We start from the raw sequence: 72,089 nt of genomic DNA on the forward strand, positions 1-72,089 counted from the left end.
TAATTACTTTTTTAAATGGTAGAAATTTATATTTTTCTAAATAAACAGTAACATCCTGTAAGTTTCCTATTGCTGGGCTAAGGCTTTTTCTTCCTTTGAGAAGGTTAGAAGCATATTCAAGCACACTGCTCCAATATGGGTTAGTGGATTCACTCAACGGCAGAACTTCGTTGAAATTAGACACATGCAGGTTTCCTCACGATATTTTCCTTTACCGCCGAGCTCGAGATGAATAAACACAATAAATATATAAATTCAGCTAATAAAAATTCAGTAGCAGTCAGCGGTGCTTGCCTGAGTTTGAATCCCCAATCCTCGGATAAGTTCACATGTTCTGACCACTGGGCTGCCTCGGTTTGTAGGCACAATTAAAATAATCATGAATTAAATAAAATTCATTCCTCATTATGTAGCCTACACTGACATATGATACTATTACTTGCTAAGAGGGTAATTTCGGTAGTAAATAAAATTTGTTTTTTTTTTTAAATAACATATTGTGGCGTCCGATAGGCAAAATCTATCATTTCAATATCATCCGACACTTTGACAAGCAACTTTTCTGGAGTTTTGATGCTATTTCTACGTGTAGTTTCCTATTATTTTCCTAAAAAACACCAATAATTTATAAGCATTAAGATTGAACGAGTGCCAGTCCATACAAAACTATTGTTTTTAACAATGTGACGTCACCAAAATGACTGATAGCATTTTAGCGGGAATAAAAAAGGTTTAAAATTTAAATTAATTTAATGGCAAGAAAACGTGTTTATTTTGAAGAAATATATTTTTTGTGGCTTTTTATTAATGAAATCAAAATTTTAAAGGACGCTTTTAAACGTTATAGTATTTAACCAAAGTCTACTATTGACCCGGTTTAGATCAAACCTTTTAGAACTGAAAAAAACTAGGAACACAAAACCTATAAACGTTTTATTGTAACCACAAAAAAACATCTTCTATAGGGTAGGCTAAGGTTACTTATCTTAAATGTTAATGACACAAACGTTCTTGTACAATTGGTAACAGTGACAACAAACATACATGTTGCTCCGTTTACAAAAATATAATAATCTATATCTGTACTTATATTACGAATGCTTAAGCCGCTAAACCGATTATAATTAAATTTGGTATAGGAGAAACTTTTTGATCCTCTTTCTTTAATAAATAGTGTTTGGTAGTTTATGTCTACAAATATGTTTTTGATTTTTGGCGCGGACATAGCTGTTCTTTTAAAATAGGTGTTATTAGTCAAATGATTGAGCAACAAGTATTCTTTACTTATTTTGAAGAATTTACATCCTCATGGTGGTATATTGCTTGGCTATTTTATTTGGCTTATATAAATACAATATATACATACAAAGATAATCTTTACTTCATTTATATACACGGGTCGGTATGTTATAATCCTATGAATGCAAGCATTAAGCTCCTTTTTCAAAAGGGAAGCTTCGTCAATGTAGGTATCTTTATCGATATATATTACAAATACGAGCATTCGAGCGAGACCACATGATGAAAAAGGGCGTGAAAGCACTAGAAGGCGTGGTATGCTGCTGGAAAATTATTCTAAAATCAGTGCATCAAAGGGTGGTTATGGAGGTAAAGGTGGATATGGAGGTAAAGGGGAAAGGGTAATGTTGCACTAGTGATGCACTGGAAGGAAAGTATTGAGATGAAAAGATAAATATTGTCTATGGTATATGCCTGGTTCAATGGACATAACATATTTTGTAAAAATAATTTCGAAATAAAAAAAATTGGTTTAAGAGTAAAATTTGAAAAGTTAAATTTGTTGGCAAAAGTTTTTATCGAAATAAATCTAATTGTACATGTGCTCAAGAGTACTTATTTGCTGTATTTATGCGTTTTATGCTTTCAGTCAAATAATCAAACGTTTGATTTTAAAGAATTTTAAAATTATTACATGTGTAATTTATATCTATACATAATATATTATGTTATTACTTGTACAAATACAATATATAATAATTTAAAATATTAATACAATATATTAAAAGTACTAACTTAAAATTTTTTTACAAACCACATACAAATTTTTCGTTTTGAATATAATATAATAGTTAAAAAAATACTACACTTTGATATGACGGACCATAGCATCAAAGATAAAAATATTTTATTTTATTCATGTAGACATATACATGAATTGAAATAAATACTTTATACGCTTGATGATTCTTTAAAATTTAAATATATAAAAAAGTTGTCAAATATAATAAATAAAATAAATATTATTTTTGGCCAAAATGTAAGAATCCAGTTTGACATTTAAAAGTGAAAAATGTCTGCCGTTGTCGTTGCGTTGTGCGAAATATTATTTCTCCCGTGTCTGGAGCAGAATTTATCATTTTAATATCAGTCCTGGTAGCGGAAGGACATCATAATAAACAGTTTACAATGGAGTCTACTTCAGTGATAACAACTTAAGATAATTACATCCAATAACGATTAATTGTGTCATTGCGAATGTTACGTTTTATATTATGTCTTAAAAAATAAAATCAGTGCTGTGTTCAGAATGTCGTCGGAAGTATTTTCGTTGTACGACAGTACCCCGGATTCACTTTTAAATATTTGTATGGACTACATCGTAGCCAATTTGAATATTATCACGAAGTTGGATCCTACAAGCCGCTGGCGCAAGCTTAAAGATGATATCATATTACCAGCTGAACTCTGTGAGAAATTCCTTCAAACCTATCAAAAAAAGAATCGTGTCAATGATAACATAGCAAACTTGTTTCGTGATCGTTCCCGAACTCGACTGGATCGCGTAAAGCTACGCAACTCACGAATTACTGACGAAGGTCTTCGCTGCTTTGTGGAACACAAGCCGTATCAGGTGGAACTCGTTCAATGTGAGTATCTCTCGCAAGCCTCGCTGGACCTGATTAATAGCAACAGTGATAATCTAGTCTGTCTTAAATTTGGGCCACTTACTTATGTGGTTTCCCAGGATGAGGCTATGTTTCGTCAAAGACGTTATATCATTGATGCGCCAAAGTTACGGCGGCTCACTATTCAATGCAGAGGAATGTCTATATTCCCTCTACTACTCCTGAAACCGCTACACCATCTTACACATTTAGATCTCTCTGAATATACATCAGCGGGTTCCAGCTGGGCTCTACATGAGTTGAAGAATCTGAGATCACTTGTACTCCACAGTGTTTTGTGGTCCAAAGAAATAATAGAGTGGATTGCTAGTATGCGCACACTACGGCACTTGGATATTTCTCAGTCTAATGAGAGACATGGCAAATATTTTAGCCCAAATGATGTTTTGTCGAAACTGGTTACTAGTTTACCCAATTTGGAATCACTCGATATATCTGGAACCAATCTGGCTGGTACTGGATGCGCAGTACCAGCACTTGCGGAAGGTACTTCGGAGGGATCTGAGAATCATGTCCGTTGTGATATACCTGGGCTTGTAAGCCGTGTCAACCGGCCATTAGAGTTTCTAGGCTTGTATGGAACACATCATGGAGCCTGCAAGCGGCATGACATCCCCGCTAAAGTGGTAAGATACTTCAATACAGATTATAATTATTACAATTTAAGTTTTATTTTGTTTCTATTTATTTTTACACTTCATCAAATATGTGTTTCAATCCTTTTATGTTAAGCTGTAAACATTTGAAGACAAAAAGTTTGTTGCATTAGATAGGTTTACATTGAAAAAGTTATAGAGTATATATCATCGCACAATGAGCCACAAGAGTGAAGGAAATTAACTTTTAATGTAGGTCAAACCTTAGTGAAGTTGCCTGTTTTAAAACACTAACAAGATTGAAATTTTAAAGCATCGAAAATACATAGGCATAATAAACTAATAAGATTTATGATATTAAAAATATATTGTCAATTAATTTTTATAGAAAGTCAAATATAGCCATTGTCCACCTTAAAACTATAAAATAAACTAAAATGAAAGTTGTACGTCAATCGGATTAGTAGTTTTAAGTGAGTTAAGTAAAAACAGACAAATATTATCTCATTATAACATTAGTATGATTTCATACGAAGTGTTAAATAAAATAGTGTTTTCAATAAATAGTTAGTCAACATTTTACAAATATATTATTTATTTTAGTGAACAGAAATAGAAAATATATGAACAAGCATTTTATTGATCAAAGATCTTGCCTGTCGCTCATGCAAGCTAGCGTTAATTACAACCATGCATAAATATATATTACTATGTTAAATTAAAAACCAGCTATCAAAATTTGACTATAAATAAGAACAAAAATGTAATATTCAGAAATGTTGTCATTTTTTCTTTTTAGTGTTAGTATACCTAAATCTTACAACATATACCAATTTGGGTATAACTTAAATTTTATTTTTCTACCTGTACTGAAATATACTAAATACAGATGATAATTTACTTATATTTAAAAAATTACTCAGATTACAGGTGATGCAAATGAGGAACAAATTCTCACAGCAGGCGTTGCTTACATGGAACGGCCAGCAATGCTGACCCGTGTTTTGAATGATTTGTACTATATGTTCCGTAGTACTGAGAGATACAATGCATACGTTGGACGAGCACTATGTGTTGTGCTTGAGGCTATGGAACAACATGTCTCAGAAAAGCACATACAGATTTCTGGCAGGTTGGGATGCACTGTTGATATGTTCCCACCAAATTTTAATTAGAAAGTATTCTGTCAGTGATTGTGTTTTGTTTTTTTTAGTGCCACCTTGTTCTATATTGTCAAGGGGAAGGAGAAACCTCGCATTGGTATAAAGCTAAAACGTCGTATTATCACCGCGCTGCTGGACGGCATGGACGCGCATCTAGGCGATGACACAATGATGCGCAATGGCTGCCTCACACTCTGCCAGTTTAAGATTCCGACTGACGTGGTAAGTGATGATTGTAGTAAGATTGTATAAAAAAAATCTAATTTTAATAAATAATTTTTAGGTGCTTAGCAAGGAAATAGTAATGTATAGTAGGTATATTTATTATGTAAACTGTTTTTATTTCTTGAATATGATTATTCTTAAAATTGGTTTAATTTGTAAATTTATTGTTAAACAGAGACTTTTCTATAGTCCTTTTAATTTATTTTGATGGATCTCCCAATGTTTATCCAGCATAATCCAGTTGAGCATATTTTGGACAAAATACCGTCACGGTACATCCATTTACAAGATATTTGTATTAGTCCTTTTAACTAATACAAGGACTAGCTAATAACTAAAGCCGCATTAAACTCATTTGAATGGTATAAAAGTAGTTTATTTTGTACAAATTTTGTAGTTAAAGTAGGTAAAATGGTTTTATTTTCTGTATGGGAAAGGTTAAACTGCAGAATCGAAGAATGCGATAAACGTAGTTTCAAATTTCTGTAAAAGCTGATTTGTAAAATATTTTTTTCCTTAAAGAAATCGTGTTATAACGGCATTGTGTGTGGATATAATATATTTTAATTCAGATCGTTGTAAAATATCAAATATGCTTCAAAATTGTGTTCACTACATTTTCAATTTAATATAGATCAATCAATACGGCCGATCATAGCATGTAATTTAAATTGTCATTTTCGAAAATATCACAGATTTAAAATTTAGGGACACAAGGTTTTTTAGTGTCTAACAAAGAAAAAGTCAACGTCGGGTATAAAAAGACATTCTGTAGTATACTTAATATGAAGGTTGCTATCAACTATGCGCCTGGGCAGATCGCTTTGATTTATATTGTATTTTCCGTATGTATTTTACCTTTTTATTAAAAAATTTGTTGCAGTTGTTTGAATACGAAAGGGTCGTGCAGATTCTGCTGACGGGCGTAGCCGATGTCAACCAAGAAGGTTTCGTGCAGCGCATAGCAATATATCTACTGAACTCTCTCGCGTGCCAAGTGGACGGCAAGCAGAAGCGCTTCCTGGGAAACCATGGCGCTATAGGGGTAAGTAATCGAATAAGGACTTTGAACATTCAATTGTTTTTTAGAGTATCACTCGTTTTTCAGGTTATGTATTTATCTCAAAGTCAAAGTCAAAAACCTTTATTCAAAATAGAAGTGTTTACACTTTCTTATTGATTGTCGATAATCTACCACCGGTTCGGAATATAATACCTCAGACCTGAGAAGAACCGGCAAAAGAAACTCAGCGGATTTTTTATATTATTATCTGTGTATGTATATCAATAAATGGGGAGTTTTCGGTAATACAAAAAAGGCACTAAACCTATGTACTATCTTATCTTAAAACAAGTGTTGATTCATATTATTATTATATGTCTAGGTGCTCTTCAATTTCACACGCTTTTAATTTAGACTGTTTACTTGCAAAGCTCGATTTTGATGTTCTTGTATAATGTATTATGCACTGCGAATATTCGCTATAGTAATACTAGCAACTAATAAGTTTTTGATTAAAATATTGGACGCTCGCGACGGAACGCTGCTGATATGGACCAATAATGTTCTTTAATTTAATAATGTCGCTTTGTTTAGATGCAAAGGATCCTTTTGAAAGTAATTGCAAATGTAACCTATCATTTTTTACCCTTGCTTTAGTAATATGATAGTGATAACAATCAACTGGACAAATACGGATTTATTAAAGTGATACAGCGAAATATATTTTTATCAGGGATTTTTAAGGCGAGATGACAGGGTAAAAAGAGAAGGTAATCGAAATAAGTTCGCCGTTTCAATTCCGGATAAACTCCCGTTTTTCATCGTTTCATTTGTTTTGTTATTGCAAAACATTTTGAGCAAATTTCTCTCGAGGTTACACGTGGGAATATCTTGTGGATAGTCTTACGATTAGCCTGCCTTCGGTTAGAATCGATTTTCTATCAATAGTGTTATCTTACATTAGCACCGTCTTACCCTAATGTTAATTAATTATCGTTAATTACAAACATTTATGAGATACTGTTTCATTCTGTACTATCCGCTCGTCCTGGCTTCACAGGGATACAATAAGGGTATTAAAAAATATTATAAATTGATGAGCAAAAAATAAAAATAAAAAGGTACTTTCTTTTTCAAATCCGGGAATCAAGGCTCTGCTTTTCTTTGTCATAATGTTCATGTATTTTACGTATAAATCTTCTCCCTGAGTCACTCTGATTTTATTAATGAATAATATAAGTCCGGTGCACAGGTTAAAATCTTAAAGCAAATTGACGGCAAGAAGCGACTTTGTTTTTGTTTATCTTAAGATTTCACTTGGCCTGCTGTTTGCCTGCCTGCTTGCCTGCTAAAGGGAATAGAGAATTATTGCATTGCAACTTTCAGCTAAGATAATAAATCTAGCGAAATCGTATTTTGTATTTGTTTATAAGATATTTATATTCAGCTAATATATCATACGCAAAGCGAATTTATAATCAATCTGAATATTGTTTTTGACACTGTTCCTGAATTCGAAATAAATAGTATTTTATTTCGTTTTTCATGATGGGACAATGAGTTCACTGTCGGTGAGTGAACACCATAGGCCATAGACAATAAAACTGTGAGGTACATAAACCATTTCCCAATCGTGTCAATGCGCCGCTAACCATGGGAACTAAGACGTTTATGTGAATGCATTGCAAACTGCAATATATGGTATAGAATGAATGGCGACCGGTGAATGAGTGATACCTGCGACTCAGCTTATATAACAAAAGGCGGATGGAGCGCTCGGAACATCAAAGCGAAGCAATAAAAGCAAATACGAAATCAAAAGCAATACGCGATAGTGCGAAATGAGCCGCCCCCTTGTTGATACGTAAAAATCCTGTAAACAGAAGTGAAAGTAACACTCTCAGTCTATCTGTCTCTCTGTAATGCTCCACAATTAAACTGTTGAACCGATTATACCAAAATTTGCTATACATATGCACACACACACACACACACACACACACCACGCACACCACACACACACAAACACGACCGAAACTGCGGGCAACAATTGCCTAATAACAGAAGTACTTTTGACGTATTTATTTATTTCAGGGGAACACACTAACTGCCTTTTGGTTTTTTTTCGAGCTTGTCGATTTTTTTGTGACCAAGTTAAAGTAATAATGAAAAGGATCCTGTGGTAAATTCTTCAGTCAGTTGCAAAAATCGCATCTGTCTGAATCTATACAACTCGTGTAGAGGAGAACATACATGATTATGGAAATTTAATGAATATTTATGTTGCGACCCGCTTTAGTTTCGCACATTTATTATCTGTATTATTTTCCATAAATGGTGGTTGTTTATGTTAGAATAAGCCGCCCGCCGCTAATTATTTGTTGAACACACTCACCACGATCGTTTACAAATGAAAAGCAATCCCAGATGTGATAACATTACGTATTAATATATAATATATTGGGCTTCGACTTCAATTGCTTTTTCGTTTGACTATCCACTCTCATTTGTTTGTATTAGTTCGTGTAGATCGTATATTGATTTTATTGGGTTGACTTTTTAACTGAAGCGTCCATCTTGTTTGCATATAATGCGTTTGTACATATTGCGAATGTTCCTGTTACTAATGAAATTGTTTTATTTTTATAGCTATTCATTTAGTCTATGATATAGCTATTCATTTTGCTCTATGCTTGCAAATTGCCATTATATTAGCTTGCTGTAACAATTATTTCATTAATTTAGATATATGTCTCACTGTTTTTAATATTAAAATGTTAAACGATTTCATTTTATTTCTTTATTTCGTAGTGCGTGGTTTTTTAAAATCAACTAAATGGTATAATTTTTTATTTTCCTTGCAAAGCAGAGCTGTGCTGAAACCTACACTATACTTGGTGTAAAATTGCAAACCACAACTGTTATACAAGTAAAGATAAATACCGCTGTGTTGCAAAAAAAAATTATATTTGAAAATTGTACAAATTCAAATTAATTATAATTGTTTTTTTTTTTTTTATATTCTGTTTGCGTTGCAAGTTTTGAAAGTACTGAAAATATTTTTGTAATTCTAATATATTTTGTAGCAATGCGATTATAATACATTGCGCGCCAAAAGATAGTTAAAAAATTTACCATGTATTTTGTCTCGGAAAGAAGTATATGTCACAGCGTATTGGGGCGAAGTTTATGAGATAATGTGTGAACAATTGTGTGCGTAAGTTTTTTTAGCAAGCAAATGCAGAAAACACAAAGTCAAAGAAACTTGATACGAATTGAAAAAACTGCTAATGTTTATGTAATATTAATACGGATGTGTATAAGTAGGGCCAGTTTAGATATATGGAGTAAATATTTCTATCAATTATTTCCTATCGTGTGAATACCTCAAGCCGTTCCTCTGGGGTTCTCTTAAGTCTCCCAATTAATATAAGCGTCAAATTTATTCATTTAGCGCCCCTGAAAAGGAGACAGTTCCAAAGCTTTAACGCTTAGAAAAGTTCGACAGCAAACTAAAGTTGATAATGCTTGATTATTATACTTTGATTACGTTCATAATTATATATCTTTCTTTCTAACATTTCGCTTTAGGATACCGCTTCAGATATAACAACGGTTATCTTGATATATTTCACAAAGTAGACATATTTACAGTTGTTCCACTATATGTTTGCAACAACATTATGTGTATTCACAACAATATAGATATTTTTAAAAGAAAAAGTTAAAACAATATGCTATTTGACTGGTTTTTAAAAACCATTTTATATTATTAAGTAGAAGTTAAGGAACCCAGTAAAAGTTGTGTTTTTTATTTCTAGTACATATTTGCCGAAAAATATCATATTAAAAATTCCATATTTTTATATTCATTCCATATATTATTATGCCAAAACGCTACTTGGGCAATATGGCGCTGCTGTGGTACATATAGTAGAAAAGCAAAGTTTACAAGAAAGTGACTTCATCATAAGCCCGGCCAATCAGAAGCGTTTTGTGTTTGAAACGTTTGAAAATTTGAATTTTGTTTTTGAATTTTTGAATAAATTAAGTATTATTTTCAACTTTCATTAGTAAATAACTCATAATATACACTGATTACAATAATTCACAATATAATTTTCGCATTGTCAATTAGCCTATTGATTTGTTATCTAGAGCAGGAAAGGTAAACTAATAACACTCTGTCTCCGACTTCGCAAAGTTAACACATCCTTTCCGGGGTATGGACTCGTTCTATAACAAGATTCACAGTCATTGTTAACTTAACCTGTTAGACAATTTTAAGTTCATGTTAGAAGCATTGATTAGAATATTACCCAAAACAAGATTATATTAATGATGAAATATCGTGGATTTAGTACTTGTTGATAACTAAGTATGATATAAATTTAATTGTACTTGTCATACCGTCTTTGAACAGTAGCATGACGATTCAAAATCGCATTATAAGCCTTAACTTGACTTAATCTCTAATGAAACTCGTTGATTCGAACACTGAAAAGAATAACTAAATAAATGAATAACTGAAAGAAATATAAGTCAAAATGCATGACTTTGGGGACTGGAATAGTTTTTCGATAGCTCATACAAATACACGATTTTGTTACGACATATGTTTGTCCTAGCGCCAAGCTTATATGCCATACAAAGAAATGCGCTCTGCAACACAATACAATACAAAACAAGGTCATATGAACTTGAAAGCACTTTTAGGTATGTTGTTAAATAAGAAATGTAAAATCGATGGATTATTTAGCTATTATGTTTGCGCTGACTTCGAATCTATTACAACGTCAAATTCCTTTACAAATGTTCCATCATGAATTTTAACTCTTTCGAAATATTTATTATGCACAATAAATTTAATCTACCATATCAATACATATAATGAAATAGGAGCGTCAGTTTGCAATATTAAAATAGCCCTTTTTATTCAATGCATGTGTATTTATATACGGTACATATACCAAAATAACACTCTTTTACAATTTTTGTCGGTCCGTCTGTTTGTTCCGGCTAATCTCTGGAATGGCTGGACCGATTTTGGCGGGACTTTTACTGGCAGATATCTGATATAATAAGGAGTAACTGAGGATACAATGATATTATTTTTTTGTTAAATTCAAAGGCGTACTAGGTCGCTGGCATAGCTAGATATAAATACGACGCAAATAATCATAATAGGCTATTTGACTGGTTTTTAAAATCAATTTTATATTATTAAGTAGAGGTTAAGGAACCCAGTAAAAGACGATTTTTTTTTATTTCTAGCACATATTTGCCGAAAAAATCATATTAAAAATTCCATATTTAAATAACGCGCGAAAACGCTACTTGGACAATATGGCGCTGTAATGGGGTCGGTGACGTCACTTTGCTGTATTTTAATCTGTGGTACATATAGTAGAAAAGCAAGGTTTACAACAAAGTGACCTCATCATAAGCCCGGCCAATCAGGAGCGTTTTGTGTCACGTGACAAACGATTGAAAAAATGCATTTTTATTTATTGATTTTTGTATAAACTAAGTATAATATTCAAGTTTCGTTAGTAAATAACCATTTTTAAACTCGTAATATACACTGATTACAATAATTTACAATTTATTTTTCGCATTGTCAAATAACCTATTGTATCATAACAAATCAATATGTTACTTTTTATCTCTAAATGTAATCCTACCTTATATCAATAATCACCAATATTAAACAAATAACTTGCAAGTCACATCTGTAAAACAATACTGAACAACATAGGGCTTACCCAATATTTTATTGTCATTGTCGTTGAAAATAGTATTTTTGTTATCATGGAAATATATAATGCGTTAAAGCTGTGCTTATGTATTAAATTGCGCTGATTGATACTATCATGTATTACTTTCTCTATACTTGTTATATCGATAAGGTACTACAATGAGTGCCTATCATTATTGTTGCAGAAAATGCTAAACCTGATCGCTGACCGCCTAGAGAGACATGTCTGCGATGACGTGCTCGAGGTAGCTTGGTCGACCATGTGGAACGTTACCGACGAAACACCGCAGAACTGCCAGCGATTCCTTGAAAATCGGGGCATGGAGTTCTTCCTAGCTTGTCTAAAGGTATGTTCGGTTAAACCATTCCCTTAATAATTTGTATAACCTGATGGTCCTTATCAGATAAAGGTAATAGTCAGTAAATTTCTCACTGCTGGGCTAAGGCCTCTTTTTTCAATGAGGTTTACAGCTTATTCCCTCGACGCTGCTCTAATGCGGTTTTGTGGATTCCCATGTGGCTGCAATAGATGAATTATAAAAGCAAATTAAAAACATGAAAATTAAGTGGTTTTTCTGGGTTTAATCTGCAAGCAGTTTTAATGAATCGAGCTTAAAATGTATGCGTTTCAAACACTAGGCTATTTTGGCTCGTCCGCCTCCTACTGAGTTAAAGTCAATGTAACAAGTACTCGTTGCATACCAATACGTGGTGGAAGGACAGTATAATGTTATTGAAAAAGGCTGGGGGTCGAAATGCAAGTGCGTCCTATTTTATAACAAGCGATTACCAACAGCTTATTGACTATGAAAAAGGTCATGGTCTTTTCTGTAACATATAAGGAAGTCTCAGCCTTCGTGTGGTCATGGCAAGAGTGCCGTCCATCTACATGATACTTGATGTCTTGCCCCGAGATAGCAAATTTCCAACGCCGCACACTCCGCAACGCTTTGAAGACTTAGACATAGTCTGCAACTTCATCACAGCCAGTGGTCGCCTATCACCTAAAAGAGCGTTAAAGATGACTCTCAGTTCTAACAAATGCAGAAGTGACCGTTATAAAGGGCTTCGTAGCGAAGAATTAAATCATGCCCAACCTTGAATTTAATTTTCTTGGGATCGATCGAATCGGGCTAAAAGGTGATGATGTAAGATATTTGGACAACGTAATGGTATCGTTGATATTTACCGATATCGCGAGTTCAAATTCTGGCAAACATTAAATTGACATTTACTTCACCTGAAATTATTTTCAGTCTAAAAGGAATCTAAGGGTTGTGATGCAAACAATATCCTTGAACAAAGTCTGTTCCCAGCAGTGGGGCATTTACGGACTCTAACTATACTTTACTGTTTGTGAAAATTCCTTTTGAATTTTCGCGAACTCCGAAGCCAAATGATATCAACTGAAGTCTAATCAAGCTGTACTATTTTCAGAGTTTTCCCGACAAAGAAGAGCTTCTTCGAAACATGATGGGCTTGTTGGGCAATGTCGCCGAAGTCGCAGAGCTCCGTCCAAAGCTCATGGACAAGCTATTCCTATCAGTATTCTACGATCTACTTGACTCATCAAGTGATGGGATTGAGGTAAATATTTGCAGAACTACTTATGTATATTATACTGAGAAATTAAGTGACCTTGACATTTGAGATGAAACTATAGTACGACACAATTTAAATGTCGCATCGGCAAAATTCGTAAAACCGTTCACATCCGAAGTGAGTACACTATCCTAAATTATCAATATTTATTACTCATGCGAATACGATCTTTGCACCAACGTAATAACTTGTAATATCATATGACCTAATATGTTCGTCAATTTGACGCTTCGAATGTCGAATGGCGCGATAGGGAGCTATTTCTATTGGTTGTGTAAATCGGCAGTAATCGGTATTATTTTCATTCCATTGCGTTTTCCGATGCTACATCTAATTTGTGTCGTACTATATATTATTACATCTTACACAATGGATGACAACGTTTCTACTTCTTTTTCTATTTTGCTGCTAACACTTCATTTACCCCTCTTTTAATATGTGATATATTATGTTCTTATAGGTGAGCTACAATGCAGCGGGCGTGCTTGCTCACATGGCCTCTGATGGTCCAGACGTTTGGACTGTAGACGAACCAGCACGAGATGCTGTGCTCCAGCGTATCGCGGCTGCGGTCGAGAGATGGGACCGGCGTGCTGAGCGGAATATAAACTATCGATCGTTTGAGCCGATACTGAGCTTATTGCACGCTCACCACACGCCACAGTGCCAACACTGGGCTGTTTGGGCTCTGGCCAACCTTACCACGGTATACCGTGAGTACAGTACTTTAAATTCACGACACCACCCTATCATCATCATTCGGCCATAAGGCTATGTTTCCACCAAATATGTGCGAAGAAAAAGTAAATCAATACTAAGGCCCAGCACACACGGCGCAACGCAACTGCAACTGGTTTGAAACGCGTTTCACACAGGTTGCGTCGTGTGCGGTCTCTCAAAGGAGTCTATGGCTGAAACTCAAAAGTAACTAGAAGTCGCAGTTTCGTTGCAAATGCGTTGCGCCGTGTGTGCTGGGCCTAATACTTTAATATTTCTAGTTTCGCTCTTGACCGCTATTATTGACTTAGTAGAGCGAGGTTTTTGATTATACAAAACAAATAAGAAATGTATGCCAGACCTTGTGCTGCATTCATTTGATAGAGGGTGTTTGTTTAAGAGATATGGTATATTGAAAACACGCTGTAAATCGTTTTACAGATGTGTTGCTCTACATACAGCTAGTGGAAACGTAGCCTTAGGTCATTCATTTGTAATCAGCATGGTGTGAATTGCATGTGAACAATATTTAGCAAATTGTTATGTTTGCCCGCCTGTCTACCTCTTTAGAAATGCTTTTTTCTAATAGATTGGTTACAGATAGCCATATTACTATCGGTATTATGGTCATGTGTTATAATTTCTTTAGTCGCCTCGAACAACAACAGGCATAGGTTGAAAATGCATGCATTTTGTTGTACTTAAAATTCAATTGCTTAACTTTTTCTTGAATAATTTAATATAATACGACACAACTTAGATGTAGCATCGGCAAATTCTATAAAACCGATTACTGAAGATTTATACAACTAATAGAAATAGCTCCCTATCGCGCCATTCGACGCTATTCGTCGCTAGATTCTCGCGTCAGTTCAACTCGAGAAAGCAAGTGCATGTAAATCGACGTGTCAAATTGACGAATATATTAGGTCATATGACGTTACAAGTTATTACGTTTGTGTAAAGATCATATTCACATGAGAAATAAATATTAATAATTTGGGATGGTGTACTTAATTCGGACGTGATCGGTTTTACGAATGCCGATGCTACATCTAAGTCGTGTCTTGCTATACTTACCAATAAACGAGGAGACGCTTTGTAATACGTAACTGATTAAACTACTTAATATATTTATGAACGGCACAAAACCCGAGTGCGCCTTCAAAATGACTAATCTTTATTTTGTTCTTGAAAATGATCTTTACTCGAACACAATAACTTGTAACGTCATATTACCAAATGCATTCGTCAAATTGTCGCGTAGATTTACATGAACTTGCTAGCAAAATATATTGACACGTGATTACAGTCTGTATTATTATCTATTCGTTTGTTATCAAACAGACTAAAACAGAATTAACATGTTCTATTAGTATTTGATCAATTGACAACTTAAGATGTTCTGGTTTGCGGCGAATGATATCATATAATTAGATTTCTAGTAGATTGGAAACAAAGGAGTATGTTTTTAGATGTGATTGCATGGTTGCTTTTAGATATTCGATGTATTGTCTATCCGTGTGTAAATATAAGAAGCTGTATTAACGACGATTAATTTGTAAATTCAGAATGATATGTAGTTTTAAATATTTTCGTAATTTTCTTTATTAAAGTTGTGATGATAATAGCGAATATTTTGAAAATATTTTTGAACTAAGAGAGGACTGGATACAAATGCAAGCGTGGACAATAATTAGTATCACTCTTTGATATCGTTTTTTAAAACCTTTCTTAGACCTATCCGTCCAACTATTTTTCTTTGTATGTTTGGCGTGTTTGTGAGTCTTATCAGTATTAACTATATCCCGACCTTCACTCGAAGATAGCAATTCGCTAAAGAATTACTAACAGGAAAGTTCTGTTATTTTCCATTTTCGTAAATATAAAACATGTCATGGATATAATATTCTTCACAAAGCTTCTCGGCTGCCCCCGAAATATATGTATTTCTATAATTTGTTTGACAATTACTTTGTCGTTTGTAAACTTTTTTCAGTGATATAAATATCACTAGTGATTATGTCATTAGAAGGATTTTTTTGCGTTTCGATAAATATATTAGTAAATAATATATATATTTCGTATAAATCAACTCACTTATAAAGCCACGCCCGTCAACAATAACGTTCAGACTTTTTTGTAAATAAAATATGAACATTTCTTTACAAGTATAATTTAATTTGTATTTTTTGCCGTCTTTATTCTAAGTCGTCTCACGCTGATGATAAATCAATCTGGAGGAAAAAGTCTTTGTGAGTGAATAGATCTTATAGCTGCAAAGCTGTCAACAAGACATGCGTAAATTTCATTTGTATTTTGTAATTTTTATACGCGAACTGCTATATGATTCTTTTAATCGTAAGTAATAACCAGCACTTGGGAACTAAAATGCTTCATCCGTTGTCACCCAAAACACGACAAAACACTTCAAATATTTCTGTACGGTGGTACCATATGTGATAGGTGTATGCACTAAGTGCTCTTGTAATATATGAAACGTATAATAATCTTGTATTAAATTTACCTGCTCTTAAATATTTCAGCTGACAAATACTGCGGCTTGGTAGAATCTGAAGGTGGATTAAAACTACTCCGTTGCCTGCTTCGTCACCCTGGACCGTACGCGATGATTAAGGATCTGGCCTGGGTTGTTATCAACAATTGCGCTAAATACGCTTCCCGCGACTTGAGCACTCCGCCGCCGGGCTCTCCGGACAATTAACTAACGGAGTACTTTGAGGACATCGATCCTCATATACGAGACTAGCAGATACTATTATTCAAGCTTTTCATATTCTGGATATCGATAATGACAACGTTCATGTTCGGTACAGTGCTGCTAATAATATTCTCGTAAACAGACTGCTATGGACAGCTTTTTACCCATTCGGGCGTAGTGTTAAGATTGGCGGTCGGTTGCAAGTGTCAGGAACAATTGGAAACGTAAATCCTAATGACCGGTATCAATAATCAGTGTTTTTTGTGCAAATTAAAGGAAAAATACAAAAAAAATAATAATGTTTAGATATGTTTTACCATATATATGTAATGTTACTACTTCACATATGCTAGTGAAATTAATATTTTCCTATCTGTGGACTAGCGTAGCATCTTATATTGTATTTATAGTTTTAACAAAGAGTTAATATATTTTTATGTCTCATTGAAATTTACTTTATAAACTTTATCTACAAAGTAATTTATTAGTAATATACAACATATTTGGTCCATAAAGAACGATGTGATTTTAAAGAAATATGACATAACGCTCTCTTATACAATTTAATGTTCAGATTAATCTGACTTCTGAAAGTCTAAAGTGTAAAATTTTGTATAGATTTGTTTGTTCTTTTTTTTTTAGTAATCTGTTTTCTACTTTAACCGGCCTATATTATTTCATAAAGTGGAAGTTTGTTTGTAGATATTTTTATATAGTCCATAAATCAGTTTTCAAACTTTTAAAAAAGTAGTAATTAACTGAATATTTAAAGAAAATGTTTCAATATTTATATTTAAGATAATATGTATATTCTTACATTATTTACTCTAAATGTTATAAATGGTATAGGATTACAATAAAAAAAGCTGTAGTATATAAATAACTTCAATACAACAATTTCATATACCTCTTCCTAAGGTAATTTATCTCTTTCCAATATGAATTTATTAAAACATACATGTTTGATCTGAGATATACATATTTAATAATTTTGTTTGATTAAATACATTTATAATAAAATTAAATAAAAGATAACTTCTAAAATTATGAGAGGTATGCAATACTTCAAATGTAAATAGGTAGCTATATGTATATTCTAATGATATATGAACACATTGTTTTTTTTTAATATCATTGATACTTTGTATCTTTAATAATCAATAATTATTTTTTTCAAATGGATTTTCTTTATAATGCACTTTTTATCCATCATTGAACTGTTTCTAGGCCATTAGCCACATAACCATATGTATAAAACTTTAAAGCCACATTCTAGTAGTTCTAATTTATTTATATTATGTATTCATTCAAGATCTCTTTATATAATTGAGGTTGCCTCCAACGTGTGGTATCTCTTACAAAAACAATAGTATTAAGATCACTACTAATTGTTTAAAAACTTCTTAATTCATAAGTAAATAAAACCCTTAAAGTTGACCATTAAAATGTTTTTCGATAAGTGTTTCTAATTACAAAATAAAATATAACGTAGACAAATACTAACAAATATAATATAAGAATATTTAATATATAGTAAATATATCCCTAATATAAGCACATGTGTTTACATAAAAACTAAATTAAAACTTGGCCAAATATGTAATCACATTGTGTGTGGCTAAATGTCTTATTTAATCTGTGCATTAGATTCAATGTTATTTATGTATTATCTATGTGTGTAATTAAGAATACATTAAACTATTTATTAAATATCAATAACATGGATCATGTTCACATGTGAACAATATGTTTCATCCTTTATTTAGTTATGCACAAAATTTTACAACTATTTTTCAAGTATCTCTAGTTGTAACAGGTTATTTGAATTTGATTATTAAGTAATTATAGGATAAATAAATGTCTACATCTAAAATATATATTATTTAGTGTAGTGAAAAAAAAATATGAGGAGGGTTATTTAACAATAATTTATTTTAATTGCTTATTACATTGGAACATGACAATTTGGTTAATACCATGATGAAAACGAAATGTTTCACATAATAAGTTCCGTTGATGAAACCTCTAATGATGTTAGATTTGCAAGACTTCAGATAATTAATAATGTAGTGATGATATATCACATCTCTTTATGACTCTATCCTACTAGTTGAGCTGTAACTCTAACTTAAACATTAACAACTGTTTAGCTTTATCTAGTTCAATATTCAAACAGTCTAATTTTCTGTATATTTTTTAAAATATGTTTTATTTTTCTACTAACAATGCAGGTTATCATAGTTATCGCTATAGATAGATTATAACGGGTTAATCATTCCATTTGCTACTGATGCACTGTCACTCATGGGAGCTTAGTTTTATACGCCTTATGCTTTAATTATTATTCATCTGATTCAACATTAAAAACATTCCTGTTCTGAATTATAATGGGCGAGACAATTCTGATTTTTATCCAGGAGGCCTGCAGTAATTTTAATGATCATACGGTTAGGTATATGCAAAAGTTTTATGGCTTATATTTTGTCTATATTCAAATATACAAGTTTTAATTTAAACTGTATGGTATACTATAAAACAGGAATCTACAATTACTAGTAGACATAACAACAAACAAACAACAACAACTCCATTGATCATGCCTTGTTCCTCGTTACAGTTACAGCTTGCTATAGGTTTTTAAATATATTTACTTACCTGAGTACAGTAAGGGAGTATAATTTGAAATGTTATAAATAGTTGTAACTCATAGGTGTTTTTGTTATATATATTATATATTTTTTATTTACAAAGTATGTTAATATTTTAATTTTAGGAAGTTTACCTCTTTTAAAGAAATGTTTTAGATTAGCGTTAATTGAATAAATTATACTTATCCTTGAAATTGTTTTATTTTGTCACTATAAGAGGTAATTAAGTAAAACAGAGGTAATTTGGATATTTTGTCGTCAATATATAAGCTATAAAGAAACAATAATATCTATTTATGTGGACGAACTGGGCTTTTCGTTTAAGGACTTTTATATATCAAAATCTCTCCTCAAAAACTTATTTAATGATGGATCAATTAATAACGAGTATGACAATTTATAATTTAAAATGTTCCAATTCATCTTTCATCAGAGTGACAGTTGACAGACGTCCATTGACATTTGACAACTCATCACCTGTTACTGCAATATAATCTCATTTTGCATATACATAAATCAAAGAGAATGTAGACTTTATACGAAAATAAATGGGTACATAAAGTGAGCTCCAATTCCTTCCACTTTAAAGTAAGTAAGCGGCAATGCGAAACAATAAACGTACATACAGAGATATAATATTTTAGAACATAATGTAATCATTTTTTTAAATCTAACCATTAAAAAAAAAAACCAAAAATCTGTAAAGACCATAAATGTATGAATTAGTCAACAATTAACTCATAAAGAAAAACGACTTAAAAATTAACAAGTCTGTTGGGCTGCCATAGTCGCCCTAACGTTCAACCGGAAAAATTTTTGGGCGACTATAGTCGCCCGGACGTTTGAGTGGATAAAGTACTTTCTATTTCGCAGAAACAAGTTATTAATTGCCCAATCGTGATCACAGAGTATATAAAATCAATCGTAAAGTCAACCACTACGTTTGTGTATGGCAACAATATTCATAAATTCAGTTTATTTATTATCTATGTTCATAAAAATGACATATTCATATAGATTGACGGGGAAAGTCATAGCTGTCCACCAAAAAAGAAGAAAATACATATATTTAATTACACAAAATAACAACCATTTATCTTGTTACAAGATAAATGGTTGTAATACAAGATTCTTGTATTTCTATTGTTACTTTAATTATAGACAAAATGAGATCTCATACTTTTTATTACTAAAAAGCATAACATCAAAATAATATGAATGATAGTTAATTATTGAAGTTATAGGTAGGATATTAAACGAATATTTTGTAATTTAAACAATTATTTCTCCATTACTCAAACTCAAATAACTTTATTCAATGTAGAAGCATTACACTTTCTTATTGATGGTCAATTGAAACATTAACACTGGTTCGGAAAAGAAAATACCCTGACCTGAGAAGAACTCAGCGGGTTTATTTTTTTTTTATTTGTCTCATATATTATATAAACAATTTAATAAGAAATGAAATAGCCAGGAGGCGATCGTTTCATTCCTAAGGTGTGCTATCGAACATAAACTCATTAATTGTATACCTAATTAACTTTTGCACACAAGCGTTCCTTAATCATTTTTTTAAATTTGGCAACAGAGGCATTTTGAACGCTTTCTGGGATTCTGTTGTAAAACCGTATACATTGCTCCACAAAGGAGTTACTGACTCTATGCAGTCGAGTAACAGCAGTAACAAGTTTGTGTTTGTTCCTTTTACCAATGCTATGAGTATCACATTTTCTCATTAAATCATTAATATTTTTTCGTACATACAAAACATTGCAGAATATGTATTGAGAATCAACAGTCAATATCTTGATTTCTTTAAATTTATTCCTTAACGATTCTTTAGCTCCTAGGTTATAGATTTCGCGAATAACCCTCTTCTGTAGCACAAATATAGTATGGATAGCGGCTGCGTTGCCCCACAGCACAATACCGTATGACATTATACTGGGAAAGTAACTGAAATATACTAAGCGAGCCGTATCAACATCGGTACATAATCTAATTTTTTTGACCGCGAATGCCGCAGAACTCAGTCTACTCGCCAATCCGTTAAAATGGGGGCCCTATTGCAACTTGGCATCAACAGTAAGGCCAAGAAACTCAGCAGAATCAATTGGATCCATCGATTCCCCGTTAATGAGTACATCGGCTTTTACATTTTGTACATTTGGTGTACTAAATTTTACAATTTTAGTTTTATTAATTAGCTTTAGCCTTAGATTTAGCCTAAGATTGTTTACTATACCAATGTACTATATCAGCTATAGCATCGTTTACGTCGTCGTACTGTACCTGTTTTCTATTAATTTTAAAAACTAAGGAGGTATCATCAGCAAACAATACTATATTATGTTTGTTCCCAACAGAAAAGGTCCAAGAATTGATCCCTGTGGGACCCCCATACCAACTGAGACCCCAGGAGACCTTTTTCCTTTAACGTCAACCCTCTGAATTCTATTCTTAAGATAAGAAGTCAGAAGATCGAGCGCATATTCTCTAATTCCATAGTGATAAAGTTTCCTGACCAGTCTCATGTTGAACACAATCAAAGGCTTTGGATAATTCACAGAAAATCCCTAAGGCATCCCGTGACTCTTCCCAGGCTTCATAGATATTCTTAATAAGCTCGATTCCAGCGTCTGTAGCCGAGCGACCTCTCGTGAATCCAAATTGTTTACTATGAAGGAGATTATGTTTGTTAAAGTGTTCTAATAATTGATTTAGAATTATTTTCTCAAATATTTTGCTCAGGATAGGTAGAATTGAAATTGGCCTATAGTTGTTGGGGTCTGAAGAACTACCAGATTTAAATATTGGAATAACTTTACTATGTTTCATCAGCTCAGGAAATATACCACGTTGGACACAACTATTAAATATTAAAACAAGATAAGGTGGTATCTTAAATCAAGGTAACATGAGTTCCTTAAATATATACAAACATGAATTAAACATAATTACTGTATAAATCAAAATAAACAAAGAAGACAAAAAAGCTACCAGCATTTTCCTGTTGAATCGCAATTTTGGTCCTCTGAGCAAAAAAACGCACCATACCTCGCCAGAAAAGGCAATAAAGCGAGGTGTTATACTTTTAATTAAGCTTTCATCATTTTCATTAATTTAAGACAACAGTATTTGGATCGTTAATGAAGTTAATGTTCGCTTTAGCTTTTTCTGCAGCGTCCTACTCTAGGGCAAGTCTGCGTTACCAGGGAACCAATGTAAGTTCATCAGCTGACTTACCATCATCGCAACTAATTTCACTTTATCACCTTCTAAATTAGGTATAATTAACTTTAGAATATTTTGAATTACATAAATTACAGAAAATGTGAAGGAAATACACATTTTGTGATGGTAGTACTAAAATGAAAGACAATTTTAAAACTGATAAGGTCGTTCATGGGTGTGAACACTGAACATTTTAAAAGCAATGTTCGCCATATTGTTCAAAGATGGGTGCAGGACATGTTTGAACAGTGTAGATAGTGGCAGAAGAGTATCCTCAACGTATTGAGAGCTATGCGAAAAGTTACTTGTAGAGCGTGTTCCTTTTGGAGAATGTAGAACAAAAACAACAACAACAGAACTTGTGTTCTTTGAAATAATGCGTCAAAACGTAAAAGGTGGGGGTTTGACGGTACAACCCTACATATAAAAGGTTTAGAAGCTCATTAGGTAACTTACATGGGATTAATGGGGGAAAATTTTATTGTAATGCAAGAAAATGCCCGACCCCACGAGGCTGCCTGTTTGGAACAATTTTGAAAAACATTGTGTATGAGAAAAAATCTATGCTCATATTAAATGTTAGGTATGACTTAACACTGGAGTTTGAATAGTTGACATTGAGTGACCAAACCTTAAACTTGTATGCTAACTAGATCCTACTGAGCTACATGTATATATACATATTTAAATCATGAACCAATCCAAAGTTCCGACTTTATTTTAATTTGTGACTTTGTAGTCCAGTAGCCCTTGCCTGGCAAAATGGGTGCCAAGCTAAAGTAAAATATGCGTTTGTTATTTACCTAATCAGTTAAATGCCCATGTAGTATTTTGTTCTCAAGACAGGCACGACATGAGACAAAAACTTTAATTTACGAACATACAACGATAAGTATGCAAACACGTTATACATACGATATGTGCAAAGCGCATACTTTAAACATTACATAAAACAAAGATGGAATAACTCTTTCCATTATAGTTACGTATAACAATAACACGTTATTTGTTAAATATATTAGTAATATTGCTGTAGGTAGGTAGGTGATTATTTATTAAGAAATAATCCTTCAAATTTCATGCGTTGGGTGTTAATAAAAAAAAGATAATATAACAACAAAGTATCATTTATTTTGATAACGTTTTGTGATAACATATTCATATACAACTTTAAATAAAATTTGTCAAATCCAGACATCGGATACATGCAATTAAAAAAGATTACCTAAAATTCATTACTCCATACGATTCTATTTGTGCTTACATGTACTCTGGTGTTTAGGTTTTCTTCATAAGTTTTATTAAAAGGCATCGTTTTTATCTCTAGTATATTTATATATTGTTTAGGCATGACATAATTATACCCTATATACTTAGCTACAATATATTTATTTTCATATAATTGGATTAAACAATAAGTTATCTATGTAGTTTAGAATTAAAAATGTAATAATGTTAGTATAAAATGTCGAGATGACAGATTTACTCTTTATGTATATCATCGATTCGCCTATCTAGCTATGCAATAAAATGAACTTGTTAGAAATAATGATATGTGGTTATTTTGTATACAATAAACTATTTAACATGAAAGTAACAATTAATGTTTAAATATCACATAATAGTCGTAAAAATATTCTCTAAATATTTTATAATATCTTGTGGTCCATCGTAACGCACTACTTCTATCACGTGTCGGCCTAAAGCAGGAGTGCTAGCGAATTAGCGATCACTAATAACTATTTCGTATTGCGATTATGGTTATAAATCAATTCCTAAATTTCAAGACACGCGTACAAATTGACAGAACGACATATTGTTCGAATAGAAGTGGCGTCGCATTGTAAGATTCAGTTTTTTAGTTTTTAATTTTCCAATTGCACTAAACCAGCCTTTGTCTGTGTCACAGATAATTACAGTGATATTATTGTGATTGCTAATTTTAATCGTAGCTTAAAGCTAAGATAAATTAAAAAAAAAAACATTCGAACGTTAATTTCGTTACAATTTATCTCTAATCTGCTATTAGAAAAAATTACAAGCGATATTCCTACTCCTATTCATACTACCTATACAAGCCCTCACACAAACACGTACCACAAGAAGTTAAATGTAATTTAACACCAATCGATGCGCATTATTAAAATCGTAAAAACATTTTAAAAAAACTATTTCATAGATTACAAAATTTGATCAACATTTCATATAAGGCCTTGTGTATAAAAATGTAAAATGTGCTATAGACAATTTATATATTTTTTTTTATTTTATTCATCGTCGTGCTGCATTCGTCGGTGCTAGCTGACACGTGTGGAAGCGGCGTGATCCCTTCGACTCCGATGTTATTCGTTCAGTATGCAAGTGCGCATGAGAGCGTTGACGACAGCGTAGGGGTCGCAGTTCGATGCCGGTCTGCGGTCTTCCAAGTATCCCTTCTTCTCTTCAGCAACGGCACGCGGTATTCTGATGCTGCTCGCGCGACTTGCGACTCCTACAATTTTATATACATCTTGTAATACTGATACCATTTAAAAAGTCTTGTATTGTTACAGTATATTGTGAGCTTTGTAATTGGTTATATAATTAATATAGCACAAGAGGACTAGTGGGACCAATGATATTCTAATAAACAGATATGTTATAGCCATTACTAAACAACAGAAAAAAGTGTGCCGCGCCGGGGACCGTTTATTTTACATTTCGTTACAAGTAAAAAGGATAGCTTGATAAAAACAATAAGTAAAAGGGATAACTAGATGTTTTAATTACGCAAAACGTATTACTACATAATTACGATGTATTATAACGTATTACTACGTAAAACGACTAAAGGCAAATGTCTCAATTGGGACGTTTTCTAGTCTTCACTTTTTGCGCGTTAATAACATATCTGTTTACTAGAACATCATTGAGTGGGACCAAATGAAATATAGTAACAACGTTTGAGAATGACAAAAAATAAAATTCCACGTAATTAAGTAATTCAAACAAAAAAAAGTCCTAATAATATACACAGAAAAAGAGAAAGAAATGGGAAAGATCAGACGCAGAAGGCCTAACGCTTTAGTCAAAGTCAAAGTCAAAAACCTTTATTCAAAATAGAAGTGTTTACACTTTCTTATTGATTGTCGATAATCTACCACCGGTTCGGAATATAATACCTCAGACCTGAGAAGAACCGGCGAAAGAAACTCAGCGGGATATATTTTTTTTTTTATAATGTCAATATATAATTTACAATATATCATCTCATTCCCAAGGTGTGCAGTCAACTAGAAAGTCATTAGTGCTGTAATATCCTTTAGCACACAAACGCTCTTTAACGATTCTTTTGAATTTTATAATTGAATATTGAAAAATTTATATATACATATACTATAGAGTGAGGATATGTAGCACGAACCTGCGCTAAAGTCGTTAATACTGGCGGTCTCGTGCAGGCCGGTGAGTCGCCGCTCGTTGTCCTTGCCGCCGCGCGGGTCGTACACCTTGATGTGCTTCATGTGCACCTTCGACAACTTGTCAATAGCCTTCTCGATCTCACTGCGAAACATGACCGACACGTTTTAAAATAAGGCCGACGAAGTTAACTCATTTTAATTTACAACAACAGCCTGTAAATTCCCACTGATAGCCCAGCAAGGCAAGGCAAGGCCTCCTCTCCCTTTGAGGAGGTTTGGAACATATTCAACCACGCTGTTCCAATGCGAGTTGGTGGAATACACATGTCGCAGAATTTCTATGAAATTTGTCACGTGCAGGTTTCCTCACGATGTTTCCCTTCACCGCTGAGCACGAGATGAATTATAAAGACAAATTAAGCACATGAATCAGCGGTGCTTGCATGGGTTTGGTTCGCAATCATCGGTTAAGATGCACGCGTTCTAACCACTGAGCCATCTCGACTCTTATTTTGATATAGAACAATTCACATATTGTGTGTTTTAGAAATTAGCAGATTACTTACATAATACCATTCTCTTCACGCATCTTCTTAGTCGAGAAGTTGGTGTGAGCGCCCGAGCCGTTCCAGTCTTGTACTGGCTTGGGGTCAAAGGACACGATGACACCGTACTCCTCAGCGAGCCTGTGCAAGATGTAGCGTGCGACCCAGAGGTCGTCCCCAGCCGTTACACCCACAGAGGGTCCGACTTGGAATTCCCATTGAGATGGCATCACCTCCGCATTTGTACCGGAAATTGGTACACCGGCGTATAAGCAGCACCTAGCGAAAATAATTCATACAAAATGTTAAAACTTGCCTGTACGTAGCATTTTATTGGTTTCTGTCAATGATGTTGTAGTAAACAGATATGTTATTAACGCGCAAAAAGTGAAGACTAGAAAACGTCCTAATTGGGACGTTTGCCTTTAGTCGTTTTACGTAGTAATACGTAATAATCAATCATAATTACGTAGTAATACGTTTTGCGTAATTAAAACATCTAGTTATCCCTTTTACTTATTGTTTTTATCAAGCTATCCTTTTTACTTTTAAGGACTTGTAAAAATAAACTAAAATTAACGGTCCCCGGCGCGGCACACTTTTTTCTGTTGTTTAGTATGGATATAAGATATCTGTTTATTAGAATATCATTGGTTTCTGTGAATAAAGCATTCGCTGAACAAAATTCAGTATTTATGTACTAAAGCGAACCACACGATTCTCATTAAGCGAGTGATTCACGATAAACGTTACTGTAACTCAAGAAATCGTCGACCGACCTTCGTTCCGATTATTTACTAAGTAGTTCAAACAATAAAGATACTATAATTTTGTGGTAACTTTAAATTAATAACGTACATTCACAATATTCTGTATCGAAACGTAGTACATATATACATTGTATATTTTTACCTATATTTCAAAATTCGAATTAGGTATGTACCTGTAATGTGCTTCAACGAGATCCCTAGCGAAGACTTTGTTCGCACCTACTCCGCAGTAGTAAGGGCCCTGTGGTGGGGGGCAGCCGCCTGGGGGCCATCCGAAGGGCCTCAGATCCGAATCCAAGAGAATGTACTCTTGCTCAATACCGAACCATGGCTCGTCGTCCTTACAAATATCATACGCTTCCTGACATTTCACGCGGTGATTGCTTTCTGTAATCATATAATGCAAATGTTAGTAAATTTCCTATCGTCGCTCAAATGGCTACCATTTTGAAGTAAACTAAAATTAAGGTTATAGTCACTTTAGTTCATATAATATGGTTGATGAAATATATACCTGTAGGCTCCATGTTATGTTTGAAAGTGTCACACATAACGAGAACGTGGTTTCCACGGCGGAAGGGATCCTTGTACATGGCGCGTGGAACGAGGAAGGTATCTGAGTTGTGGCCATCGGCCTGTCCTGTTGAACTGCCGTCGAAGTTCCATATCGGCAAATCTATATTACATATAAAAAAATAATGATTATATTATTTATCAACAATAAGTATAGGAAACTTAATATATTTTAAGTAGGTAATTATGACCTGTTTTGTTTAAATAAATCATCAATTATGTTATTGGTATATTTAAATTAAATAATAATTATTATTTTAGAATCGCTCAACAAGGTAATACATGATTAACATACAAACTATTTACAGGATTCTAATTCTAGCGTTAATCTATATACGTAAGTAGTTCAGATTCGCTACAGTTGCCAAAGTGAATATCTACATAAATCTGTGTCCATAAATTATCATGTCTGTTTAGTTCCACCTTTAAACCGGTTAAATGTGGAACTAAGCGTTTCGATACTCATTATTGTCCAAGACAAAATCATAAGCTATGTGATCACACTACTGGGTAACCTTCGTTTCTGCCTAAGCTATTAATGCGTCTTCCAAAAAATGATATGAGAACACACAATGTTACAATAATTGCATTAATAAAGTAATGAATAAACAGTTCGTAAATTTTCATGATGTGCAAAGGTCTTGAGAAGAAGGTTTTGTATGTTATTACACCACACCCATCCAATGCGGGTGGATGTCGCAAAATGTCAATATGTTTCTAATTGCTTTCAAATATAATAAAAATGCCTAAAATCTTGTATCTGACATTTAACTAATTTTAGGAAATGCTATTTTTCATTTCTGCTATTCTATAGGAAAGTTGATTACAAAGTTTATATTGGTTCGTTTAATTCAAAAACAATTCAATCAATTTAAAATCTTTCCGAGAGCAAAACTCGATTCTACACTAAATTCATTAAAACTACTTTCTCAATGATTCCGTAATTAACTGAAACGAAGCTAACTACAGACAAGATGAATGAATCGTCGGTAAAACAACATTTCTACGTCTGCTGAAGTCTATATTAGTATGAAACCTTTTAAATTCTCATCAAAGCTATCCCGTTTCGAGTGTTCTCTCCGCTTGCATTGAACATCGAACAAGTGTTCTAGATCCTTCGGGAAAAAATATGGCGGCAAATAGAATTTTTCATACGTGTTATCAAAAGATTTCCACAGGTTAGATTTGTACATCTTATTCATATCTTCGGCTATTCGTATGAGCTTAGCTAGAATTATTTATGTCAATTGTAAAGGCACAAACATCTCTATAAAGATCTTTTCATTCACGAAGGCCCGTCAACTTTAAATTATGGGTAAACAAATATAATCTGTATAATTTTTTGCTTGTCACCTGTCACCTAAACTAATGCACGCCGATAAAATTTAGAGTGGAGGGATTGCGTCTCCGTGAGTGAATAGATCTATTTATACTAATAAACATTATATAGTGTTTACTGTTACATTATCCATTGTCCTCGAAATGTCAAATTGGCGATGACAGAAAGATACAAGTCATGTGATCAGCGTTATCATATGCGATGCCGTAAAGCATATTATTAAATACGTCTCTTACATCACTTAGATGTTAATCTAAAATCTATATAATACTATTATATCAAAACTACGTTATCAAATATAATATACATCATAAAATAGAATTCAATTTAATTCATACCCCTTTCCAACCAGACAGTCTCACATAAACAATACTATCGTAGATATTTACGGCAAGTTCCATCGAAACAGTTTTATTTATAAAAAAGTTGTTTACAAATATTACTGTATGAGTGTTGAAGGCCGAGAAATTACGCGAACTGCGCTAATTACAATAGTTAATGCGGACGTATTAAAACTCGCTCGTTTAACAGGAGTGTTATATTTCATGTAGATAGTTGACTATTACAACGCATGTTAATAAAGATACGTTAATGGCAGAGTTATTAACTGCTGTTTATTTTTGCGCTACATTTATATGTGATACGAATATTAGACTATTTTTTGTTGATATATATTTATAAACCTATATAGATGGCTATCTCACAATATTCACAACGATCATCAAGCTTTGAATGTATTAGTATTTATATTTAGAAGTGTATAGGGGTTAAAATGGCGTAAACTTAGCTTAGATATTAATATATATTTATCACTTGTTTTTTTTTTAATTATATTGCAACGTCAAGTATGCGATATTGATGGACATATTTATAAGAGCGTGAAATAAAAATGAGACATAATTAAATAGCGACGGGTTCATAATATATTTATAATTAATAGCGGAAATTCTTTATAGGATAACTTATCTAAAACAAATAGTAACCATATTAAAATATTGTTTATTCACAGTTAATAAGATGTAATCGAGCAATAACAACAGCCATGAATGGTGTTCGTAAATCTTACTGATTCACGAACGACAATAGCTTATCTTTATTTTGCAAATAACTGTTCTACGCAGTTACATGTCAATAGACAATTGTTTAACACGTCGTAATATTTATGAATGGAAACATTTCTGTGAGTAATGATGATAATTTATTTAAACAGCAACCATTCATGTCGTTTTAAGTGTTCGAATTTTAAAAAGTTACGTATCTGTTACACGGCCCGTACGAATGTCAGGTAAACATAGATACTACTACACTACCTTGAGTTGACATAACATCATAGGTCGATCCAAAATAACCTATGGTATTCGTAATGGGTGAAAAAAATGCGTTTTCAATGACGGCGTAGTTATTTTCATAACTTTGTAAATAAAATTGAAGTGGATATACGTAGTTAAATGGAACATAATTGTAGGTACTCTAAATAAGGATATATTCATCAAAATTGTTTGTATTGCATATTATGCAATAATAGTCGAGCTATTAGCAAATCGCATGGAATATACGGTTTGTTTATCACTATCCCTTCTGTCATGGTAATAGCCTATATGTTCATTCAATTATAATATACACAAGCGATACTCACCCTTTGGCACTTTGGGAATAAAGTTCAAAGTTCGGTCCTTGCATCTCATGTGCTCCCCAGTGCCATCAATCCAAACGTATGTAGCTAAGATCCTATCAGCTGGGATTGTAAGGTCGTTGTAGCGACCCAGTAGTGTCTTGGATAATACTGCGTTCGGGGAGTTGGTCAGGACAGGGCCCGAAAGAATCTTTGGATTATCTGTGGATTAAATTATATTTATAGAATATGTGCACGAGTTACTAAAATAACTCTCATAAAAATACAATTCTTATTAATCTATACGGCCTGTAAATACATCAATTTGATGGTATTTCTTGACTGGTTGTTGTTATTTGAAACATATATTTTATATATATGTAACATATATAAAATTAATAGTACAAAGGCAGTATGCATTTTTGTAGTATCTTATCATTCAATAACAACCAACCTTTTCTGCGGTCCTCAATGAAATCTGTCATCTTGACAAATCACAATTTTCGTTTTGAATTAAATTACAAAAGTTATTTCAACGCGTTAAGCAGTTATAAAAGTGATTATTAAAAAAATATCTGTGACTCTTTCTGCAATGGCATGATTCACTGTATCGTTATAATGTGTGAAACAAAGGATTTTATTTTAAATACGAAATAAATATTTCATGACTTTTAGATTTGACGTTTATACCTACACACCAATATTTTGTATTTATATAAATTCGACTCACCTTCTATTTTGTGGCCTGAATCAGCCATCTTGTGTGTGTGTGTGTTTTTTTTTAATTAAACTGAAACAAAGGAAAAAGAAAATAAAGTTTTGTACACTTTTAAAAAAAAATTATATACTTAATTATAATTAAAATAATGAACAGTATCTCGTCATTATTTAAAAATGTATATTATAGTATAAAATATAAATATTTAATTTTATGACGTCGGCTTAAAACTAATTCGATATCTAATTCATATAAATACGTATTATAAATATTTTCCTTGACATTTACGGGTGAATTCTAAAATATCTAAAACAGTCGAGCTCCTTAACAATACGGATATAAAGAGAACAATAATATACTTATATCTATTGTTTGTTGGTTTGTTTTTTTAAATGGTTATTCTTGTTATGACGAGAGGGACAATCTTACAATCCTAACGTATACCAGTTCAAAGGACGTAAATGATATTTGAACTTAAATATAGAAAACGTTTTATAAATAGTGTCCATTATTAATATAGGTATGCACTTATATTATTAATAACTGTCTCGGACATATCGCTCACATTTTATTTATTTTAATAAATATATATGTATATACAATACGGACTAAAAAGCAAAAGTTTTAGAGGTTAATAATTTACGATCAATAAAACGAAATCATGTTTCAATGTTAATTTGAATAATTTAAAATTTAAAATATATACGTACAAGGTTAAAGGCAAATCTATAGAAAAATATGGAAGAATATATTTATAGCAGCTTATTAATATTATGAAGACGAATAGTTTTACGCCTATATCTGGTTTCGGCTTCATTCATATTGGTTTCATTTAGCAATTATGATATTTAATTAGCAACAATAAAAGCGTTAAATGTTACTCGTATTTCTTATGCAAAGTAATCATCGTGTACAAGGGTACGACTCGCGTTTGCTTCTTTTTAATTACTGGAATTTAAATATATAATACTCAAGTATAACCAAGATGACCTAATAGCTATAACACTTGATTCTTATTTATGTACCTTCTAACCTAAACCGTTATAAACGCGATAATCTGTAAAAAATTACATGTTATACAAAAATCAATACAGACCAAATACTACATATTAAAGATCAAAATACAAGGGATTTTTACTAAGACGATGATGCGGGCTGCGAAGCACAGTTAGGGTTGACATGACAAATATCAAATACAAAATATGTAATACAGACTAGTAACAGCTTGTAAATGGACACTGTTGGGATAAGACCAGAGCTGGATTTAAAGGTCTGGAGGCCCCCGGGCCACAAAGCAGTGGGGGCCCTAGACAAACAGAAGCGTGAACAACCTAATAATTATATTATCATGAATTAATTACTTTTTTTTATTTCAATCAGTAAGCTATGATTTATTTACTTGTATCGGTAACTTTTAAAATATTAAATAATAACATTATTATAATTTGACTATACCTCGGTATTTGTTAACTTGCTGAAAACTGTGGCCCCTCTAATGTGGAGGCCCCAGGGCAGTTGCCCCGGTTGCCCTCCCCTAAATACGGCCCTGGATAAGACCCTCTCCATGTCAGGAGAATGTTTAGAACTTATTCCATCCTCTACTGCGTGTTGGTGCACACGTGGCAGAGTTTCATTGAAATTACACGCACGCGTGTATATACAAATTAATGATGATATTCGTTCGTATTATATGCGTCCACATATCATTCATCGGAATGAGTAGAAACCGTATTAGAATGACGTTAGCAGTGTGAAGATATCTGTCACAGTAGATTTGTTACATACGATCTATATCGTAGGCCAGGCTAGGCTAGGCTATAGCATATTCCAAAAGCTAGATGATTCTTAATGAATTTGTAAATATAAGTCGTTCTGAATGTTGCCATTATAAAGTTGATATCGTAATTTTGGAATTAAAATTGTAGTTGTTTTATAATAAAAAAATAACATTAATGAACCGTTTGTATATATAATATAGCTATTAGGGATTTGTATGAGCATATAAGAAATATACCTTTGGTTCGGTAGTAGCAAAAATCGTACTGTACCTACATTTCAAGGTCAGTCGGGAATTTTAACTTTTTTATTTAATAAGATCGCAAAAACTAGAAGAAAATTATAATAATATTATTTGGTACACACATAAGGTCACATCATAGAAGTGTCGATATCATACACTCAAAGTGTTTTAGTTAAATATATAAAAACTATTTTGTAACTATATTACTAGCAATGAACCCAATATGAAATTGCAATTTGCAATTATTAATGTCTTATCAAGTCTATTTAATATAATACGAGTCGTGAATGAAATAAATATTTTAAAGTGAATGTAAAATTAAATTCATTCAGTGACATTGGACAATAAGGAGGCTTTTTGTGTTACATTTATCTAAAATTGCATTTCATAATATTCAATGCATTTAAAGATGTTTAAAAATCAAACAAATTGTTATTAAATATATATTCTTAAATTAAAATTGTATAAAAAAACACCTTTTTAAATCCTTTTTTGACTCCCTAATATAATATATTTTAATAATGATGTTAGCGACGAAAAGTTTGTTAAATAAAAAACAAAAAAAGTTACGATTAAAAATTAAAATAATTACGTCACTAGCACTACAGACTGGAACGCGTCACTAACTAAAAAAAAATACTATTTTATAGTAACCAGGTAAATGAACGATGTCTAGACGTCGCATAGACAAAGATGTGTGGCAAAAAATGTAAACATTCTCACGAACTTTTTGTACATTCGCCAATGTTTTGATCTTGCGTAAATGTTATACTGCTCAAGTCGCCGCTAACTGTACCTTCTGACCATACTTTTATATATATATAATATTCAAATAACTACACTACACAACTGTCATTTATGATACAATTATTACCGGTTCTAGCGAACTGGCTATCTAACCGAACTCATTCAACCAATTAAATGGAATAATAATGTTTCTAAATTTAAAATTAGCTTTATTATTATTCTAGTTTAGTCTGATATCTTTAACGTGTTCTTTTCGTGAAGTCTAAATAAAAACATGATTATAAATATATCACATGCTATGATTTGTATTAAATCATTATTTTCCGTTATAAGACGGGGAACTGTGGGAAAATTTACTTTGTAATATAATAAAGAATCAAGAATCAAATATTTCTCGTAGCTCTTAATACAATGTATAAATATAAGTTGTTTCAATATGCTGTACTATTTTTTTGTAAATTCACAGTGAAATTTCTTGTAAAATTTCCGCTTAGACGCGCATTTGGAAAGGTTTTTGGCTGAAACATAGTATTGTAATATAGCACTTTAGACGTTTGTAAATAAACTGGACCCTGACACGAGACACTGAATGTGATGGATTGGCACCATGCCCAACGTTGTTGTGACGTCACAGAGTGTTAAAATTTACATTTTTTAAACAAACACAGCGTTGACGACTAAAACAAAATTCCACTCGGAATATCCCCCGGTCTACTGTTTATCAAAACTTTTTGTTGTCTTTTTATTTTTTTTAATATTTGAAATAAGAATAGAAATTATACATTCAAAATCAATAAACTACACACTAAAACATATATAAACATTTGCCAATATATTGCCAACGACACGTACTAAATATATTATGACATTATCAATTAGATAATCTTTTGTACAATTGCCAAGCGCATCTATAACGTTAAAAATTGGCTAAAGGTGTTTTATACGTAAAATATTATCTAACATAGGAAACTAGGTAATACGTCACGAACGTAATTAGCCTTTATTAATAAAGTAATGTTCCTAGATTAAGAAATCGATCAATATTGTATATACTTGTATATAATCTGTAAAAATACTAATGCAGGGTAAAGACTTGCTTAATTTTTGAGAGGTCAGAATTCTTCAATCAATGAATTCAGCCGATATCTGGATGCGACCTTACTAATTTCTTAATATTGTTTTATATTAAAATAAATGCAATTATAGATTCAGACACTTCTATTGTTGTCTGACCTGCTGTGTTTTTGGAAATAGAACATCTATAAATGTATAAAACAAAGTCACTGCCTGCCTCTATCCGTATTTCAACAGACTGTTTCTAAACTATACTCAATCTATGACTGAGTTTACTGCTAGAAAGAGTGAAAACCTAAAAGACCGAACAATGCTATATGTATTTAATCATATCGATTCAGTTATTAACAATAGGGATTTCCCGCAAATGTCTATTTCAATATCAATAAAAGATTTGCTTGAAGTTATAACGGCTGTTTTTGGGTTAAGGTTTGATTTGAAATTTCATACGGATAAGCATTTCACAATTTTCTATCCGAGAATCGATATTTCGTTACAAGATAATTCGTTTTATAAATTATTAAATTCAACTTTTTAAAAAGTAACACTTACTAAGTTAAGTATATAGTGTGGAATATAAACCCTTATATAACGATTTCATCAAGATAGCACTCGCCTAACATGTGGTTTTCAACCAGATACTATGGTTTAATTGGTATGGCTTTATGACCACAGATCGTTCAGATTACAGTCATTGCAGTAAATGAGAAACCCACGTTCCTCCGATATCATCTGACTGAGCCATATTTAGTTCAATGAACATGAATATTGATAACTGATAATTTATATTATAGTGCATAAACAATTTTGATACTAACATAAATTGACACATTTGTAAATATCAAAAAGTTCGAAATAAAAGTGGAACAGTAAAGTTTATAATGTAATAAAACAGTTTAATATAAGTTAATTTATATGAAATAGGTATGCCGGTTAAGCTCAATATCAACAAGGATTTCCTTATGAATATTCTGTATAAGCCGAGCGGTCATTAAATATTCAAAGCGATTCCATCACAGCGACTGGGCATGTCTCTCGTTTACTTTGTTATTGCTCCATTACACGATGGTCCATTATGGACAATGTACAACTGCAACGCCATTGCACTGTAATGGCCCATCGCGTTGACGGTACATTTGAACGACAAGCTTGAAGTGATAGTAGATACCTACACAAAATGATTACACACCGAAAAATAGGACAAGAGATTTAGAAGAAAACACATTTGCCAAGGGATCATTCAACCGCTAAAAGAACTCTTTCTGATAAACTTTGGGCAGAGGCATTGGTGATATATTACTCGTTAACGGCATAGCATTGGCAAGGAATAAGTCAAATTTAAAATTATATGTATATATAGGCAGATAAAAGTGACTTAAACTGTTACTGCTAAGGAGTACGGATAAGTGAGGTCGTTTTTTGTCGACGGTACGTTAAACATTGTGACAAGCGCAACACACAATTACTGAGCGCGGCATGCCGATTGATAACAGCAATCATTGCTGTTGCGTGTGTCCATGTCTAATGAGATCACGAATATAGAATTACATGATTCTCTTCGTTGTCATATCTTCCGTTTTATTTACACAAAACTATCATAAGTTACTTCTTGTTTTGTATTATTTTATTGAAAACTTTGATTGAAATAAAACTCCGTAATAAATTATAATGAGATTCTTTTTTTTTTCAAAGATCTAAAGATCTCTAGACATTTTGATTGTATGAAATTTGCATTAATAATCGCGTGGAGAAATTAAAATCAATGAATATTATTTTAAGTACTCACAGCAAAAGTAGTGACCGGTATTTTCACAAAATTATTTTACTTAGCGTCCAAAATTCAGCACCAATCCGCTTATCACTTAAGCTGCAGTTTCCGCTAACGAAATGAATGCTTCATAAATTTTTAAATCTCGCTCTTTATAAATTTTAAATATGATACTCTAATATTTTAAGTCCTAAAGTCATTTCTGTCAAAATTGAAATTATTCAATTAGTGAATTCATAGATTTAATCAAATCAAACCAATTTTATTCAAGTAAACTTCACAACGAAGCGAATTTGAATCGTCAATAATTAAATACTACCACCGTTTCGGAATTCTGCTTCTAGCGAGAAAAAATGGCAAGAAACTCGCATAGTTGCTCTTTTCATATAAACAGATTTACAATGCTGTTATTTAGTCCTATGATGGAACCCGAGCCTAAATCTAGGCGTTTCTTTCTAAATAGTACCTACTGTTTTGACACACCTTGATAATCAAGCGATGGTTTCTTTATAACTTGAAGCATATAAAAAAATATGTCCGATAAGATCGGCTTAATTTCTTTCAGGCCTGTGTAGTTCCTTTTCCGAACTGGTTTTAATCGTTACTTTATCTATATGTAAGCAAGTGCCATAAATTATCATTATCAAATAAAAAAAAAACTTAAACTGTCTAAAACGGACTTGTAACGCTTACGATATTGTTATTTTTAATATCCAATCGGAGTATTATAGATTATATTTATAGCCATAAAAAAAATTTATATCATTGAACGAAATCCATAACACCGACTAGATAAGAATATATTAATAAACCAAATAATGGCTTTCTACAAAAATAAATACTGATATTAAGAAATACTATCATAAATCATGTTTGTAATCAATATATAAAGAAACCGCATATACTATTGTCATCCTTTACTAATCTAAACATTACTTTTTATCTCTTATTTAACTTTATGATATGTTTAGTATATATCTATATTAGATAACATAGTTGCTTGGGAACACAGGTGTAAATAATCTACGGTGTATTATTGAATAATAAAATAATTTCATTTCTTGTTGTTCGGCAATAAATTATTGCATAAATATCATTTTATTTATTGTTATTTTTTGGTAACTATCTGGTCGCATTAAGTGAGTTTAAAAAAAACTGTCGAAAAAACAAAACATGCAAAAACATAAATAATGTTCAAATTTCGAACTGAGAACGAACGCTAGTACTTTTTAATGTTAAGAATGGAAAAAAATAGACAAAGGCACATTCTTGTCAACGGCATAACATAAAAATACAGACGAATTGATAACCTCCTCCTTTTTGAAGTCGGTTGAAAATGTAAACAGTCATTCGAATTGCACTATATTAATGGAAGTTGTGAACATTGACCGAACACTGGAAATTATTTAGAACAAAATAATTCAATAAATTAGACACCAGAGCGATAAGTTTACAGAAATGTGAATTACGACATGGCTGTTTGGATTATATTTGAGCTAATTCTAAATTTAAACTTATTTTTTAAAGGTGCTTGTAGGTAGTACAGTCAGTCAGACAAAGGATTTTGAAGGATCCCAGGTCCGTGCTTGTCGGTGCATTGTCAATAAGTTCTTTTTAGAGTGCCATTGTGTATGGACGAACCTATCAGCCTACCTGAAATAGTTAAAACAGAATTTCGCCAACTAAGCAATGTATCTTAGAAATATAATGTATTTACTGGACAATAACATTTTTTATTGAATGAAGGTTCTTATAAAATAAAAAATTGTAACACCGCCGAAAGTAAAAACGTAAACTACTCATTTAACATTTGTATTCATAACACGAAGCGAACGGCCTTCGACGCCCAGTCCTAGACAGGTCATAAAATCGGAACTGAATTAGACAAAAATTCAAGTAACCTTCGTTCGACTAAATTTAAATTAACATAAAAATGTTTGTGGACCGCGCTTACTATAAAAACAAGACGAATCAGTATGCGTGGCAGCTGATTGATTAGCATTATAGGTGTTCAGCGTGACCGGCTTTAAACCATTCATGCATTCGTATGGAACGAACACTTTAAAGGATCCTCGTGCATCGCCTTATACATTATGTATCTCATAATTACTTGCAGTAATAAATTGTTATGCGTTAGGCGACTTTATTAAACCTTATCCTTTTTTAACACGCTTTGATTCACCGTTTTCGATTGTTTGAAATATTCGACGCCAATAGCTTGACCTAGTACAGATCGCAGGGTTGGTAATGACTTGGTTTAGGAATTTGGTACGAGAGCGAAGACAAACTAACACAAGTATCAAAAACTGTCATCCGATTACCTTTTTAGATATATGACTTTTTTTCTGTTCTAAATATGAAAATACTTTTATATTCGATTTCACTTATTTGGTCTTAACGCAGTAATATATTAAAACTTATTATATACCATATTAAATTTAAGTATTTAATACTAACTGAGTAGGTATATGAACCTTATCAAAACACAGGTGAGACAGACAAGCGAAACCTTTGTCTCGAAATGTATGTGGTAAAAAAATACGAAAATTTTGGTTTAAGGCTCTTTTGTTTATGAACATAACTAGGTCGTTCTTTTCAGTACACCACAATTCTGGTCGTATATGAAAAGTTTTTGGAACTATAAAAACGAGTCGCAATGAAAATGCAATACCATACTTTTTAAAAGAATCACGAGTGAGGCCTGTGCTCAAACAGTAATCCAATTCAAGAATATGTTTGATAACAAAATAACGAAGACAAGCAAATCTCGTTATTATTTAAAAACGGTAACAACCTTAACCTAACAATGTTCTTATAAATCGCAATAATTGTAAAAATGGTTTGCGTTTACATAAATGTTAAGTGATTTAATTCAATTCGAAATTTGCATCAGCTCTTGTATTCTAAATCTTGTACTTTAAATAAAATTTTATACGGTCATAGTAAAGATATGTTTCAGTCACAACACATTATTAATAAGTTAGATAAATATATAATAATGTGTAATAAAGCAGAATAAAATATCGGTGTTAGACAAAATTAATCTATTTTCTTGAATATTTTTATCAGTATATTAGCAATCAATTCATTGTGCTAACGTTTTGTTATCTTTCAAATAATGAGTTATTAATCCGTATTAAATATAATGACAATTATATATTATAGAAGACGATTCAATTGAGAATCGTTTACAAAGCGTGACTGTGTTGTTTCTAGGCCTAATTAATTGAGACCTCAGGGTTAACGCATCCTTTAAGACACTTCTAGTTCTGTTATTACAATACTTATATTCACTCGCCTTATCTACCAACCTTTATTAAAGACCCAAACCCATATTATAGACCTAATGTAAGAATACATTATTCGAAATGATAATACGAAACAAATACCTATTCTATTACGAAACGCAGATACACGAGACAATAAAATATTTCAGCGGGACAAGTACGCCTTAACGTGAACGTTTGTTTGATTAAAAATTTAATATAAAAATTAAACAAAGCATAATTTCACTCGTACGTGAATTTTAATTTTAAAAGTCATTTTGTTCTTGTGAGAAAATCGTAAACGTCATACAATGATAAACAAGATTATTCTGACGCTGTTATACAGATACACTTGTTCGAGATGCGATCGTGGACAAAGGAAAATCAGTTGGACTCAAGACCCCGTCAATTACATTTATGAATATTCCGTAAAAAGAAAAATTACTCATCGATACGAAGGTTCCATACAATCATGTATTCATATTTTATGCAAAACCAGTCAAGCGCAAATAGCACTTAAGTGCATCATTATACATATTATCCTCATAACTTATTGATGATATTGTTTATTTATCAAATACTGTAATTCATTTAGAAATACGCTTCTGTTAGAATAAACTCAAAACTCACCACGTAACAGAATCGTGAAATGTCAGAAAGTTGTACGTCGTATGTACGTTGATTTGAACATTTCACGGGGATATACTAAATTACGAATATAATTATGAATCTCATTTAATTGTAAATTATTTATACTTTAAATTTGTAAATTATTTTCAAATCCTTGGAAATTATATTATTGGCTCATACCACAAGTAGCTTGGTTATTCGTTCGATTGAGATAGAGCGCTTACAATAATTCCTTTATTCAGCTCCTGTGTCTTATTTTCTATTCTGCCGGAACAAGCCGAATAAGTTCCCAACTCGCTATGAAGTATAAATATCACGTGAATACGTTACAAAGACGGCGTGATACGATAAAATATACAAAATGAATCTCCCGCATCGTAAGCTGTGACGTGAGAGATGCATGAACTCTGGCGCATGCCAACGACTCTAATTTGTACATGCATTGTGAACGCAGTCGAAACAGTTCGAAAAAAATTATACATCACTCAAAACATTATCATAAATTTATATTTCAATACGACGAACGCTCGAAGATTAAAGTCGCAATGTATATAGTATAGATTTGGAACTAGGGTTTCTGATAGTGCCGTCCACTCAAGTTGTGTTCTGTTTTGAAGGGTGAGTGACCAGTGTAAATACAGGCACAAGACGCGTGCATTTGTGACGTGTAGAAAGGTTAAGAACTTTTATAGCGTCAATTTATATTGCCAATTTATATTACCAATTTAATATATGTGTTTAAAAAAATAATAGATATTGCACTTGTTTAAGTAACATTCAAGTAAAAGTACAGTAATGTTCGTGAAATATGCCCTTGCGACACACGATGCTATCTGAGACGAGTCGGTCTTGACCTAATGAGAAGCAACAGTACGTTCACTGCACTTACTTTGTAAAATAATTTAATTTACTTACACATGTTAAAGTGTAATCAGCAGCAAAATACAAGTCGAACAGATAATTGGTATCGAAATTAAGGTTAAAAATCTGATAAACGATAAAACTATACAAACATTTTACTTATCAATAAAAAAACAATTAATATAATATATTTCTAATAATAGGTATAATAAGTAGTAGTTTATATGAAACAAAAATAAAAAGAATTGATAAAATTCGTTGCACGTGCACTAGTATCTAACTGCATACTTCATAATCACAGTAATACTATGTTATTGTTGTCGTGAGTAGGCGGAAATACAAGACCATTAGGCACGGAATGTAAAAGAAACAGCATGGAATAAAAGCTTATTATAGATAGTCATGTTAATTTAAGAGTTAACGGATTGGAATAACTTGCGTCACTCGCATTATTGGGTCATGGAACATTTTGACGACCTAACAGATAAGAGAGTTAGTTAAATGACTACTTTAAATACAATTATTACGTTTTCAAAACATCGAAATGATGAAAGTAGGCGTGTTGTTTTATTATCGATTATACTTCATTTTAAATGTATTTGTACATATTTTATATATAATATACGTTATATTTTTATTTGAAGGTCAAATTTTATTATTAAATATTTTAATTGACTTTGTTTTAATATAATCGAAAATAATATAAATTTAATTTTAATATGATAAATATATATTTATTTCATGTCTGTTGCAAATATATCTACTCTTAAGATAATCGTATCTAATGCTAATGCGTATGAATTTGCGGGACATGATTTTGTAACGCAGGCCATGGTCACCGTATTTTATCAAAATATTACGTTATACATACGACGCTCTTCGAAATTGACCTAAGAGCTGGCGCTTACTTGGTTCAAAGGCTAAGCATAGCAATTATAATATTATGTAACGCCGCCACCTGGGTACAATGACCCCGAACTTTTTTTTGACGCTGTGTACGTTTTAATTAGTAAACGTAACTCATTTAGTCTAGCAGTGGCTAGACTCAGTCAAGGCCTCTTGTGTCCTTTTGTTCGATATGTCGTTTTTCATTAATATAAACAAGTAACTGTAAAATGTAGAAGTTTAAACAATAATAAAACAAATAATTGGTCGTTTTGTATTATTAAAACTTTTTACAGTTGCTATTGACGACGAAATCTTAAAAAGATTTATTTTAGTTACGTTCGGTAGTAATCTATAGAACAATAAATAATAAAGCGAAATTAAAATACAATAAAAAAGGTATCACGATTTACTATAATGCGAATAAACCTTGTTGACAAAATGTAATTGTTTATAAGGCACCGGCCATTGATCGATCTTATCGTTGTAATTAAAAAAAAAGAATCATTACATTGAAGGACATATGTGATAACCTACTTTTGTATTTCGAAGCGTTTACCGTACAAGGATTATTCTTTGTTTACATATGATAAAAAGTCACGGTCAATTGTAATAATATTTCTTCAACAATATGATACAGGACTTACGGGGCCAAGGTTTGATATCGTCGTTAACATCGTTAACTTACATCGTTATCATCAAAATCACGAATATTTCACAGATCATCTTATATCTGTTCTTAATCGATTTTTAAACTTTTTTAATTAGCATGGGAATAGTGTATCTTATAAAATGATATACTCGTACATCATCTAAATATTTTAAGTATACATTTAAATAAATTTGATTAACTGGGAAATTAGAACACCTATGAATAGTAAATATTATTTTAAAAATAATAAGAGTAAATAAAAACTCCTTTAAAGATGCCTACAGTTCTGTAATCTATCTGTAAATATCATTACTTTAAGTTTTTATTTTAATTTTTCCTTAAACTATTTTAATACTGTACTAATGATGACCATTAATAATTACTAAATAAATTGAATTAGGAATGTTCTCCTAAAGTTATCTATAATGATCATGGACGAATACGGGGGCACTCAAGTTTTCTTAAAAGTTTATTCATATGATTTTTTCTCTAAAGAGGAAACCTTTATATTTCTACAAACTTTTATTTGAAATAACCTTTTGGTATATGGGGTCAATTCTTGCTATTGAATTTAATACCAGTTTCACGTAAACGATTGGCCTGAAAATTTGCATTTTATTAGTTGCTGGATATTACAATACGGTATCCTCATTTTATTCGTTTTTTCATGGATTAAATTATAATAGTATTCTATTTTTTATTTTTATGGTAAATTGTTTCAATAATTTAGACTAGAACACGATACAATATCCAGTTTTGTGGCAACAACACTTTCTGTAAAATTATACTTAATTTGTCTGTATTCATCTAGACTTGGAGAGAAGGATAATATTATCGTTAGGAATGAAAATGTTGGATGAAAATCTACCACATGTGTTTCCACACATGATTGATGAGTTGAGTAAGCTCCACAACCTCTTGTCAGAAGAATAGGAAGCCTTTGCCCATCTGAGTGAGATACACAGGCTAATACTAAAATATTTCAATTCGTAAACATTGTAATTTAAAATTGATTATGAATAGGAATGTTTTTAAAATTATTTGTAAACACACAACTTGTTTACAAACTACAAAAATGTTTTGCGAATGAATGAATAGTTCGATTTTACTGCGTATTTAAATACCTACGTACTTCTGTGTGGTTCAGTTATATAACCGATAAAATCTTGAGAGTATTCAAATCAACTAAAAAAATTAGCACGTGATGAAAGACTCGTCACGTGTAGTATGTTTAGTGAAACAAAAACATACGACCTTTGACTATTATTAATGTTATTGAGAAAACAATATTTCCAATGTTAAACATAGATAATATAATCACGTGTGTTGATCTAATTGAAGAAGTCTGTGCTATAATTAGTTACCTAACCTAATTAATTAGAATCACGTCTAAATTGAGGCGAAATTCTTTGTTTGTTTGAATTTTGAGTTTTCATCTAATTAATTTATGTTTTTAAATTAAATTTAAAAAAATGGAATGCTGTTTATCTGTCAATATGCAGTGGAACAAAATCCAATTGTTTACCTAAGAGGTTTGTGTTCAACATTAGGATATCAGAGGATGCTACTTTTCGTAAATTCCACGTTTAATTTCACGTCTGAATCCAAACAATGTGTGGATGACTTATTCCAATAAATATACAAATTTTTAAATATCTTGAATATTATGAACACAATATATTTATACGACTTATTATGTTTTAAACACACATTGTCATTAACGTAATTTTATTGTAAATCAATTTTATTTAATACACAAATTTAATGTAAATGGTCCGAAATGTTCAGTGTTAAACCGTGAGCTGAAATGAATGCGATGTATGCGATGGTATGACAGCTTTATTTGCAAGTATAAATAGCGTTCGTATGGAAAGTTTGAACCAGATATAAGCCAAGGGTGTGAAGGTGCGTGACCGAGCACCGATGATTCACGACTGTTTTTATTTTTACGGTTTCCGATCCCGAGTAATTGAAGTTTAGTCGAGCGACCTCACGCGCCCGTAACGTGATTGTAAATTATTGTGAAAAGGAAAATTTTACATTTAATTAAATTTTATCTTTTGTGAAATATCCAGACATACCGAAACTTTTTTTTTTACGCGAGTTCATTTAAATAATATGCAAATATTGAATCGTAGGTGTATTTATTGAATATAATTATATTAATATTCAATTTATAGTTGAAAATATTTACACTGATAATTTACATACAACACGGGTTGTGTAGCGTTGTGTTAAGAAAACTACAAGCATTTCCCCGTTGAAAAACGGGGAAAACAATTTCGATTTCGAGTCAAGCGACCTGTGACCCGAGGCGGCAATACAACGACGTATTATGGCTCTGAAAGCTATATAATATAGGTTATATAACTGCCCTATTAGATTAATACTGAAATTAATAAGGACCTCTGGGCCAGAGGTCTTTGTGTATCGAAACTAAATGAGGTCTCCCGATTAGCCCTATTTATATCGATTTAGTATTTATTCAAAACTTTAGTAAATTGAATTCAATTAGAATTAATTACTCATTTACTGGATCGCGGATCGCGATGACGAATAAAGTATAATTAATGAATGTATTTGCATAAATATAAATCTATCCAATTTTAATCAAAAAAATTTCGCGTGTAAATTGAAAGTAAGTACTATGTTTTCTTTACTCTTTGGAAAATGTATGAATATTTTACTTCAGCCAATATTTAAAAAAAAAACCAAAGTATTTATCGATACGTGCAAGGTGATTTCTATATTAAGCATTCGTAGAATATTATTAAAACAAAAAAAAAAAAACATTACTTCATTCATCTCGTTATAATCTTGTATTTAGAAATAGACATTGCATTTGACCTTTAAATACGATGGTGTTCACAGATCTACATATTGTATAGATATATTATATGTATGTATGGTGGTCACGCTTTTGAAGCGTGGCTCGGAACTTCAGCTGCGCGTTCAATGGATTTTCACACGAAATCGTGATAAATTGCCAAATATCTAATATTAATAATAACTACAGCATTTTAGAAACAGTTATTGCATTAATATATTACTATAACGATTACACTTTTATATATATAGTTATTAACTTTGACAAATTTTACATGTTTGTTTATTGATATTAATTATTATTAGAGAATTATTAATGACGCGGAAAATTTGTTTGTTTAGTTTCAGTAGCCAATACGTCAAAATATTGTTTTCGTAACACGATAATAACACAAGAGTCTGAATCAAAACTCTTGTGTTATCCGTATGTGATGTCGTTGTCTCAAATATAAAAAAAAAAATTGTCTATGCATCACATTCAAATTTCGAATATTTGAACAGCGTAAGAATTATTACTATCGTAGATTTTTTTATATACCTTTTATAGTATGTATTTTAACTTACGTAATTGTAAGCATTATGTGACTTTAATAACAGCTGATAGAGATCACAAGTAACAGTTATCCGCAGCATCGGCAGTGTTATTGATTTTTCTTATAAAGTTTGGCCCCATTTTTACCTTTCCAGGTCGAATTACCAAATTCTCCTTAATGTTAGCCAACGTTATAGCCCCGTATAGTGTAAGTGTGTATATCCGTTGAGGGTTCAACCAATCAAAACAATTCCACTTATAACTACACTTAAATCGTTTTTGTATTTGAGACTCTGAGAATAATGAATACTAAATTGAAGTAAGAGCTTTTTAACATAATACAACGTTGATTAAATGATTTTATAAAAACCAGAATTTTAAGATATCCCTGTTGGGCTTAGGGTACACGTTTAAGAGGGCTAGTAGCATATTGCAATACGCTTCTCCAATTCTTGGTATATTAATAAATTCTCTAGAGATCAACATCAGATTTATTTCATCCGACCGAATCTGCCTAAAGTCGATATGTTCGTCCTCCAGACATCTGAGAAGAAAACAGCGCATGTCTCTTTACATAATTATGTGTGCATTATATAACACAGACACACATACACATACTTCAAAATCTCTTAAAACACACAAAATCGAACTCTATGAAGATCAAAACTAGAAGCTATTTTTGTAAGCCGGACGTATTCCAGCAAGATTTTAAATAGAACTACGAAAATATTAATGCATTTATGTAGATACGCTGAACAGCTATTCCTAAAATATATATCCATAACTATAAGTAGCGGTGGATAATAACAGTAAATTATTACATAATAACAGCTGATGATAGTGACAGAAATTGTCGAGTGGCATTACTTATGTTCGCATATAATATAACCCCATATAATATACATAATTACACACCGATAAAAATTGTACGTTATGAAAATTCCGTTTATATAACACAATATATTTTGTTGTCTTCACTAAAAAATGGTTGAATTTATGCTTTTTGATTACTAATGAACTAAATATAGCAAAATATCGAAACCGGTAAAAAATTTATATCGAAAATGTAATTGACATATATTTCTCCATTTTCACAATTTGTTAAATTAATTTCAAATATTTATCGAATAAAAAATTTCGATACGGAACCCGAGAACATTGATCGGAACTTTTTTGACTACAGTTACACAATAATCTATATAATATATGTATGTACAGTCTGACGTCGGAGAAAGCGTGACCCTTTTAACTTTATCTTAATGCACTTTGGTAGTTTACGCATGAACGATACACGTTGAAATTGAAATAATTTAAGCTATTTCTTTTTTAATACTTAGTAAAGATAATCCAATGAGAATTTTATAGAATAAATCAATTTGGACAGTGACATCGGATAGATTTCTTTAATTATAAAACTTAAAATAACAATATTAACCATAAATATAGAAGATACTAACAGACTGTTATTTAAAAAATGGTAATACATTTTTTTTGTCAAGATTTCGAAGGAACTAAATCGAAGGCCTTAATTTTACTGCCACAAACATAATTGAATTGACATAGTTAAATATCGTCAGTTGTTTAAGACAAATTTTATGTATAAAGGAGGTTTTATTCAATCAATTGTGAAATTTACATACCGACTCGACTAATTTTGATCAAATTGATCAGTAAATCGTTAAAGTTATGTATTGTCATTATAAAAATACTATTTAGTGATTCGATCAAAGGTTTTATCATGGTATAATATTTGTATCTTATCGTTAATATCGAAAAAAGTACTAATTTCACGAGCGAATCTGCTTTTTTTTTATTTTATTCTTTATATTTTTTTTAATAATGAATGTTTCTTTATCATTATTATTAAGCTACTTACTTCAACAGGGATAAAGCTACAAGTATGAGCTCGTTATAAAAATAAATAAACGTATCTGCCCTCCTTTGTAGAAGATAATTTTATCAGAATAGCATTCATTAGACTGAACATTGTGGTTAACTGCATGTAATAATATCGATATTGTTAATTTTATTTATTCTGTACATATTATATTACAAACTTAACGATTAAAATAATCTGTATTTAATTATGGTATTCTTAGAAGAAACTCATTTTTAATACTTAAGAATTTATATGAACAAACTATCGATTAGTATCAGATAAAATTATAAAAAAAGAAAATATCAAAAAAGCTAGGATTGAATTAACTGTTCACAAAAAAAATGTTTTCACTTTTTTTACGTTTGTCTCCATGACAACAAAATTCGGTGCCAGCTGTGAGACCGGAATATTATTGTTGGTTTTGTTTTATTACATCACTGGACGACCTTTTGAACATAAAAGGAGAATTATTAATATAACAATATTCTTATGTTCAGCAATTCTGGTTAAGTCGTCGCTTATCTCAAGAGTCAACAAACGACCGAAGTAGGTTAAAGGTACATGATAACTATTTCCATTGATTGAAAACAAAAATCGTGATTACAAATCGTTTAACTATTTTCCTTTATTTCCACTTTGGTAGTGCGTGTTCATGTGACCCGGAATAGTAATCAGTAAATGCTTAAGGGAAAAATGAGGTTGTTTACATAATGAAAACTATGTACGTCTCGGATTAACATTCAAGTAATTATTAATAATATAACAATCGTGACTTATTTGAATTGATATCGAATTAATTTGTACTGTATCGACGATTTTCCAATTTATCACCAATATTCGTTTGAACTATGCATATCGTTTGTCCGCGTAGTTAATGTCAAAACAATATTTCAAACTTCAAACTAACTTTTTGATCTGATAACTTCAGTGTTACTTTAGTAAGTTCTGTCATCGATTGAAATTAAAACGCTCTACAAGAAAATGACACTATTAATAATGTTTTAGACTTTGAATAAAGTTCGCATAGCAGTAATATCTTGATGGAATCGCGAGCGTTTTAATGGTAACCCCGCGTATTTTGGCGGAGCATGATGCAATTCGCAATGCAACGGACTGTACTGGCCATGCACCGCCTGCATTTGCTAAGATAATATTCCACGAACTATTCTCACACATACACCATTCAAAATAAATAGTTTATTAACAGTACCTTTATAAAGTCCCGCGAAGTAGCGCGCGAATCTTGCGTATGTAGTGCGGTGCGTATTTGAAGTAATTTACAACCGTGCGCTTCAAGCGCCGCTCAGAAATTGACTGGTGCTTGAGCGGCGTGCTGGGGAATATATGCGCGCGCATCTCTTTGCGCTTGCGTGGAGGGAGAACTGTTTACAGTGATCCACTCATTGCTAGTCAACCACTCATTGACAATCACTTACGTATTGCAACATCCTTGTTACCTACCCTACGTCCATCGGCGACATCGGATGTCCCATACCATTAAACTGTTCTGCTAAATTGGAACAGGTAATAGTTGATGGTACCCACTTCAGAGCCATTAAAGGTTATTGTTTGTGAACCTGATAGTCTGGTGGGTCCGAAGCTTCAATTGTTTTAAGGTGTTTAATTCAAATATTGTTATTTTACTGAAGGCGTTTCCGCGGAGAGGTTAAATACGTTTGCGTGGGAAATTTCAAATTTATCTGCATTGCCAGAAGTAACATCCGCAGTGTCACCTGTGAAATACTTTATATGGTGTAGTTGGTAGCGTCGTTTCCGTTCAAAAATGAATTAATTAAAAATTATTCAAAGGGTTTGCGTTCGAAAATTAAATATCATTTTTACCGCATTGTGAATTACTTTATTTGATTTAACTATCTTAATGTTTACTAAACAGTGAGTTAAATTTAAACACTTATGTCTTCAAACATACAGTCGTATAATTGTTACAGATGGAATCATGTTGACTAAAAACTTAAGTGAAGATTGTGGGAGATTGTAATCAATACCTATAGATTTTTATCTTCAATAAGATGTTCTTGTGTTATCTCGTCTGAAAAACTTTTGTTGTTATTGAATTTGTATATTAATACTCTTTTAACAAATAGTTGAATTTTATTTTAAGAAATTAATATAATAAGACTTTCTTGATTGAAGGTACGGCTACCACCGTAGATTACATAAATGACTAAATATTAAGAATATAATATAACAATTTCATCTTTTACAGTTTTATTTATACATCGTACATAATAACATCATAATAATATCTCTGTAATATAAAAAATAGTGAACAAAGTCGGATAAAATGTGAATAACTAATCGGTTTTTGGGTCGTATCTTTTAGTTCCTTTGCCCTATTTTATTTTAAGCAATAAATTTTAAACAAATTTTATAATTCAATTTTGACAGGCAATATATCTTGATCTTCGCGTATCCATATTACGAGTATCATACGCCCCATTTCGCCAAAGCCAGATTATGTGATCTATGACACTCATTGAATTATTTGTAGGTATATATCATTGTTACTATGTACTATATCTATACTTATATATTATTCCTTTTCTTGTTAGATAATGTTAACTTATATTTATCATTACTAAAATTGCGCTTTTAATTATAAATATAATAGCATAATTTAAAACGTTAATTCAACAGCAAAAGGATTGACAAAAGTTTTATTCCGTTCTTAATAACAGAAAAATGACGACGCTGGCTTGTCGTTTTTAATTGATACTTGATCTCGCAGGCTATTCCTCGTTTTTCTTTAGGAATTACGAAAATCTGCGTTTTAGTATGAAGGGAATTTAGTTATTTTACAAGATGGTTTCGATTATACATATATTTATATACTTAATAACAAAAAAATATTCTTCCACTGAGATATTTGCGATTGCTATATTCTACACTCAAAATGTTTCTGCTAAATTCATTGAGCAGCTAAAATACGTAGCAAGTTACATATCACATATAATAAGCTACTTTTGATATGTTATTTGTATTAGCATATAACGTTTTTCAATTAAGCCAAATTAGTTTACCCTTATCCTTACATAAATAAAGGGGAGGACAGAAATATAGAAAGTTTCAGTACGTATCGTGTGTTTAATTATTGAATAACTAAAATAATATATTTATTTGATAAAGGAAAGAGAGTATAGTAATATTTATTAATAATAATCGTATGGATTCATTAATTTAAGAATGAGGGTGTTGCACAAAGGAGTACTTATTAATGTTATTAAATTATATCAGATTTTCAACTGTCACAAACTGTCATAAGCGTTATTATTTTTATTATTTAACATTTTCTACGTTCGAAATTGTTTGATGGGCATACTTTTAAAGAATCATAACCATGCATGCGTAAACAAAATGATTAGATAAGAACAAAACACAACATTTGTATTGTCAACATAATTACGTGAGTAAATAATTCGAAAAAGTTTGTAAAATAATGCGTGCTATTTATCAGCACAATCCTCTTTATAAATATTAATGAAAAGCAAATAGATTGTTGTTTATTGTGCTGCGAAATGCTGTATCAAAACATTATGGTCGGTGACTATGTCGGAAGTATTTGTATATAAATTATTTTATGTTACAGAATTGAATTATACATTCGACCAGAAATCGCCGAGCTATTCGGATAAATGACTTCATATTTTAAAAATATAGTAATGCATATGCCAATGCTACTCGATCTCTGCCAGTAACTTGTCAGCCAAGTCACATAGAATATGCATACTATGCACTATTCAAACAAAGATGGCGGATTGTCACCATCGCTTGCTATCTATGGCTAAATATAAGGGCATGGTTGATGGTAATCAAATGTACCTTATATTTCTATAGCCTTTAATAATTATCGTAAAAAGATAAAAAATACATATACAAATATATGTTATGTCAAAATATCTTTAGAAAGACATAAGTTCTTACTGATTTTATTAATTGCTGAATAAATCAAAAAATAATATTTTTAAGGTCGTATCAAAGTGAATGCAGTGTTACGCAAACCATTTCGGAATGTTCATTACACGTGAAACACAAAACAGTTGATGAAAATTTGTTTGTTTACATATTTTGCATTTCCTATGTGAACAGAGTAGAAGTACTTACAAGCAGCGTATGCATTCTTTGCATTAAAACTTAATTAAAAAAAAAAATCAAAAAGAATCGAATTAAAAAGTCACAAATGTAATTTTCAGTCAGTATTTAGTACCAACAACGTATTTTGAACAAAATATGAATGTAGAATGTATTGACATTCGTCTTTCTGTATCTAGCTATGTATTAAATTATCGTAGAACTATTCTGTAAGAACAAATTCAAAACTCATCGCAGGTAACGATCGTGAAATGTCATGACGTGATGTACAACATTGACGATAATAACACATATTAGGCTAGCTGCATAAAAATAGAAAAATAACGAAGTCGGTTTGCAAAAATTCACATAAGAAAAGTGAGTTTTTAAAGAATAGAACTGCAGTTGAATTCGTAGTTAATCTATTTCTTCTGATGTTTGTATTGGCATAGTATTATCGCTAATCCCACTGGATTAGCGATAATTCACTAATTATGAAAATTTTAATTTATTTAATTAGTTAAGTACCGAGAAAATTATAAATAATAGATCAATGTCAGTCGTTCAGGAACAAATAAATAAAACAAATAGAAAAAAGTTTAAATTTACGATTGTAAGATGAAAACTTTTGAATTGAAATTTTGGCATTATGGTGTAGTGTTATCGTTTTAATAGAAACAATAAATTATCTAAAAACCAGCACACCAGTTTTAACGCGAAAATGAAGGAAAATTTTACAAAAGGACACAATCTAAATAACCTCGCTAATAATTAATTGTTAATGTAAGGAATCCAAACCAAAGTACTTTCTAGCTGTAAAGAGTTTTAGCTGTGATTGTCGGGTAACTGACAAACACCCTTTTTACACTGTCAAACTTCTGATTTCAAAGATGTAATGTAACCTTGTGGTTGTAATGAAACTGGTTAAGCAGCCCCCCTTAAAACTGGGGTGTGGCATTCGTAGCAATATATAATATTAACGATTTGTGGTAGAATAATTGATAGTGATCAGTAACCATACTTGCATAGCGCATCTCAGTTTCATCCCAATTTAGACGTGAATTTAGCATTTAAAAAAGCAATAATACATAACGTAAATATTTCTTAAATTTTATAGTTGAATTTAGTTTTTATATAAATCTGATTTTGTTGATAACATTTCAAAATATTTTCAATGCGATATTCAAAAATGCTTCCATAAAAGTAGCCGAGACTATGGCTCGGAGTGATCAATCCGACGTTATCCGACGTTGATTGAAGAATAACTCGGATAAACTTTATTTTTACAAGCTTTTATTTTACTTTGCTTATTAGACGTGTGTAACAATCGATTATTATAAACATAAATAACTTTTTGTAATGCATGTATAATTTTAATTAATAATAATTTTATCGCTATAAAGTTTATGAATAATAAATAGATAATTGTAAAAGTACATGAACTTAACAAAGGAAAGTATTTTTTTAATACTCGTTAATTTATATTCTAAAAAATTGTAAAAAAATCACTTTGTAATAAAACATTTTTTAGTAAAATGTGATTTTTTAAATTGAAGTATGAGGGGCAAGCCACACGTTTGGCTTCATTAGGGAAAGTGGTATCGCAAACAAAAGCATGATGTGAGTCGTGCTGGCTTGTCCTTTGTTTTATGGCCCCAGCTATGATAACCATTCATCGTTGTTTTTCCCATTTTGTCCTATATCATCCATACTATACTTCGTCTATTAAAATTCCTCATCCTCAAAGCTATTTAAATGATGATACTTCAAACAAGTGTTACTTATATGAGGCAAAAAATAAACAAATATTTATTTGATGGTAATAAAATTACTGAAAAAAATTATAGTGGCGTCAAAGGTTGTCCGGCTACTGATTTAGAGTCAAGTATGGACGAATCTCGGTTAGGAACAGCAAATAATGTTTTATTTATTTGGACCTTTGTCAATAATTCATCAAAAACAGCCTTCATATTAGTAAGCTTCATAAGTAACGATGCTTTAGACTATGTTTTTTGTGTTTCTGGGGTTCAATTAATTGATATAAAAAGTATATTTTGTGACAATATTTATCGTTACTTATTAACGAGCAATGCTCGCCTATTAATTTTAACTTTTTTTATAATAATATTATGTATATTCTATATTAATATTATAAATGTAACTCTGTCGGTCTGTCTGTCTTTCGATATTTCGCGACCAAACCGCTGAATCGAATTTGATGAAATGTGGTATAAAGCAAACTTGAACTCCAAGGGCATAAGCATAAGCAGTAGCACATAAGCTACTTTTTTGCTTAACAAATGGCAAAAAACATCTTAAATCGCGAGCGAAACCGCAGGCAACTACTAGTTTTTTTACATAAATGTATCAAGAGTACCCCATTGAGTTAAACCAAAGCCGTGCAACAGTGTAATTGCTGATTATTTTTTATTAGTTTAAAAAAAATATCTCGCTCACGTATTTCTTTATTAATATTAGAAATAGTTACATCACTAGTAACATTTTCAAACGCTTGAAGCAGATTTTAATTCACATTTATATTTATTTTCATTTTTCAATAACATTTTCACGGAAATATAGTTACTATAGTTCCAACGAACAGCACGGGCTTTTCGGATGATAATAATTTATTAAACACATAGTTCAAACATACTTCACCCTATCTGGGTTATGTGTTGATGTTTATATGGCTATTATTATTATATTGGGAGACCACACACGTCGAATTCATTCCTTCTTTTATCAGGAATTTGTCATGTAAATGAAAACAAAGCCTTGTGTTATTATGGTAACGTTATACAACGTTTAGTAGTAAGATGGTAATCGATTTTAAACGACTACAAAAAAAGGAGAAAAACTTTGCATCTTCTTTTGGATGTCACTCGTCTAACGACCGAAAAAAGGATCGATATTTCGTAACTAAAAAAACCGTTTATTAAGTTCATAATACATTTATTGAAGAAGTTTAATTAGAGAACAAAATATGTCTTTAATGAAATATAGATTAACAAAATAGAATCGTCGCATACGACTTCGCTTATCTTTTAGTCCTCGTCAGTTAGACATGATGGCCCAGTGGTTAGATCGCGCATCTTAACCGATGATTGCAGGTTCAAACCCAGGCAAGCACCACTATATAAATGTGCTTAATTTGTGTTTATAATTCATCTCGTGCTCGGCGGTGAAGGAAAACATCCTGAAGAAACCTGCATGTGTCTAATTTCATTGAAGTTCAGCCACATGTGCATTCCACCAACTCGCATTGGAACAGCGTGTTGGAATATGTCCCAAACTCTCTACTTAATAGAAGAGGAGGCCTTATCCCAGCAGTGGGAAGTTTACAGGCTGTTACTTTACTTTTTTTACTTTATGTTACAGTTAGAAATAAAAAATGCTTCCGTATCGTTCAAACTTGTTTCATAAAAATATTAATTGGTTAAGTTGATTTAAAAGAGAGTAACAGACATATAGACATATTCCAAGATGTATATAATGGGAGCAATAAACCAATAATTACTAACTTCGAGTGTACTTATTAAAGGGTGCCAATTCTAATAAGGCTAGTTTACTTATGAATAGCCACGCCTTATGGACGTAAGTCCTACGCCCTAAGTCTTGCACAGAAACATCGCCAGGACAATTACTTACATTTCTAAAATTGTATTTTTTTAATATTTTTCCTGAATATCAAGGCAGCGGACCTTTAAAAAATGCTTTTAAATTTTTGTTAATTATCAGTTTCGTTAATTAAAAAAAGGCTTAAAATAGCCATTGAATTAAATGAAAAATTACGAAAATTAGTTATGTAGGTCGCCGGTTCCTGTGTATCCAGTGACATAAATAAACATCACAATATATATAACCTCAGAAATGTAGTACAATAACACTTATCGTTATAATAAATACTTTATCTGTCACATTGTACACTCAGTAATGAACACTTAAAAATGATTAACTCATTAAGGTTTAATGATTTCGTTTTACATTCTGACTTCATTGTACGCTTAATGTATGCTAGAAGTTCATAATGACAAATGAACCATTTATGTTTCTTATACCTTATATTACTTTGTATATTACGTTTGTTATCTTATTGCAACGTCAAATATGAATTAAATCTAGATATTTGAATTTAGAATCTATAGTGAGTTCTAGAGAGGTTGGTTTAGTGAGATGACGGAAGGGTAATGTTTGACGTCAAGACAAGTAACAATGGGTCGGTGACATTGTCAACCCATAATAATCGAGGCTCGACTCTGGACCAGATTGAAGATAAACCAGCCAGACTAGATAGACCTTTACTTAAAAATGGAATGAAAAACAGCTGTTTAATGTTTATTATGAAGGGTTATATTGAAGTACTTAATGATATTTATTCTACTTCATTGTAGATTAAAACATCCATTATTTGTTTTGAGGACATTAAGTAATCGTTTTTAATTTAAATTCTGGGTAAATTGCCACCATTTAATTGGAATAGAAGTAATATGAATAGATTAAGTATTTAACATTTAAATAAATATGATATACTAATGAAGAATAACATTACCATCATAATAAATATATTTTGCCATGTGGGTACTTTATATCTAGGTACATGATATAACAAAATAATTTTAACCACACTAAAGATTATAATACGGTTTACATCAATAATAATCGGTGATAATACATGAAATGAAAAACGAAGACTTTCCTAGATAAGAAATAAATAAAAATATACTTCTTTATTTTTATTCTTCAATACAAAAATTGGAATGTCGCATCACGAGACGAGCTTAGACGGCTGAATACATAGAAAACTCTTATCCTTAATAAAGGACATGAAATAATAATAATAATAATAGTAATTGCGTAATATTGAAAATAAATTGTCTTTATGTAAGATTACAATCATTCGAAAGTGAAATATATAAGAAATGTAGACTTAGTAGTATGTTATGTAGTTCGAACAAAACAGAGAGCTTTTAATCGAGTGCTGTTATAACAATATCAAAATACGTATTACAAAATGTATTTATATTCTGTTATTTTATTGTCATATTACGTATTTATAGGTAAAATATTACACGCAACAGTGAATCCTGAAAGGTTTGAAAAAACAAAATTAAATTCGAATTTCAGGCGTCCATTCATTCCCTTTTCACATCGCCAACGGCGTGGAATGTAGTGTATATATTTGATCCATATAGGTACTTACCATTTATAACCTGACTGCGCCAGGCTATATATATATATTACATTTCCACCTGGACTTTAAGCACTTCTATTTAGTGATATATGTATGTTTTCAATTAAATTAGAAAACAATTACATGATTGTTTTAATTGTTAAAGAACACGCGACAAGAATTGAATGTATGTGTCGAGTTTTATTTCAAATTCAAAGATAAAAAAGTAAGAAATATGAAACATCAAAAATCGTTTGTTTAGATAATTCAAATATCAATGTAGGTATATTTTTTTATCATTTTTTTATTATTACCTAAATGGTTTTATGACATCGATAAATTCGTACAACACATGTCAGCTTAGGCGTGAGCTTTGATACCCGATAGTTTTAATAACAAAATATTACTTAATCCAATGGTTCTCCATTAAGATAATGATGATTAAAATCAATTTGATACTCTTTGTATTCATGGTAAACGATTGACATGTTATGACATACCTACTTCCAGTTCCATGCTCCGTTGATCTAGCTCTAGTATGTAAGAGTGCAATTCCTTAGCCCTCAAACAAACTCTGGATGAGACAAATAGAATGTTATTGAATCTTCTAGAAAATTCTGTGTCGAAAGCAGTTGTGTAGAAGATGGTTGTTTACACCTCCGTTCCTTAGGGCGCACGGTCCTCCCATTCGGCGTCCAGGGCTCCGGAGAGTCCCACATACCCCCCCACTTTCCATCACTTGGGGGAAGCACGTAAAGCGTTTTTCCAGCGATAAAAAAAACAGTAAGCGCGCACGGTCCATCTATGGTTGTCACCCAAATTATTGACAATCAAGTAAAAATTATAAGAAAAAAATAGGGCCTATGTCCTGTGCAGTTGACTGCTATTTCTTGGAAGGAGCTGCCTTGGTCAAAATCGATGATATTAAATTCGTTCGTATCGCGCTCTCGAAATCTTGAAAAGCAAATTACGGTGATACGCTATTTTGATTCTTAAATTCTTTAAATATTGCATTTATTAAGGCCAATGTCGCATATAAACATCTGTCTCTTTACGATAGTGCGGTTAACACCATTTTATATGTTTATGAAGATAATGACTCATGTTCACAATGTAGCTTAGTGAAACAAAAGTAAATGATAAATCATAAAATCTTAACCCGCTAGGCGGCGCTGTGGTTTTGTTATATTTTATTATTCTCATTTCTCACGGGCAAAGCGGCGACGTGGTTTGCTTGTAGTTCTGTAAAATCAGTCACAGGTGATTTATTAAAAACCTTAACCGAAACGGCCACACATCTGAACAACACAAAAGTAAACATTTTAGTTGCATTATATTCATACTAGTAGTCGCCCGCATCCTCACTCGCGATTCAGGCTGTTGGTTGTCATGTATATGGCAAAAAACCTTTGTCCTTTCTTGGAGGTCAAGTTTCCTTCATAAAAAATTTCATAAAATTTGGTTCAGCGGTTTGATAGTAGATCAGCGAAAGACAGACAAGATTTACTTTCACATTTATAATATTAATATAGGTAGGATAATTAAATTTATTCTGTCAATAATAAATTGTCTCGTTAATTTCCTTTATTATTAGATTACGATTATATTTAATTCATATAATTTATTATATTATGATTATTATAAATCTTAAAGAGCCAGTGTAACTACAGGCACAAGGGACACAACATCTTAGTTCCCAAGGTTGGTGGCACATTGACATCTTACAGCGTCATTGTCTATGGGTGATGGTGACCACTTAACATCAGGTGGCCCATCTGCTCGTGCGCCAAACTATACCATAAAAAAATCTATTTTGTTGGAGACAGGCTAATTTAAAAAAAATCAATACGATCTTCGAAGATACGTTTTATATTGATATCAGATACCAGTTTCTCATTTCTGAGTTCTGTTTTTCCTAACAATCCTAATTTGACTAATTTGTTTAACAGCTGGTCTAATACAATTTATATGAAACTATGTTTTTTGACTGTTAGTCTGATTAATTTGAACGCTGAAGTTACATTTATCGCTATCACGCTAACTGTTTGTTGACATATTTGCAATTTATTATATAATACAAATTAATCTTCCCCATACAATGTAGGTATCGAAAAGCACGAACAGAGAGCGTGATCTTCAGTAATCTATGCTAATAGGCGGCTAACAGGCTTTGTGATAAACAATGTTTGCACGCTCATCCGGTTTCAGCCGGTCACGTCGAAGTCTCCAATTAGAGCCGGGTACGTTCAATGTACCTGAAATTTAGATGTCGATAGGACGAGATAACGATAACGAAAATGATAACTAGATTTTTTTTATTGTGTAAACGATGCGTTCGTATTGATTTTGAACATTTTGCTAATGAAAAGTAATATAATACATCAAATAATGGTATCGAAATCGTGATTTTTTACTCAGCCGCATAGTTAAGGTGTATTCACGATGTTTGCATTCTCATGTGATACGATAACACGAAACAATGTAACGTGATAAGATTCAGAGTAATGTCAAGTACACAGTTTTAATTATAAGATTATATGCATTATAAAATAATTAAAACGATTTTTCGTTGCGATATTATCAGTGTTGGCGTTAGGTTGGTAGGTGTTTGTCCAAGTCTATGCAGATATCACCCACTTGTTGTGTATTCTACCCTCAAACAGCAATATTTAATATTGTTGTGGCCAGCTTGGTTTGGATGAGTGACCGCTCACTCACCCTACAAACACCAAAATTTGTAACATATTAATGACGAGTAAAGATTAAGACTTTATTACGTAGCATTTCTAATTCATACAGTGTATATGGGCCGTAGTGAGCATATACCGTTAGCTACATATTTAAATTTCAACAAAAAAATCAAAGACTACTAATTCTTGTACGTGGACGAAAAAACCTGTTTAACGTATTTTTCATGTAACGTATAGTATATTAATCAATCATTGAGCCCAATCAATATCACAGTCGATTGTATTATTTAGACTTGGGTTGTATAAGGTCATTAGTAAATTTATTTTGATGGTTGCCATGCTGATTACACCTCTATGGACCTTGAGTTGAATCTCAAAAAAAATCTGTTGTGTGTGTTTGTGTTACTACTAGTTTATGAGTTCTGGACCACTTTATCTATCTAACTATCCAAAATTTCCATGCTAATTTTGGAATTTGAAAAATACCTTCCTTGAAACTCGCCTAGGTTCCATAGAGAATTCTTGTTCATAATTTCATTCTGTTGGATACACTAGTTTAAGCTAAATGTCAAAGCAGTCACTCGTCTTAAAATTTTATGAATAGCATTTATGCAAACGACATTTATTAGTTTTGATATTTTAAATGTCCCTTTGAAAGATGACGTTAATAAAACTGAAGATTTTTACAGCGCATAAAATTGAACAAATCGCTTCTTTATGCACTTTTATGTCGCAGAACATATTATTACTTATATTACTTATTATTATTGTTTACAAATAAAACAAATACTATTAATAGTTTTAGTTTAATAACATTAATATAAGAATTAACAATATTAAATGCTTAAATATATATATACAAATATGAACTAAAACTAGTTACAATAGTATGGATCACAGCAGATATAAATCTGTATCTAACAAGAAATAGCTATCGAACGAATATCAAATTTATCTGCTAACCTAAAAAAAATACTACTATGAACGTGCCCTTATGTAACGAAAAAGTATATTAGTGTATGAAAAATCACTTAGGTACCAAAAAAGGAAAATTACCAACTTATATTTTGTCAACACTAAGTCGTGACAAAAAATTATGTACTGAAATGATATTATGTACTTAGTCAACAAAAAATGACCGCTGAGTAAGGCTCCGTGTATCTGTATTTCACAGGCAGTTGTTAGCGCAGAATTTTCCAACTGCTTCTGCGGTTTAACGACTTTATAGACTTAAGATGTTGGCTTGCCCTTTGGATTAAGCTAATACCTAAGGATGACTTTCATTATTTAGATGTTATTAGAAAATTAAAAACAATCACTTCTACAACTTAAGAGTTTATCTGTGATTAAACATATTTTTAAGGACTTTTAAAGCTAAGCTGCTGAATAAATTTATCTTTTTTATTATTAAAATCGTGAGGGCATTAATGAGTGATAATACTTCAAATTTTGTGGAAAATATGTGCTATATTACGTATAATGTATTATATGTAGTCTTTCGCTATCGACGCTGTTTACGTTAAAACACTACTACTACTTAATTGATCGGGGGCGGTCCGAGGTGGGGTGTCATAGGGGTATCGACCCCCCTAAAATCGTTAACGTCTAAATGACAAACTTTCTAAAAATAGACAATTTGTTAATGCTTTTTTTATTCCTGCTTAAATTGTATAAATAACTAAAACCTAACACCAATTTGAGGTCGAAAATTTTTTACGTTAACTGCTGTCCAGTGAATACTTCAGAAGTCTGAAATATAAAGCCGTTGGCTAATAAGAATAGATTATTCTTATATATTGTACTCATTTCTGAAAAAAATAATTTATCAAGCAATGACATCTAATATTGATATGACACCTACTAAATACAAAAGGCTGAGACGGCACTTACTGATGGTCATTTTAAAATTAATGTCTTAAATGATGTTGAGTTAAATCTCAATAGCAAATAATCAGATATGACCCATAACCACTCATCGTTTAACTATAAATACTTATATGTTTCATTAATAATCATTTTAATAATCTTAATTTCCAGTTAGAATAGTTAGTCTTTTGAAGAGCGCTTCAGTAGGTTTGCACATAGCAACTATCTAGAGCTTATAAAGCCAGTAAATCCTCAAAAACAGTCAGGGATTTGGAAGTTCACACCGGACAGTTACACTTCCCTTGAAGGCACATAAAGGCGTTGGTCGCATACTTGTAATCTGCTTGAACCAATGATGGTGAACAAACGTCTAATTTTATATAGAATTTTTAACCCTTCTAAAATTGCACGAATATCCGTCAATATATTTATAGTTTGAAATATAAATGTAGTAAAAGTGCTATTTTGAATTTTTATGCCTAGACGTGTGTAGTGGTCATCACTCATCACTGACCTTTAAATTTGTTAATCAAGCAATATCATAAAATTTTAAACATCCCAGTGTTTAAATCGTTAAAAAGTCTATTATGATTTTGAAGTCATTTGATCAATTTAAAAAGAATAGTATTTGAAAACCCTTTTTGTGAAAGAGGATATGGTTAGAAAGATGTTACTTGTGAGATGACGTCTGACCGAGAAGTAGAAGTATAAGGAGAAGACATGCTGCGCCCACTCCAAATAAAATTGGGATAAGGGCAGGATGGTGATGAGCATGATGAATAATTGATTTTTACAAGTGAGACACTTGTTAACAAAAAAAAAATAAAAGGTTTATTAAACTAATGAAAATTACATTACATTTTTTTCGTAAGTTATGACAGTGAGTTTTTTGTAGTTATGTTAAACAATAATTTATAATATCATATGACGCTCCTTAAGATAAATCTATCTTACGGAGCGTCATAGGATATTATAAATTTGCTGTCTAATCAGACAGTAGTAATATTCTAAATTTATCAATAATATACTCGAATAAATAATAACGACTCAAGACATATATACGTACTTGTAATGTATAAGAATACTATCGGTACGGGGTAGCAAGATAATACGGCTGATGGAAATATTTTACTATAAAATAATAAACATGGATAAATATTTTTTATTCCTTCTCTAAATTGAAATAACATCTGAAAAATTTAATGTCAAAAAATTTTGGCACAAATTAATTATTGCTAACAAATTTTTAGGTAATTTTATTCAGAACATCGTAATGTCATAGTAGATTTCTCTTCTATTTGACTAAAACCCATATGCCAGACTGAATGGTTTCTAACTTCACGAAACATAGTAAAATAAGGGCGTTCTGAATAAATGATGTCCCTGAGTAAGATATGCTTTTGTGATCCCGCTATAAGTTAATTTAAAACACGAGTTCATAAATTAAATAATTAAAACATCCTTCAATCTATGTGTACATACATATGTATGAGCATTATGATAATCCTTACAGAAGTGTCTCAGATTTAAGCGAAAAATTATACCAACGAACGTGACGCTCTAACATATATCCTCTTAAATATGTGTTGATTTTTTTAAATATGTACGATATATATAAAATTTATTATGTAGTCGGTCATTCTAAAGAATATTGGTCCTAGCGAACGCGATCCAAACCATAATATCTAATTAATAAAATCAGAACATCATCTGTGAGATTATATAACAATGATATCAATTTTCAATAGATAAATCATAGTCATAGAAAAATAAATCTCTCTGTAATCTTTTAAGATTAACAATCTTTAAACTATTACGTAAAAATTTAATCATACCATATAAATCAAACAATCCAATACTTTGGACCGGTAGACTTAGAGATACCTTACCAATTTATATAAATGTAAGGGACTAGACACGCGATAACGATTAATTAGCACCACAGATAATAATCGGTGATCAACACAATTGATATGAATAGATCACTCGATCATTGATTGTAAAATATATATTTATATATTATTATTTAATGATATGATTCTATGAAATTAAACATCAGCTGATTATAAATGCCTTAGTAAGTAAGTCTAAGATAATATAGTCTGCTTTCACGATACACAGTCAGCGCGTTTATTATTAGTGTAGGAAGACGGTTTGAATCGATCCAGTATCACCTACATCCTGGCATGGGGCTGACAATTGGGAGCAATGTCAATGTGTCGGCGAGGTCTCGAAGTGAACTGCAACTGGTTTTTTATTTTATACAAGCCAATACGTATCTGGTATACTCGTTTTACAGTTATCTGTCACGCATTTTAAACTTGGAATTAATTAACGATGAAATTATTAAATGGAACAAGTAAATTATTTTTGTAATTATATATCATGCCTGTGTGTGTTGTATAACACACGTGCGTAGGAAACGATGCTGTTGCTTAGTAGGCAATAGGCACACTGTATAATTATATTGTCTATTATATTAATTGATTTCAAATTTAATATGAAATAGTAATGTTTATGCTTTGGAATTGAGTTATCTAGGAGTATAAAACAAAGTCTTTACGCTGATTTATTTTAAACTACGCGAAGATATTTAATGCATTTTTCATGAAAAAAACAAAGAATTCAAGGTAAAGGTATATGTGTAAAACATACATATTATATAGAGAAGAACCTAACAATTCAAACCACCTTAGCCGACAAAAATATATTTTTCTTCAATATTAAGTTGTACGTAGATCGTCGAGGCAAGTAGCTAATATAAGATAACTTGAATTATTGAAATTTAATTTAAACCACTTTTCACAGTACTTTTAGATCCGTACATTCCGTATTATAGTTTTCGTTGCTCTCATTCAGACAATGCATGTATATTTATATGTATAATACAGTAGAACTCAGGCCTAAATATTACGCAATGACAGTCACGAAGTGGATTTTTGACACGAATGTTATCTTTATTCATAGATATACATCAGCAAGGTACTGAGTGCGTACAAACGACGAGCCCAGGTAGGAACAGAGCGCTACTTCAAAGCTTGTCACATAATTACACGCGTGAGCAACGGACAGTGAAACAAAAACTGTTTTATTCGAAGTGACAGTGTTAAAATATGCGGTGGCTTCGTGTAGGAACTACAAAACGCTTTTGTCTTGTATATCTAAAAGTAACTATATAGTAAAGTAAAGTAAAGTAAAGTAACAGCCTGTAAATTTCCCACTGCTGAGATAAGGCCTCCTCTTCCATTAAGGAGAGAGATTGGAACATATTCCACCACGCTGTTCCAATGCGGGTTGGTGGAATGCACATGTGACAGAATTTCGATGAAATTAGACACATGCAGGTTTCCTCACGATGTTTTCCTTCACCGCCGAGCACGAGATGAATTATAAACACAATTAAGCACATATATATAGTGGTGCTTGCCTGGGTTTGAACCCGCAATCATCGGTTAAGATGCACGCGTTCTAACCACTGGGCCATCTCAGCTCTTCTAACCACTGGGCCATCTCAGCTCTATATAGGTACCAACTTTATATGAAAATACGGCTTACAATAACTCACAATCATCTATACGATATATGTCACAATCATATATCTATAATATAAATGTGAAAGTAACTCTGTCTGCCTGTCGCTCTTCTACGAGCAAACCAATGAACTGAATTTGATAAAATTTGGTGTGAAGCAAACTTGAACTCCAACAAAAGACATAGGCTACTTTTTGCCCAACATATGATAACCTAAAACCTAACATACGAATTTTTGCTCAATATACACACCATAATGTATTTTATTAATGTAACAGAATCTGTAAACTGTAATTAATAACGTGCTCAGAACTTAAACTTATTAGTGGATTCATGAAGTTCATATAGATTCAAAGAATTAGCATATGCTATGCTATACGTTCAGATGTCCATGCAATAATCTGATGTCAACTAGATGACAAACTAATCGGCAGTTTTTTGGATAATGTAGCTCTCAATGATTATATAACTCTTCGCGATTGTTTCTTTATGGTTTTTTCGACGACTCCCATAAATTACATTGAGACTTATTTTACAGACCAAGGCGTGATTGTAATATTAATTTTCTCAGTAAATTGCCAAAGACAATGTACACGTTTCCAATACATACATGAGTGCATTGTAGATATAATTGTCTCTGGCTGTTTGCCATGAGTAACAATGTACCTAATTTGTGTTAAGCTGAGCGCACATTTATTTCAAAAATTTAATTAATACCAGTACGTTACTACCAATAAGTTAAAATTGCTAATTTTTTATAGGCACAACACAGTCTTTCTTTCAATATTGAACGCCTTCGTAAGTAAAGCAGTTTTATAGGGCTCAAAATTGATGGAGACCGAACACAGCTATTTTGTGCGAATGACGACTATAAAAAAAAGTATTGGACATCTTCACATACATCACTCTGATCACAATATATGTCGCTAAAGCACCTGTGTTATGAAAGATCAGCACTAACGACTGTACCACAAACATCCAGAACTAATGAACTTTTTCTAAATCGACTCAGCCGGGAATCGAACCGGGGACATCGTAGTGGCATAGCCGTGAAAACCAGTGTACACACTACTCAACCACGGAGGTCGTCACGACGTTAATGTCCTTATGACCGATACAGGACGTCCGTTCAATTTATTTAAACGGAAAATTGAACTTTACAGAAAATGTTATAGTTTTTAAGTTAATACGCAAACACAGGTGTAATTTGAATTCTCTCACACTCGTATTCCTATGAGATTGCAATCCGACACGACCGGAAAGAGTAAATAGTAACATCGCCAAAGAAAACCAATCATAAAGAGCGTGTGAAAAAAGTATTGGTAGGACTACAGAGATCGATTAAGTGTAACTACAGGCACAAGGGACATAACATCTTAGTTCCCAAGGTTGGTGGCACATTGACGATGTAAGGAATAGTTAATATTTCTTAAAGCGTCATTGTCTATGTGTGATGGTGACCACTTACCACCAGGTGGCCCATATGCTCGTCCGCCAACCTATAACGTAAAAAAGAAAAAAAATCGAAGAACCTGTATATGACAGTATTGTGAAAAAATAAAGTATCAAGAATGTACTAAGAAGCAGATGCAACAAAAGATCAGCTGTGATAAACAATATATTTATCGTGCTATACGAGTACATCAAACTTTATCTGATTTTCAATGTGAAACACGTTACGATGTCAAATTGTAAGTAGGTTACATTTTAACGATAACAAACACGATTTAGTTATTTAATAATCCTACATAGTAACACAATAGTCTCGTAATATTCAATATTACAAATAAAATCTACGATGAAGAATACCTAAGTGATTTGTATGTGAATCGTATCATTAATAATATAAACATATCGCTGAATATTCGTTATGATAAATACGATAGTAACATCCTTTATTTAGATAAGCAATGAGTGCTTTAAATAATTGTTCTTTAAACTAAATATTTTAGGAAGTCTTTTAAATATTAATAGCATTCCCTGAGAGTTTGTAGCGTTAGATACATTTCCGTGCCTTAGAATACACAGTAAGTACCTTTGCTTGATCTTTCTCCGACTTTCCTTTCCATTGGATAACCTACGATAGTAAGAGAATAAAGAGTGAGGACTATACAACAACAACAGCCTGTAAATTCCTACTGCTGGGCTAAAGGCCTCCTCTCCCTTTGAGGAGAAGGTTTGGAACATATTCCACCACGCTCTTCCAATGCGGGTTGGTGGGATACACATGTGGCAAAATTTCTATGAAATTTGTCACATGCAGGTTTACTCACGATGTTTTCCTTCAACGCCGAGCACGACATGAATTATAAAGACAAATTAAGCACATGAATCAGCGGTGCTTGCCTGGGTTTGAACCCGCAATCATCGGTTAAGATGCACGCGTTCTAACCAATGGGCCATCTCGACTCTCCATATGGACTATAATGTACCTATATTAGATGGTCCGTTTGAATAAGAAAAGCTCGTATTTTCGGACCTTATTCCTAATAAATTGTAATCCAATTACGTAAAATTCTACTTAATTAGTTTTTGTTATTGTATGTTTACCAAAATACGAAAAATAAGTAATTAAGCATCTTAAAAATAACAGTGTATTATTTGTATTTTTAATACTTGTATCTACATAACATTAGTACATTAAATCCAATGAAGACAATTTATGCGCTATAGCAACAAGATATAATATGATAAAAAAAAACACTTTTAAAATAATTGTACATAATTGTTTGCAAGACATATATACAAATCTTAGATAATAATGTTTAAATGATGATTGGAAGTTACTATAACGATAGAAAAATAGAAATCAGAAAGAGTTAAGTTAAGACGAATCTTTTTTCATCGTATACTAAAAATACTCAATGAAATGATTAAAAACTTTTGTTTGCAGTCAGACTCCTGCTTTATATTATCCTGAACAATTCACTTGACTTCTTCGCAAGTTTGAGAACTGTTTATTATTCCTAAAGCGATAGAATTACCTATATTAGACTTGTAATCTATGCAAAACATTGCGATTTCACATAAACAATAAAATAAACTTCTTAAAAAGATGAAAAAACTGCAAGAGAAATGGGAATTGGATACTTGTAGGTCACCCATTTATAGACCTAGTTGGCAATCAGACCATTTTCGACATTAAAATCGATCGAGTTTCGCTATGACCGGCCTATTGTTAATAGCCCTCAATGCTAGTGTCATTGTAAAGGCTTAAAAATCAATATATAATATATAGGAATATAAGTTTATTTTTAATTCTTAGGATTCCTATTAAAAACGCTTTTTAATATTAACAATGCGAACAAATGTAATTTAACCAATCTTCTTCTTCCTCTTTAAAAATAAGTTTGTTTTTATTCATCCACGTTTTTAAACATAATATGTTCAGATTTCAGCTAAAGCGGAAATTATTTAAAATTCATACCAATGATTTGACCCACATAAAAGAAAAGTTGACTTTAAGCTTGAAACTGACCGCTGTTATTAAATAAAATCATATTAAAAAGTTGTCGTATCGCGTGAGCAAATTTACGAGCATAACCCTTTCCCACTTTCTAGCTTCTGTGCATAGCCTTATAGGTCTTTGTATATAAAAATTAAAAACAAATTGCTTCTCCATTACAAAATTTTATATGTGAAAAAAAGCCGACTCTAATTTTTTATCGAATAAAGAGTCTGGCCACTCGTAAAATCTTGGGATAATAATAGAAATTCAAACAATAAATTAAAACAATTCAATTTTGGAGTACAAATGAAAAAATAAATTATAAAACATATAACACCCCAATAAATTCTGGTTTCTTTTTTACTCAGATAATCAAAATTACGATTCAACAAGCAAACGCTTGATTTCTTCTATAACCCACAACGCCATGCAGTCATGATTTGTATTCTAGATTTTTATATAGCATACATAAGCATTAAGAATAATGTACTTCTTATTAAACGAAAAGTTGCCTACCACATAGTTCTTAATGATGTAGGGAGATGTGGAAACTCTCTCACCTTGCAAGCCCACCGTACTGACGTATAAACATCGGCACGGTGTTTCCGTCGTTTCGGTATACACGTTGGATAAATGGTGGTCAACGGCTGCAGCGGCTATGATTAGCCTCTAGCAGTTTTGAATTGCTGCCCGAAGCTATTTCGTCACAGAAACCTTACCTGGTCCCAGAACCCTAACCATCGACCAAGGGCCTTAGAATAGGATGGTTTCTTGATGGTTCAATGTGATAATATTCAAACAAATGTGACAACATTGTAAAGAAATACATCGTTATAGTTTATTGTTTACAGTTTGAATATACCTAAACAGTATTTGTTTATCGCAGACTTATAGTCTACGATAATTTTTAGGTTATCTGCTTTATTTAGACGTGACTGCTAAGGTATACATATATATGTTGTATACTATTATACGGGTACTATTACCTACATAAATTAGGAAACAAATAGTCACAAATTTCTGACAGTATAGAAATACTAACATTTATTGAAGTAAAACTAGATCAGAAATATATTAAAAAAAACTTAAAAGAATATTTAAAAGTTAAACAAATTTTGTTAAGTGTTCTTACATTTAATATAATTTATGTAGATAAAGGACGAATAAAAAAAACAAAATATATTTTTTTATTAAGTAGATCCAAATATTAAACCTCTAGTCAAAAGTTTAGTTTTTTCAGCAATAATTGACCCCTGAAACAATGTTTGATAATGTCTATTAAAATGATAATACTTATAAAAACAAATTATCATCAGACACGCCAGTGGCGCGTGCGTTTAGTTGATATTTTATAATCGATTAAAAAAAGGCTATTATAATGATAAGAGATCCATTACTTGATATTATTCAATGAGTTATTGACCTCTACCATACTTGAAGAAGATCTTAAGACAAGTTTATAAAATGACGCAAGTCAATACGAATCACGCGACCGAAACGTTCCGTAATTTTCCATACCTACACATGTTATTTTTTTTTTTAAGCTTTAGTTGTCACCTGAATACTGAATACGATTTATTCTTGATTATTATAAATAGCCATCCAATATATTATAAGAACCCCTTTTTCCAACTTATATGAAAAACCTATATATAAAATAATGTTGCCAAATTTTATTAAAAAAAAATAACATTAACCAAATCTTATCTTTTAACGCATGCTACTGCAAATATTTATAAATTGAATTGTAACTGTCTTAATCGTCTTTTAGTAAAATATGTATACAATAATACTCACATAAAGACTAGCACACAAACAATACTTTTTTTATAAAATATAGCACACTTGTTGTCGCCGGCGGGTTCGTTCGCGTTTTAAGGGGTTGGTAGTCATAAATTATAAGAGCTTGCTTTACACCAATTAATCAAATTTGGTTCATCGGTGCGGCCGTGACAGAGCAACAGACAGACAGACAGAGAGTTACAGTTTATAGAAATATATATTGGGTCCATTTTATGACGATGGAGTGAGAGAGTGAATTTCGATTAATATTTTCACTAACGCCTGTCAAAATGTTTCATAACATAAAATTACGAAAAATCTCATACTTTGACGGAAATCATAAATATAAAACCAAAACCTTATTATACAATAAATTAAACAAAAGAAATCAATTTCAATTCAGATTCAATAATTTCAAGCGTAAAACAACCAAAACAAATTAATTTTACGCCAAATATAAAAATGGTAAAATATGCAGAAAAAATAAATACGTGTGATTGTCCTGTAATAGCGAGCAATCACTTCAACAGCTGTTATATCGTCCTACCTTTGTATATTTTTAAGGTCACGTACAATTCATTTATTATAATAATACATTTTTAATACATCGTAATTTATTTAAAAATATCTTGAATGAGTTGGTTATTATCTCAGTCTGACTCACGACAATATATCCTTGTTACTCAGTTGTATGTGTATTTATAATGATGTTATTTATCATTTTTCTTAACACGTTTTAATTGTTGTTTTAAGCAAAATACTTTTAAAATATCTTTATTTCTTACTTCTTTATGAGTGCGTGTAATTGAACTACCCT

At 31.7% G+C, this 72,089-nt stretch overlaps 2 protein-coding genes across 3 annotated transcripts; one reads left to right on the forward strand and one right to left on the reverse strand.

The window, feature by feature from the left end:
• Positions 1 to 2,304: 2,304 nt before the first annotated feature.
• LOC124542921 (protein zer-1 homolog) lies at positions 2,305 to 17,286 on the forward strand. 2 transcript variants are annotated; one of them, XM_047120858.1, is made up of 8 exons: positions 2,305 to 3,553; positions 4,447 to 4,655; positions 4,737 to 4,908; positions 5,795 to 5,956; positions 11,858 to 12,019; positions 13,110 to 13,259; positions 13,735 to 13,987; positions 16,538 to 17,286. In XM_047120858.1, exons 1-8 carry the CDS (start codon positions 2,549 to 2,551, stop codon positions 16,714 to 16,716), a joined length of 2,292 nt encoding a protein of 763 aa, XP_046976814.1. In that variant the 5' UTR covers positions 2,305 to 2,548; the 3' UTR covers positions 16,717 to 17,286. The 2 variants fall into 2 exon arrangements, with proteins under 2 accessions (XP_046976814.1, XP_046976815.1); XM_047120859.1 differs by having other exon boundaries at positions 13,735 to 13,980.
• Positions 17,287 to 23,709: 6,423 nt separating this feature from the next.
• On the reverse strand, positions 23,710 to 50,047 carry LOC124542878 (glutamine synthetase 2 cytoplasmic). The gene is made up of 8 exons (XM_047120772.1): positions 49,907 to 50,047; positions 31,569 to 31,628; positions 30,863 to 31,060; positions 27,829 to 27,990; positions 27,488 to 27,701; positions 26,566 to 26,823; positions 26,002 to 26,141; positions 23,710 to 25,089 (listed from the first exon to the last, which is right to left on the reverse strand). The coding sequence occupies exons 2-8, from the start codon at positions 31,594 to 31,596 to the stop codon at positions 24,941 to 24,943; spliced, it is 1,149 nt and encodes a 382-aa protein (XP_046976728.1). The 5' UTR covers positions 31,597 to 31,628; positions 49,907 to 50,047; the 3' UTR covers positions 23,710 to 24,940.
• Positions 50,048 to 72,089: the final 22,042 nt, after the last annotated feature.

Source organism: Vanessa cardui, chromosome Z (assembly GCF_905220365.1).
Source record: "Vanessa cardui chromosome Z, ilVanCard2.1, whole genome shotgun sequence".
Classification (NCBI taxonomy): Eukaryota; Metazoa; Arthropoda; class Insecta; order Lepidoptera; family Nymphalidae; genus Vanessa; species Vanessa cardui.

What these genes read in the sequence shown, in the direction of transcription:
- LOC124542921 (XM_047120858.1), top strand. Translation starts at nt 2,549, where the DNA reads ATGTCGTCGGAAGTATTTTCGTTGTACGACAGTACCCCGGATTCACTT. An exon ending in TTAAGATTCCGACTGACGTG is followed by an intron (nt 4,909 to 5,794) that starts GTAAGTGATGAT and finishes AATTTGTTGCAG; the next exon opens with TTGTTTGAATACGAAAGGGT. An exon ending in TCTTCCTAGCTTGTCTAAAG is followed by an intron (nt 12,020 to 13,109) that starts GTATGTTCGGTT and finishes TACTATTTTCAG; the next exon opens with AGTTTTCCCGACAAAGAAGA.
- LOC124542878 (XM_047120772.1), bottom strand. Translation starts at nt 31,596, where the DNA reads ATGGCTGATTCAGGCCACAAAATAGAAG. An exon ending in TATTCCCAAAGTGCCAAAGG is followed by an intron (nt 27,991 to 30,862) that starts GTGAGTATCGCT and finishes TATGTAATATAG; the next exon opens with ATTTGCCGATATGGAACTTC. An exon ending in CTCGTTGAAGCACATTACAG is followed by an intron (nt 26,824 to 27,487) that starts GTACATACCTAA and finishes TATTTTCGCTAG; the next exon opens with GTGCTGCTTATACGCCGGTG.